The sequence below is a fragment of the Mytilus galloprovincialis genome, chromosome 9 (assembly GCF_965363235.1).
Source record: "Mytilus galloprovincialis chromosome 9, xbMytGall1.hap1.1, whole genome shotgun sequence".
Classification (NCBI taxonomy): domain Eukaryota; kingdom Metazoa; phylum Mollusca; class Bivalvia; order Mytilida; family Mytilidae; genus Mytilus; species Mytilus galloprovincialis.
The window spans coordinates 40,220,548-40,280,220 of NC_134846.1; the positions used below are offsets into that span (position 1 = coordinate 40,220,548).

Sequence of the window (59,673 nt, forward strand, 5' to 3'; positions counted from 1 at the left end):
CATCGATTTACAGAAAAACAGAGAAACAGAGAATACTCAACATTGATAAAACATGTAACAAAACAGGCAGTATGAATATCAATAAAACAAAAGAAGTACAGAGTACACCACAAAGAGATGTTTCATTGCTTGTTCATGAATATATAGACATCGATTTGAGTAAAGAAACTTTATGTTCTGATCAAACGAAACATAAGGAAAACATATTTGAATATGAACTAGCAAAGCCTCTAACGTCTGACACTGGTGGTGCCTTTCGATACGATCTGGCAAAACCACTGAGTGAAGTTGTCAAAAATGGTCGCTCTACCGACTTCTGTGAATTTAATACGCCGAAAGATTGTTCTGAGTATGATACAACTAAAATGAACGATTCCACAAAATATAACGGTTACAACGAGACAGAAAACATCGTAGTTTATAGTCGAACATTTGACGGAGTATATGATGTTACAAGCAGCGGAAAACGAAATGTAACAAGCGATAATACATATGAGCATTGCGCGCTTCAAGACAAACAATGATAAAAATAAGCAAATATATGTTATGGCATTAATACAAACAATGTGTCTAAGTGTTGTTTCTTGTCATTGAAGCTAACGTTTTATAATAACTGAGCAAAGGACAAAAAGAGACAACATTATTATTGTTATATTTTGTAGATAATTTAAACCTTTAACATGTTTAAGATGTTATACCGATTTTCTGTTTAAAGATACATTTTACCCTACACTCACAGGGAATACAGTTTACTACAGACTCACAGTAGTTAGATAAAGTAAAAATACTTTGATAATTTATACAACAAGGCAATTAGAAAAGAGAAGAGGGGGCTTATAATATTTTGTTAATAGCATTTCCTGATTCCTTTGTTATTACAGTTATTATAATTTTATATGAAAATAAGGAGATGTGATATGATTGCCAATGAGACAACTGCCCCTCACAGTTCAATTGACGTAGATATTAGGAATTAAGGATATCGTACGGCTTTCAAAAGAAAAGAAACCAACAAACTTTTAGTTGTAGTAAGCAATTAAACATATAGACATATATCTGTGTTTGTTATATATTATAGTAAAGGCCAGTGAGTCAAAAAAGGCCTCGAAACAGAAAGCAGCAAAAATAAGACAAATGCAATACAATTCAAAACTTTCAACCAAAGACGGATAGCTGAGGGAAACTTTCCTCCAACTTATTCCAGCCCTGTTTCATTTGGTATTTGCCCCCTTCCCTTGATCCGCCGCTGTATTATTTGTTATTAACTGCACATGCATCTTTGATGACAATATATTTGATCACTTTCAACTCATGGTCTCAACTCTGTAAAGCAAGGTATGCTTTAGGTTTTTTAGGTCTTTTAAATTTTGAGCATATAGCTCTTCAATTGTTTCGATTTAAGTACATTCTTGGCTTTCAAATATTTGACTTTCGACTTTTCTGATGAAATAAATCCAGAAAAGCGCTTTGGACGCATGAAAGTTAAAACATGTTGTTCTTTTTCATTTTTGTTCAAAAGATAAAAAAAACAACAAAATGTGTTTACAATATACGTTCACTTTCTGTATAGTAAGGTAAATATATACCATGGGTGTCATTCGGTATATCGAGAAAAGATATCGTGGAAGAACACATAACGGTGGCCAAGTATTGTGATTGGATCGCGAAAGATTTGATATCGGATCGTGGATGCAAATAAGTGTAATTCGACATCAAAACATGTGAAAAATGTACTGTATATTCGAAAAGTGGAACAAATCAGAAAGAAAAAATATATCTGTCAATATAATTCATCTTCCTCATGAATACTATGCGCTACTTCAATGAGAAAATACAGTAATTAGAAAAATCCATAAAGGTCGATTTACAATCCAACGAGAATCATTAAGAAAAAATACGTTTTGTAGCTATAATTTGAAACTTAGTTGTAAGTGTGTCAGATAGTCCAATAAAACAAAAGTATGTTATTACTTGGAAAAACTCATTTTATTTTTTGGAAAAAAAGTATACATTTGTTCATTTTTACACAACATTGATAGAGAAAGATCAGGCAACGCATCATTTTGATCGTGAAAGACCAGGCGTGACCGGACTAAATGATCAGAAAACAACATTCCTCTTACAAAGAGATATATTTGTAATTGGTAGAACCGTGTACTTCCTTATTACGGATATATTTAGTATAATCCGTATTCACAGACAACATATACGAGATCCATCCATAAGATGTGAGCGAACATTTTGAAACGTGCAGTAGTGAAAAATTTATTGTATTTCCGTTCTATAAAATGAACGAATCTAATCATGACAATATGAAAGAAAGAAAGCACTTTATACATGTCATTCGGGCTAAAATTGAACGGATCTACGTAAACACGTTTGATTCATCTCCCCTTACCATTATTGTAACGTAAAAAAACGTTACCAACGGTAGTATCGTCAAGGACATTGTTGAATAGTCGCCTGAAGAATACCAGAAGGCATAAAAGCGCTAGTGACAATATTTTAAATAACTGTTATAATTTGATGTGAAATGTAGTTTGCAAATTTTAAAATTTTAATATATAGTTTATATACGTGTATATAGACCAATCATATGACCAGTTTTCATTTAAGAGTCAGTGCTAACAAGTAATCCAAAGAGAGCCAATGGTTAAAAAGTAAATATCTTCGTATTTATTATGCAAAATGCACCTACGAGTAAGTGCAGCGAGAGGGATTCGGATGTCTTCCCCTGCACCAGTAACAAGATCAAGATTGTTGCTAGCGTCGATTTAAGTGGTCTAAAAATTATTGTAGTGTGTATAAATTTCAATGTCACAAAAAACACAAAACAAGACCAGAACAGACAGATTTAACATTTGTCAGCCGGTAAACATATTAAAACAGCATAGAAATGTAGCAATGAGGTCTAAGAACAGTTTTACTGAGTCTACTCTGAGAGTACCCTTCTATCACAGTTAGGAACTACATCAAGTTGTAATTGATATATGTTCTAAAAACTGAATTCACATAGTTAAATCAATGATAATTAGCCCCTTCTTAACAAGAGTAAGAAAAAAAGAGAATTGACAGGTAAAATTCGTTTTTCTGCAATCTGAAACCTTCTAAAACATCAAAAAAAAAAAAAAACAAAACAATCAAAAATAAAAAACACACACTTAAATATGTGAATTAAGATTTTTGGTTTAATGTTGTCCCTTAAAACTAAAAATGTTATACACTAAACCATAATATATATTGCTTTGAGACCACGATATTGACAAAAAATGATTAAAACAAAACTTGCGTTTCAGATTACGAAAGGGTCCATGAAACAATATGAATGTACGATTTTACTTCGAAGAGGAATATTATTCCATTTTGAAGCTGTTATTTGCTACTTATTCTTACTTAGATTTTAAACTATTTTTTTTAAGATACCAAATATGATATCTTAATTATAGAATAACATCTAAGTCATCTCTAATCGTAGGAAACTTAAGTTACCATGACGAAGAACATTGACATGTCACAGACAGCTTTTTTGACATGACCTCCTGAACCCAGATTAAAACAGGAAAACTCTGTAATTTCTTTAACACATGCCTGTACCAAATCCAAAGTAATACTTGTTCAAGTTTTAACATACTACATGATTTTCCACATAACAATTCTATTTTGAGAGGTCAAGAATAATGAACTACTTTGATGGTTACTGATTTTTTTGGTCCGAGACCATAATTGTCGTCCCTTGATTTTCGTTGTTCACGAATATAGTCCCTTGTGTTGACAGTGGGTGACTTGCCATTAATTTTTATACCCCTTCCAAATTAATTTCTCCATGTTTAATGCCTCAAATTGCAAGTAGGGGTTGAAATTACACTGTAAAAATAATTGGGTCCAGAATTTTAAAGCAAAGTAGTGAGTTGGTCCAGCTGAAAAAGGTTGAAAAATTAGCACTTCGGAAGCTGTCAAAAGATTTCAAGACGCCCTAAAATTGTCCATATTTTGAGTTAGAGCCGATGAAGTTTTCTATAATGTTGATATAATTTGTCCCAAAAGTAGTACAACACACTGTAAAAGTTTCTTTGAGAAAGCGCAGGTGGGATTTTTTTAATTTTCATTTATGTTTTAAAAGAAATACACTACGAAATAATTGTGGTCTCGGACCTTTTGTTTTCTTCCTTAACGAACGATTTTTCCTGTTTATCTATTCCTGTTCATTGTAAATTTGTGAAACCAAAATTTTTATCACAGTAAATCGTTTTTAGGGAAAAAGGTGTCATACAGGTGATTTAGTTTTCCTGGTAATTCAGTTCACTAAGTAAATACACTTTGCTAAAAAATGTGTCGGATTATCTTTTTCAGTGCAGGGATAATATATTTTATGAAAATGATTACAAAAGCAGGTAAGTCGAACATCTTCTGAATTCTACAATCATATGTTACCTCCTACGCAAAATGTTTGTTTTAGTCTTCTTCAAATTATCATGCACCTATTTTATTTGTTTCTGAAGGTAGAGAACAAGAAACAATACTACTTATCTCACGCCTTACTTTTCATTTATTCAACTCGCGCTACTACTTTTTGTTATCTACCCGTACGAAATTATAAGGCGTATTACGCCTGGAAATAAGGCGTAAACCAGGCGTAAGTGGTAGTTACGTGTCTAGATCCAGGCGTAAGGGAGCAGGAAACGTAAATTTGTAGTCCTCACGGGCGTAGAAAAAAGCAGTAAACCTGGCGTAAATTAAAATAAGCAAGGCTTAAGTTTTCTTACGGGCGTAAATTGAAATAAGCAAGGCGTAAATCTTCTTACGGGCGTAAAACTGTTGGTATGGCGTAAACAGAAATACCCATAATGCTTTGTTTAAAGGATCATGGGATTTTTTTTCAAAATTTGGCTCTTTGGTTTTAGTTTGCAAGAGTTAGATACATGGAAGCTTCATATATTCAGGGATAATTAGCCTATTTTGTGCTTTTTTGAAGAATCTAAAATTGGAAATACTGAATCAAATAAATTAATGAAAATTGTGAAATAAAAGGAAAGTAGTAATACATGGTAAATAATAATAATGTGAGTATAACTAAGTTATTAAGTATTATGTTTTATCAGAAATTTTGAAATCCCAAAACCTTTATCCTTGGATAATAACATTAAAATCTTTTACTTGAAGTTAAATTGCAGTATTATCATTTATATTTTAGTTCAAAAGACAATAATTTTCAAAAAGAACTTAGTTAAAATGCTACTTTTATTTCAAGATAAAATAATTGTCATAATTCTTATTTGAACTTAAACTTATTTGAGCCAGTGTCTGCCTCAAATGTATTTATTTCTATATTAGCTTCTTCAACGGTTTTAAAATATTTCAAGTTTTTTGTCAAACAATAAGAAATAAAAGCAACAGAACAGAAGTTTGTATCAAATACACAAAAAGTACACAGCTAGGTTAATACACTGAACTAAAATAAGTGTAGTATTATATAATATTACACCTGGTTTATCTATTGACCAGGCGTACTCATTTGCATATTACGCCTATTTTATTGTGAACCAGGCGTACTCATTTAAATATTACGCCTAATTTTACGCCTGGTTTACGCCTCAGTTACGCCTAGTTTACGCCTCAGTTACGCCTGGTTGACGCCTGGACATGCATTTTGTAAACACTGCAATGCCGCCAGGATAAAGTATGATTTTTACGCCTGATTTCCGTGTCATATACGGGTGTCACAGTTCGTACAGGAAAGAGTCTCGGGTACAGAAATTTAATGTCACACGATGCAATGATAGAACTTGTATATTTTGTGAACCATTCATTTTAGAATGATTCTCAGGTCGAGAATAACACTACACAAGCCAGACTTATAAATATACACTTATATGATGTGAATTAAAAAATCGCTATCTTTTCCATTCATTCAAGCAATACTTGACAATGACACGAACAAGGTTCATGAATCAAATAATACACACATTGTTTCGTTTAGTGTTGTGACGATAATACCGTTTTAAATTACATTTTGTTTTGTACTAGTAACTAAAACACAGGGAAGAAATACATTATTAGAGTTTAAAAGATCTATACAATTAAAATTTTACACATATTATATTTTACTTAATAAAGGCTGCTTTATGAGTTTGACTATCCCTCTGGTATCTTTCGTCCCTCATTTATATTCGTATCTTATATAAATGAACAATTTTCCATTTTGAATTGACAGTTGTTAAGGTCTCTGCATTGATGACAAGCCGTTCTTGTGTATTGATAAACTAAACAGCCACGTATTCAAATGAGCGTTAACATACGGCTAATGTTGATATACACATGTTTATAATTGCGTCATCCACTTCATCTAAACATTGATGGCTAGTTGTTCCATTGGCAATCATACCACAGTTCCTTTTTTTATATCGTCAAATAATAATAAAAAAAAAATCCAGTCCGTATCGTCTAGTTTTAAATTACGTTTCAGTTACAATAACAGTAATATGAAACGATTTTCAAGTAAAATACTACTTAGGACATTATTGGTTTAATAACTTCCTTAACTATATTTTAACATTTAAACAATAAGAAATTCGTTTTAGGATGGTAATAAATGTATAAAATTATGTCCTCTGTGCACGTTTTCTACCTTTCGTACAGATACATAACGTATTTTCGACAAACAATTATTCGTTCCAAGACAATTGATAGAAAATGTTCGGGTTTTAGTGTCGAATTTGCCGATCGTTAGCTGATAATAAAGAATCATCACCAATTAATGGAGCACATGAGAAAAAAAAAAACAACCTGCAAATACAGAGCGATATTCATTTGTTTTTTTTTATGTTTTCCATGCACTTATATGTGTTAATTAAGCTTTGTCATAACCGTTGTTAAATGATTTGGTTTTTTAGAAAAACAGTTCTGAATCGATAAATACATGTACCATCTTATTTCCCCGTTTGAATACTTTTCTATTTTATTGCGGGTTTCTCTTTTAATTTGTACAGGGCGGTTGCCGAATTTTTAACAAAAGGTTGCATGGTTAATCAAACTGCATACTGTAAAGATGTAGGCTAATTAGAGTACGCGAAGACAATGCTTCACCATTTGTACATTTCTAGGGATTGGATATAGATAAAGAATTCTCTTGTATGAGAAAGTCTATCTACCCTTTTTTTAAATTATTTAAGCGTAGCCATTTACGTTTTATATAAATCATTTGAAACTTTTTAGGATTGAATTTTAAGTATTATTGTCTTTAAGAAAGCTGTTGTTTGTAATTATTGCCTGACCTTTAGACTGGACCTATCCTATTTCATTACATTTTTAAACTTATATAGTATTGACATGTATATACCCGAATCGATGTACGGAGTGATTTTTTTCATCACCCTAACCTCAACTCTCAATATTTCCACCAAAATCATAAAAAAAGTAATGACAGTTTTCAATTCAAAATGTTATAAGTCACTCTCTTTGTAATGACTCCAGGAAGGGTCTGTGGGCGGCCTGTTTCTAAATGTCTGTCCCTATCCAATATACTCAGTGTTCTCATTGTATTCGAAAATTACACAACCTGCCCCCGGACGGCCTTTATTACAGGACCTACCTATAGTATGTATTGTTAGTTTGTTTTCGGCCTCAACATGCATGAACTATTTGTCACCTTAATGTTCATTTACCAATGTAAATGCAGAGGACGGGAATTGCAACTGTTACAGCTTTAATCGTGAGTTTTTTTTTTTAACAATAACCCTAAATTTAACAGCTGCAGATGTAATGGTTCTACATGCTGACTCTTAGATTTTAACCTGGCTACTGAATGCAAACTACATTCCATATACTTTATTATTTTTTAACAATGAAATTGACAGCAAGTTGAACTCGATTTCAGAACACTGAAAGCATTAACTTCTTACTTTGAAATAGTGTACCGCTCATATTGTTGTCAACGCGCTTCACTTCGATTAAACAAATCGGATCAGTTGTTTCATTGCATTTATTCATTAGAATATTTTTAAGTTACTCAGGGAATGTTATAAAAAAAAAATCTGAAAAAAGGAGGATTAAACATTCTTATCGCTATGAATGGAAGGTAATTTTATGTAATTTACATGTTAAAAGTTGGCGGTGACTTTATTTTCGGTATTGGTTTTAATTTCGAAAAGCAGAACCTTTCTTGACCTTGAATCTTCATTTATGGTTCAATTCAATATAGAACAAATATATATCTTTCGTACAGTGTAACGTACAAAAAGGTCGCATTAACTGTTTATGAAATAATAACTCGGAACATTCCCTGTAATCTTTTCGGAATATGCAAATTTTAACATTGTTTATGAATATATTCTTTCGTCTCGTATCTGCGATGTCAACATCACCTACCAATATAACTCAACATACAATAAGGACCCCTTGGTAATATTTGCCACAGGGCGACAAACATTTTCGATTAATACCCTTAAAAAAGATCATGTATTCGCCATCCACAATACGAAATCATTATTGTATTATGAGTTTTTGCTTTCGTCCCTGAAATAAATTATGTTAACGGTCTAAAATTGTAGATCAGCTGCTCTGTTTAGATCTTCTATATGTTATCAGTTATCTTCTTTTTCATGCTTTATAGCAAGGAAAGAATATACATCATAGTTATCATTTTTATTTATATTGTTTTGTCAAATTAAATGTTGATTATATTTTTTATCATTTTTATATACTATTAAAATTGTTTGGTTTTATTCTTTTCTTTTTCTGAAACCGAATATTTATTTAATGCACAATAATATTCTGTGTTTAAATAAGATCTTTAATGGGTAATAGTAATTTTAAAGTTATCCGTACCAACGGAAGACTATAAACAGAAAACGTATTGCAATTATAAATAATAAATGAAACAGAACGTTCACTAGCAAAATATGTCAAGTTAAATCAATCGAACATTTACGGATTTCACTGACATGTAAAACAAACATATTTCATTATTAAATATTCCACTTGCTTACTGAAATATAAGCCCAACACCAAATGGCATATTCCTTATTGGTGACATTTTGACAGTGTGGATTCACATAGTGATTACTACATGTAGAACAGGAAACGATCATTTTGGAGTTGATGCCATTATTCCGAATATTTTCATATTGTAATACCGGTATGCAACTGGTTCTTCTTATTCAAAACACATTCCATTTCAGTATGTTCCTCATGGGAACACCAGTTTATTAGATTCGATGACGATACGATCAATTGAACAGGTAACTTTACAGTAAGTTGTCTTTTGACAAACTGTTATAAATAAAGGCAACTGTAGCTGTAGTATATCGGTGTTCAATAGTCATAATTAAAAATTAAAATCAGGGCAACACACTAAAACCGAGGAAAACACATCAACCATAAGAGGAAAACAACAGAACAACAGAAACACTGAACTACAACGAAAGCAATCGCCAACATACATACAAACGGACTTTGTGATATCAACTGCAATTTACCTAAATTAGTACAGGACATTTTCAGAAAAAAAAGTTGTGTGTAGAACCTATGGCTTACCAAACCTCCCGCTTATATGGCAATATTTACAATACAGCTAAGATGACAACAACACGTAACAAATATACAATATAATCAATCACAAGAACACTCAGCACAGATAAATACATAAGTAAAGTAATTAAAAGGTTTAAAAGTCATGAGTGATCTGTAATTTGAGGGTTCGATACAATATCAATTCCCAAAAGAGGGGTTTGTTCCGTTCATTGCTTTTTGATCAGGTTAGCAGGTTAACAGAAGATAAGAGTTATATATACATAAGTGAACGACGCACTTAATAATTCGCGAATGTACGTAGCATGAGAAATATATAGTTGTTGTTTGGACACGAATTGGATATTTTTTTATACTTGAATTCTTTGATTAGTTATTTTTCAATTGTACAATAAGCTATTTAATGGAAATAAGCAGAAAATGAAAGGGACGTTATCTTTTTTCTACGCATTCACAATTTGTTCTGATGTAACGTCATCAAAAACGCCTCAACAACACAAATTATTGATTGACGTCAAAGGAATTAAATTATCGAGTTTATTTCACATGTGAAGTTATCGATTTTTTTTCACTGGGAAATCACGGTAATACATTGCACACAATGAAATAATTATTTTATAAAAAAAAGCACAATAAATTTATCCAAAATTTTCTAAATGACTTTCTGTCATTAACATACCACACAAAAACACTAACACATTACGCTAACATCACTTTAAGGATTACTATAATCTTAAAAAAGAAGCTGTATATCAAAATGGAAGTAAGAATTTATATAAGATCACGAATAATGCAATCATTTTAATAAAAACCTTCTAAATTGTAATAATTAATGTATTTTTTTTTATCGAACTGTAGAAAGTTTCAACTTGAGATTATGTGAAAATTCTCTACCAAGATTAGTTAGCTGTTCAGGAGACAAACAAATAAGATTGACAAAAATAAAGTACGGTGAATTTCCTTGTCAGGAAACCAGTAACAATAAAATATGTCACTCAAATGTCGGAACTTACTTCAATGACCATTGTGTTGGACATAATAATTGTACGCTCCCAATCGATCTATTGTCTAATAACAGTTGCCAAAGACCATCGAGACGTTTAAAATTAGGATTTGAGTGTTCTTGTAAGTATGATAAAGCTTAAACATACTTTGGCCAAATACTTAACAAAACTATATTTTGTCTTTAAAATGATGTAAATGTGTAATGCTTTTGTTATAAGGACTAGAATGCTAGAGAAGATTAACATTGATTTTAAATCAGAACTTGTATTGTAGAATGTGAAGCGGGTCATATATCAGTTAAATAAATGAAATTTGGAGATACAGTTACAGTTGCAGTTATTTGTTGATAAAAAGATCTACACATAAATTGTGTAACATAACATTTTTAAATAACAATTAATCCAACGTGTTCACGCAATCCTTTTCATTTCGGCTGAAAGACAATATATAGTGTGTACATCCTTTGCCAATTCTTTATATCTATTAAGGTCAGTCGTTTTATAAAACGGAAATTCTAAAGAATTTCCTATACTGCATGTTTCCAATTGTATGTTCACACCTTGCATTTATGTGGTCGGGTCTCTTATATGAAATGTTTAACTCTGTTTAATTAATTATGAGAAAAGGGGTCTCTATATATAACACCGACATGACTATGTTTTTAAGATTTTTGTTATCTTTTTATTTGCCTAGAGCATCAATGAAGAGACATTTAATGTCAAGTTGGTTAGCTGGTGCAGTATCATTTGTACTATTAATATTTTCACCTAAATATATAATAAAATCTACTGACAAATTAGATCAATATTTTGAAATTTATTGTGTATACAGTCATTAAAGTACATGTATGTTAGTTTTAATTGAATCGAGTTTGTTTTTTGTGTTTTTAGGGTTTTGGTGGTTTGACAAAGATTTTACTGTGAGTACATGTTCGAATTCGTTAGCAGAAGTTAAGTGTTCTCGTAGGTACCATATTCATATTAGAAATGTCAAGCCATACAATGATTATAGTGGATGTGCTAGTTTTGATGGAAGTTCTGCCAAAAAACATCTTATAAAACTATGCGATGACAAACGCCAGTGTGTGTCAGATACAACTATGGACTCGAGTCTTTTTCATGAAAGATCAGCCATTGTTTCCTATGAGTGTACAGGTAAGGATGATATAGTTTTCAACGGTTTCGGTACATGTACATCTTTAGATTTCAAATGATTGGCTTTGAGCGTTCCTGATGAAGGTTAATCCAGAAAAGCGGTTCGGACGCATAGAATCATTAAACATGTTTTTTTTAAACTATTTCACATTGAATACACATGTTTTAACGGTCAACAGAACATGCGAGTTAAGATCCCAAGACATTTATTACGTTAATCAATATCATACCTCAATGAATTTCAAAAGACAAAAACATAAAATTGAACATTTTTCCTCAAGCTAAATCGTCCAACATAATTTCATCTCAGATTCCTGGTAAACTGTAGAATTATCTATCATTAGATTTTATAATAAAGCATACGAAATAATGAAATATAGGTTGTTGGGCAGTTAACACAAAGTGTGGATGATGAAATAACCCTTTGAGAAATCTAAAAATAAAATGTATTTGCTGAAAACCTCTCCCCTGTGAAGAAAAAAAGATAGGTTTGCATAATTTCCTACTGGAAATGTATTGAAAAAACTAAAGCTGAAGTATATTCATGAACCTTTCGGCAATCAAGTTGTTCGACAGGTTTGACATATTCCCATGGGAAGCAGTAATTTCTCACCTTTAAATTTATTGACGACTTGTTTCGAAATTGTTATAAATTTCAGTTTAGGGATGGCATTGCACAATGTAGGGAATAAAATATAAAACAATTTCCTGTAATAATATATTTGATTTATATAATAAATAATTTTCTAGTTATACTACGATGATTCATCACAACGAACATATTTAAAATGAATAAATAAATCTTATAATGACTTCAATAATTTTCTAGTTTCTGGTGTTCATGTCTCTTCTGCATCTTCTAATGATTTGTATATTTTGTACATGTCTGAAGTAATGTGTTTGGTTTCAAAGTAAGTTATACCTGTAGAAATCTAACAACGAAACGGATTTCACGTTCGAATTCTTACGGTGATGTCCTTTGTTGAGATACAGTGGTGATCACTTCTAAACTCTCATCAAATCTGTAAGAATCTGTCAGGAGAACTGTTCTAGGACAATATGTAAACAACTATCATCCTGACACCGTTTAGGCAGTTCTAATCTTGAACTGATTTGGTCAGTTCTATCTAGAACTGATGTAGAAAGTTCTACCTAGTACCGATCCTGACAGTTCTATCCTTGATCGGTTTTAGAACTGATTTAGTCAGTTCTACGATTAGAACTGGTTTGGACAGTTCTACCTAAAACAGCTGTAGACAGTTCTACCCTAGAACTGATCCTGACAGTTCTACCTAGAACTGTTGGGTCAGTTCTACCTAGACATAATTCTGACTGTTCTACTTAGAACAATTCTAGGGTAGAACTGTTCCAGGTAAAACTGTTCTAGGACAGTTTAGAATAGTTCTTTAACATATTATTCTGACAGTTCTAACGAGAGGTTAGAAGTTATCTGTACTGCAGTAATTCAGATACGTTCCATATACAGTTTGCGGTTTGGGTTTTACTCATTATCAAAGGCCGTTCATATGCAAAGTCATGTAGTTGTTACATTCCTCTTCATTTGATAACAGTTGGGGTGTTCTCTTATTGGTAACATTATCACATTTTCTTAATTATATTATATCTGAAAAAATATTAGGTCAAAAGATTCGTTATCAAAAATTACTCTAAACATTTAAATGTACCATTGTCTTTCATAATTTCATATTGGATTTTGAACATGTTTATACCTGTAGTAAACTAGATACAAAACGAATATCACGCTATCTTACAGGGATGTCCTTTATTGAGATAGTAATCAGATATGATCCATGGAATAAACTATGTATAAAAGTTTATCAATTGAGTACTGAACAGTTATATCTTTGAAAATTGACAAAGAAAGGTCATCACTCCAGAAATTTTACGGTCGCCTTCATGAGCTGATTGGCCATTATGACAAAAGTGTGTCAAAAATCATATCTGATATTTTTCCTCAGTCATAATAACCTTCCATCACTACCGAATTGAACAAAGAAATAACACGACAGGTGCCGTATACGGTTCAAGATATACTTACCCTTCCGGAGCACCTGATTTCACTCCCGGTTTTTAGTGGAGTTCGTGTTGTTTCTTATTTCTTATTTATAACTGTTCATGTAAATAGTTATCAAAGGTACCAGGATTATAATTTAGTACGCCAGACGCGCGTTTCGTCTACATAAGACTCATCAGTGACGCTCATATCAAAATAGTTATAAACCAAACAAATACAAAGTTGAAGAGCATTGAGGATCCAAAATTCCAAAAAGTTGTGCCAAATACGGCTAAGGTAATCTATGCCTGGGATAAGAAAATCCTTAGTTTTTCGAAAAATTCAAAGTTTTGTAAACAGGAAATTTATAAAAATGACCACATAATTGATATTCATGTCAACACCGAAGTGCTGACTACTGGGCTGGTGATACCCTCGGGGACGAAACGTCTACCAGCAGAGGCATCGACCCAGTGGTGTAAATAGTTATCAAAGGTACCAGGATTATAATTTAGTACGCCAGACGCGCGTTTCGTCTACATAAGACTCATCAGTGACGCTCATATCAAAATAGTTATAAACCAAACAAATACAAAGTTGAAGAGCATCGAGGATCCAAAATTCCAAAAAGTTGTGCCAAATACGGCTAAGGTAATCTATGCCTGGGATAAGAAAATCCTTAGTTTTTCGAAAAATTCAAAGTTTTGTAAACAGGAAATTTATAAAAATGACCACATAATTGATATTCATGTCAACACCGAAGTGCTGACTACTGGGCTGGTGATACCCTCGGGGACGAAACGTCCACCAGCAGAGGCATCGACCCAGTGGTGTAAATAGTTATCAAAGGTACCAGGATTATAATTTAGTACGCCAGACGCGCGTTTCGTCTACATAAGACTCATCAGTGACGCTCATATCAAAATAGTTATAAACCAAACAAATACAAAGTTGAAGAGCATTGAGGATCCAAAATTCCAAAAAGTTGTGCCAAATACGGCTAAGGTAATCTATGCCTGGGATAAGAAAATCCTTAGTTTTTCGAAAAATTCAAAGTTTTGTAAACAGGAAATTTATAAACTCTCTGTAACTTGAGGGTTTTTGGGTTCTGAAAACTCACAAAACCAAAGGACATTTACATGAACATGTCCTTTGGTTTTGTGAGTTTTTACTTACTCCTTGATTTTGATTGTTATTGTCTTGTCTATATCTATACTGACAGTATAAATAAGGTCGTTGCATTCCTTTATTTATTTGTTACAGTTTTGTCACACAAGAGAAGTTTACGGTTCATCATGTTGTATAGGTTTTGCACATTACCAAAGACCGTACAATGGTTTGTGCTTTCTCAAATTATTTAAATGCAAATATATTGGTAACACGTATTGTTGTAATAAGTCAGGGGAAAATGATATTGTATAGTTTTTTTTCTTAATCAGTTTAACGGCACTTTCTTTAGTTTGGTGAATTTGTATGACATTATACATAGAAGAATCATCAGTGATAATTTGTTTTTCTTCTTTTTTTCAGAACCCAAAAACCCTCAAGTTACAGAGAGCAATCAAGACACATCGTCAGGTTAATAATTTCGTATTATAATTGAGATTTAACATGTATGTTTAGAATCAACAAATTCAAGAAAAAACAATGATCTGTTTTCTTCAGCTGAAACAATATGTACTATTTTGCCAATTTGATTTTGTATTGCATTATACAAGTAATTGAAATCATTAAAAGTGTTTCTGTCGTCTACCTTTCGTCGCAATAAACAGTCGGATGTTTATGCTCGTTTTTTCTATCTTCTAATGTTTGCCAACTTATTCACTATACACATGTTGAAATTAATGTTTTCGATTTCAATGAACGTAAAGGCCGTTAGTTTTGTCGTTTGAATTGTATTACATTTGCTATTTCGGGGACTTTTAAAACTACTAGAGGTTTCTAAACATCTTACGAACGGACAAAAATTGACTTCATTTGACGTAACTCGTCGTAACAAGAAAGGAAGGAGCATTCATTTATTCAATAATTTTAAACTATCGACTGTGATCTTCTTCCCTTTGAAATTTCTTTTACATAAAAAAAATACATACATTTTGGAATACGTAAGACCATTTTTAGTCGTAGACATGTTATGTTTACTTGATATATATAATATATGATATACAATTTACGGTTTAATCAAACTAGTTGAAATCTAATCGATCAATAAATTATGGCGAAGATATAACATATTTAGGCCAAGGACAGCAATCGTACAAAATATTTCGATAAACATGACATTTCGAAATTTTTAGTCCATATATGAAAAAGGGTAAATATAGAACTTTGGAATGGAAGAGGCTAGGCATCTTTTTGAATCTTATCAGTGATTAGATCAATGAAAGAAGGTCTTTCGCAAACATGAGGTAAAACTAATCTAGGAGTGAACACCTCTAGTTTTTAATTTGAAAAAAGGATCTTCGGATCCGAGATAACTTCGTTGCCCCATCACGAAAGTCCAAATGATCACTTCTTGACATTAGATTATTATAACTGATTTATATCCTAGCTAAACTGTTAAAGTCAAGAAGATAACGAAAGGGAAACATTGAAATAAATATTTGAAAAAGAAACTCTAAAAAAACAGTTAACACTTAAAAAAGATATTCTGTAATGTATTTAGGTTGCTTTTTTTTGTTTTGCTTTCACGGCAGTTCTTATTATTGTTGTTAGGATATATTTAATTACTATTTATTGTTTTCGTGGAGTTTCTATGTAATGCATGTATTCTTCGTTTTTTTTCTGTTTTTTTTCTTTTTACTTTGGGAAATGAATTTTAAGGAAAAACACCTTTTTAAGACTATGTAACTATCAGTTTTTTTGGTGCTGTAGCACTCATACTTTCAACGAGAATACACAAAACTCTATAACTTTACAATTGATCGTGTGCACCTTTATATTTCTGCAACGTATTCCCAAAAATAATTTAACAGCAATTCCGACCAATTGAACCTAGCGCACATTGTGACTTTCCTGTTGGGTACTTTATTCTAGGAGACAGAATTTACCCAGACCTGCTCTTCTTTTTTCGTTCAATATTTATAGTATTTTTACTTGTTTGGCATTCTAAATATTTTGATATGGGCGTCACTGAAGAGTTTTATGTAGACGAAACGCGCATCTAGCTTACTTAATCCTGGTACCTTTGATTACTATTATTAAGAATGTGTGGATAAAGTGGCGGATCAAATTTTCACAAGTAGGAGCCCGCTGGCGGACATACGAAGGGCCCCACAATGCCAAGCTTCAGTGATTCCCTAGATAATCAACATTTTTCTCACGAAAGGAGTGGAGGGAGTAGGCCCCTTCCCCTTCCCATTGTATCCGCCTATAGGAAATATTAAATGTAAAAAAGTAAACTTGTGTCATCTCAATCACTTTTCAATCCTCTTACAAACGCTAATCTCGGCGTGAAAAGCATGGAATACTTGCAACAGAACGTTAAACAATAACAATCAATCAAATTAAATGCAAATCAGACGCACCGATTTTTTTTAACTACATAAGGGAGATAAGTCGAACGCATATATTCGACATGTCAACAAACGAAACTCAACTTAAGAATACGTAACATTCAACAAAAGAAAATAAATTGGAACACCGATGTTTAACAACAAAAATAAAATACAAGGTTGCAAAAAGAACAGACAATTGTTGAACACACTCCAATATCGGAAGACATTTATCGTGGATTTTATTATAAAAAAAAATACAGCTCCTTAACGATACGTTCGTAGAGTTTCGTCCGTTGGTAAGATTTTGAGAAACCTCAACTATGCGGTATCGGTTGTACTCATTGTTGAAGGCCGTACTTTGTAGCTGTTCGCTTCTATGTCATCTGGTTGAGAATTTCATCGGCAATCATATCAGATCTTCTTAATTTAATGATAACTGAAAAATAATAAGTCAAAGGTTTCGTTATCAACGAATTACTCATGACAGCTGCATTTATAATTCTATTACATAAATACAGATTGGGTTTGAACGTAGTTGATACCTGTAAAAATCTAACAACGGAACGAATATCACGTTTGCATTCAAACGGTGGTGTCCTTTTTTGAAATAGTAATTAAGATACGATTAATATACATATTATTTACTTGAAATAAACTCTTCACTACAGTTTATTAATTGAGTACTTATCTGTGAAAATTGTCTGTATTGGTACTTACATCATGTACATTATAGATTAGGTCGTTTTTTTCATATTGAATTGTTACTATTTAGTGGTACACGGCATTTTTATGGCTTACTATGAGGTATTGGTTTTGCATATTGTCAAAGACCGTACAATGACTTATGCATTCTCAATTTGTTTTGATGCAATGTTATTGCCAACACGTTCACTGTACTGTTGTATATGTCAGGAGTGAATTAACATTGCAAAGTTTAACGACACTTTCTATACTATAGGTGTCATTTATATGATATTAATCATTGAAGATTCAACAGTAATAATGGGTTTTCGTCTTTTTTACAGGATTAAAATACCCTCTAGTTACAGAGAGCCACCAAAGCACATCGTCAGGTTACTAATTTCGTATTATACTGGAGATATTACATACATGTATTGTTAAACTAAACAAATTAAAGAAAAAACAATGATCTGTTTTTCTACAGCTCAAACCATATGTAACATTTTGCAAAAAGGGTTTTGTATTAAAGATTTAAGTAATTGTAAAGTCGTTAAACTTGTTCTGACCACCTCTTTTTGTAGCAAAATACAGTAGGTGAAACCATTTTTTTGTGTGCATTGGTATTTAAATACGTCTTAAGCAGATGGAAATAGGTAGACATTTTTATAAATATGATCTGTAATGACAGTTAAAGACAAGGATTACATACATAATGAAGTTACATTTGACCAACCAAACATTCCTGCCTATTTATAACATACGATCTATTTGTGTTCTACTGTGTAATGTAGTTGTTAAACATTTATCCGTTTTGTTAGACACACATATAGGTATGTTTCAAAGTAAACTGTTACAGTAATATTATTTAATAAAAAACAACAAATATCCTAATTAAACAAAAAGCTACACATTTTTGTAGTATTAAGATTATTTTCATTAGCTAAATATTTTAAACATAAAGATTTCTAGAGATAAAATACAAAAAAACAAAATGATTGAATTTGCTGTTCAAAATTTTCCACAAAGAGGTGTATAAAGGATTTGTTTGACGTTAGAAGAGTCCCCTTAGATAAGACACACAATTTGATATACCAATACTTTAATACTTAGATGCGTATTTATGAATAAAACACAACCTATTGGACGCTTCTCAACATGGAACTTATTATCAAAAAATATAAGTTCAACTACTGGAATTTTAGAATAAATTGGTATTCTTAACTTAGCTTTTTTGAATAACATAAATGAAAAAGTAAACACATTTAAGAAGTGTCAGTTGAATATCTCTTATTGACCTAATGAACCTGATCATTAAGATACGTACATGTACTATACTTTTTATCGTTAAGTCATTGTATATGATGTTTTGAATGTAAGTTGTCATTCCTTCTTCTATTTATTATTTGAAACACAACTACAATATAACATATAATTGTCTTCCTGTTATTTATATACAGTAACAGTTTAGAATCTGCTCCGAAATAATGCTGAATGACATTATAGATATAATCAGGCTAGGTCATTTTCTATTCATCTTTTCATTGATATATAATTTAAAATACGTAAATAAATACTCATGTCATATTTTCTTCAGATCATGAACTTGATATGACAACCATCTCCGTTACAAATGTTACTGCTGAAAGTAAGCTTATAATATTTTTATTCGAGCTATGCAAAATACATATTTACATTATTTACCATTTAAAGTGTCTTTATGTTACTATGTTTACCTTAAAGCAAAATACAAGATCTCTGGCAAAATAAACAAACAGGTCATTGTATTTTAAAATTGAAACAAGTATCAAGCAATGCAGGGATAGTACAAAATGAAACACTAGTTCTTTGGTATAAATATATATATATATATATATACCGTTGGTTGCATATTATTTCTGCTATATCGGAACACACATCGATCGTTGTATTGGTTTACACAAAAATACATTTCTTGGTGTGTAATCTTGACTCGATATTGTAAGATTATGTAAAAAAAATAGGACAAGTGGCGATAAGGGCCACTTTCGCTGTTCTAGATTAATGTCCCTTTACAAGTGAAAAAAATCAGCGATTTTGCGGTTTTCGTTCTCTTACTTTACTTTGCCTCAAACAAATGTTATGAGGCCTGCTCAATGCTTATAACCACAAAAGGCCATTGCAGTCCCTACTTCTTTGGAAGGGAACAAATTGAAATCAATACGTGCATTGTTTGAACCATTTGTTAAGTTGTAATTGAACGGAATATCAGCTTGTCTAAAGTATTACTGTTTTCATAAAAAACTAGTTTAATTTGTCATAGATGACACTCTGCCTAAACTGAGGCTTGATGATGAAAATCGAGTAAAAATCCATCGACATTCTCTCGGACATTTGTACCTTTGTAGTCTAGGATGGGATGATTTCGATGCTGAAGTGCTATGTAAATCTTTTAACATAACCTGGATTGGAAAAGCTACTTTTGTTGACAACATGCTAGATTTGCAGACTGTTCCTTATTTACTGCAATGTAGCGGACTTGAAACAAGTTTGTTCGATTGTAATTATACGACGGATGTAAAAGGTTGTAATATAAAAAAAAGTAGCTGGTGCCATATGTTGTGAAGGTACGCAAACTTCTTTGTTTTTAACATATGTTAATTATCATGAACGGTTGTATAACAATGACTGTAAGTCGAAATCCACCGTTATATGAGACAAAGGTTTACGGAGAGTATACTATCTCTGCAATAAGTTAAAATAAACTTTTCAAGTTTAACAAGTGGTATTAAAGCTTCATTTAATATATTTTAAATGAAAGTTAAATTTCTTTCTTAAACATGTTAAATTAACATGATTTAGGCGTAGGTATATTACCTAGTATATTCAAATCTGTCACTTTTAAATTTATTAAAAAGAGACAAATTTTGACAGTCAAATAATAAAATCTGAGCAAAAACGTAGAATTTATAAGCATTGCATTTCATTACTTGATGTAAACTCAATTAAGTGTGCTTTAAATTATCGATTTTTGATTGGTCTAGACAAGAGGGTAACATTTAAAAATGTCATCCTCTCAGCCATTTGATAAAGTAAATTAACACCCTCGTATTAGCCAATCAAAATATGGTATTTTATCTTTTAGTATAATAAAAAAAAATGTTCCATGTTACATCGATATGATTGTAAAGTATACAAATTGATCGTAATAAGATAGTAACATGACATAATAGTATAGTGAGGTAACAAAATGGTATAAAAGGTTGGTCAATTTTATATTGAGATGTTTTTATAGTATTAAATGTATCTTTATGATATAGCAATATCACATAATAGTAAAGTAAAATGACAAATCAGTATGAAAAAGAAGTATAGTCACTGTGTTAAAAAAAATCTTCAAAACAAAAATGACATCATAGTATGAAAAGGTAACTCCATTTTATATCAAAACATCTTTATAGTATATACATACATGTATCTTAAGGATATAGTAAATTGAAAGAGTAGTAGTGTCAAATGTCGTAATACAAAATGTAATAGTATAGACAATTTGCTTCATGTTATATCTCAACCTGTTATTGATATGATTATTGTTATCATAGGGCATCTGTGGCGTTTCATAGTTATAGGGTGACATAACATTATCGATTTATATTAGAGTGAAATAAATGGTTGGGAGGGTTCGGTATAAATTCTGCTTTATATGACATATGGGAGTACAAAAACAAGTATGAAAGAAGAACTTCTAAATTCGAACTATCGGATTATATAAAGTCTTCTGAAATATCAGTCAACCATATTCAACAAATATATTTGAGATCGAAAAATCATAAAGATAGAAGATAACCACCGGATTTCCGAAATTTGGAAAAGGTCTTTATTTTGTACCTTTTTTGTGGTACTACCACGTTTAATAACTAACTTAGCATCAATGTATGATATAAGAACGTGTTTTGCTTTAATACCTCATATTTTAATGTTATCACTCTTAACGTGCATGTTACATTTGCTGTAAGATGTGTAGCAGCCATATAATCAATCGTATTTTTATTATTCATTATTTTAGTTTCATTTCTAATGCAAGGGAAACACAGATATGTTTAGGTGTGTTTTATTTTCTTCTCTAGGTACAGCCAAACCAGAGGAATGTGTCACGAATTCCTCTTCTAATAAAGCTTCCGCCGCATCCTCAACTTTAGGTATGCAATACGTTAAATCACTTAATATTACTTACGACCGAGATTATGTCTTTGACTGAGTTCAAAATCAATTTGAGACGGTGTTTGGCCTTGGGTTTAGGTTTTAGCATATATGATCTTTGGTAGAGTTACGACTAAGATACAAGTTGTAGGTATTGTTCTGATTCATTGAATCTGTTTGAAAGTATATCTGCATAACAAGAAAATGCTAGATTTGGTATTAAGTGGTTTTGTTTCAACAAATATAAAAAAAAAAATCACAAAACAGTTGTATATGAAAGGAAAATCAACGTGCAGCGTTAGTGTCGTTAAATAAGAGAAAAACATTGTCAACACATTTCGAATTTCACTATAAAAAAATCAAGTAATTGGAGTTATTTCACAAAATATTTTCCGGAGAAAAAGTACTCCCACAGTGTGGATATGTATTGATTATCGTGTAAAAATAAATGTTTAGCTAGAGATTATCAAAGATTGACGATAATGATGCTAGGAAAAATGTTTAGATAAAGAAAATTAACTATATATTTAAACTACATGTAGATACATCATCTATTACAGTTATGTAACAAAAAACGATACATATCTTTTACATATTTGAATTACAATGTTTTACTATACCACAAGGGTATATACACTTTATTTCATCCACAACAACAGAAAAGTTCTTTAATTACAGTGTTATCTTCCAGTACTATAACTTGGTCACATGTCTTCTGTATTCCACGATCTAAAACACGACACCCTTTGTTAAAAATTTGCGCAGCGCATTGCAAAAAGAAAACAACAGGAATAAAGGAAAGAGTTAATATAAACAGGAGAAAGAAGATAACACACAATAATTCTAAAAGAAATTTGTAATATACCAAATCATTTAACAACTGCTATAACAAAATGTAATTTACAAATGGGAATGCATGGACAATTTGAAATAAACACATGAACATCGCTCTATCATCTCACTTATAAGACATTCTTAATGAGTTGGTGTTGATAATTCATCAAGATTATAATCGGTTAACCTTAGCACCAAAATCTGAAAGTTAATTCGCATCCAGAACTTTTGTTTAACAATCATAAAATGTAATATTCTTTGTCCATTATACGCTATTATCTCGCAATACATGCTAAAATCATAGAGGACGTAGTTTTTCCGTATACGGACCCATTACTCTAATAATTTCCTTAAAACAGTTTAATCACCACTAGGAATTGGGGATCGGTATGTTTATAAATACCTGTTTCATTCAACTATCTAACTTCATACTTCATACCGATCTATCGGGTTAAGCCTTTTGAGCTAAATCATTCGTAAACACAACATATATCGAAAAACTTTGTCAATAAAATAGGATTTTTTCACTTGAAATGTGGTGCCTTAATCATTACAGGTAATTTAAACTGAATCGTTAATTGATGGATTTAACACAGTCGACACCTTTTGTTATAATTCATCAGTTTTTGATTCGTTTGCCCTTACGGGTAACGACCTGTGTCTAGTACGATTCACTATTGTGTGTTCATCTTATCTGACTTTGTACATTGCTGTATCGGATGTATAATGAGTTTTTGTGATAAAATCAAATGTGTTGGTACACTTAGTATTGACGGAGTCTTATAGATTAATGTACGCTATTTACGCTCACTGGATCCGCCACTAGTTAGTGTTTAGTAATGAATCTGGAAAATCCGACATTATTTTTTACACCCGGATGACTTATTGAAATGAACTACGCATACGATCATACATTGGGGAGGGGGAGACTGACTTGCGTAAGCTTCCATCTCATTGTATAAACGGGAAGGTGGTAGATTGCTAATATTAGTTCAAGTTGTGAGTAATTGTATATACAAAAAATATATACCACGTGTCTTACTCATTAAAACATATTTAATCAAACTCATCCTTCGGTTTCGTTTGTTTAAATATATTAACTCATGCAAACCTAGGTATATACATTACTTAACCTCCGTTACATTTTAAGTGTACCTGTCCCAAGTCAGGAGCATGCTATTCAATGGTGAAGGTGATTCGTGTATATCATGTCTATCCTCACGATCATATATGTGGTTTATTTTTAATCATATCTTTAAAACTTAGGCCGTTAGGTTTTTTGTCTGAACCTTTTTACATGTTCAATGTAAACACCTTTAGTAGCTTACAAACCTTTATGATTGTTTTCTCATGTTGATAGACTATACAATGTCATATATTTGCTCATATACACGTCGTTTGAACTTTTGTGAATAGTTGTCGCATTGGCAATAATACTTCATCTCCTGTTTTGTATTGGTTTCATATAGAAGATACACAAACACGAGAGAACAATGCATGCACTTTGAAAATTTGAAACAACCGAACAGATATATCGATGAACAAAGACAATGATAACCGGAAAATACGTAAAACTGTAGCATACTTAGTAATAGAATAAACTTGCTACGATGTCAAATATGATGGTTCGTAATCATTTCCCTCCCCCCACAAACATGCAATATCTGTCGTAATGTTTGATGATCAGCACGGAAAACAGGTTAAATTCCAATGAATTAAGCATGTTAAGGTATACAAAAACTAGACAGGGATTAGGGTCGTGGGTACAAATAAACGCAGAGGTGACAAACATGAATGATATACCATTGAAATACACATTTGCTTGTATAATTAATCATTGATTTTGATTTAATATAATACTTTTTCACTTTAACTATATCAATGAACATAATATTTTACAGGAGTTGCTGTTGGAATACCTGTTGCACTATTTGTAGTCGTCGGCATCATTGCAGCCAGTGTGGTTATCCGGCGAAGGTATGAACAATACATGTCAATATTTGATCAGCAGATTTTTTATAAATCATTCCGTGTAGGATGTTTGATGTCAACTTTTAGATTAAAATGTGTTGTATTGCGTTGCATAAGCTCAGACATATTGTAGAGTGAACGTTACACGTTGACGTCTTATGATGTGTAAGTATATCATTTACCAATGTTCTGTCATGCAATAATCACCTTTGATTATATTTGACATTGGTTATTACGGCAACATTTCAACATTTTTATTTGAATAGGAAGACAAATGTTTGCTACTTTCTCAACACTAGATGTTTAGCATTTTAGGAAGAAACTAAAATAGTACTAAATTTAAAATATTTTATAGAAAAGAATAAACAATAAACTTTCTTATGGATTGTTGTGTTTTGGCAATAACATCTCATCTTCTGATTTTTATATGTATTATGTTTGAACGGAATTGTAGTTTATCGAGTGCTAATGAAGTATTAATAACAGACTAATATTCATCTTGACTTATATCGATACTATAAACATCTGGATGGGCGGTTAGATCCTAAATGTATCTTCATAAAACAACTACAGTTTTTAGAAAATGTTATTTAAAGAAAAATGATCAGTTTTTGTCTTATATACATGTATCAATCTTTGGCTATGAGCAAACATAAGTACTTCATATTCAAATAAAAAGTATTTAAATATTGCTGTACTATCCAATGTAAAGTAAACTCAAAGGTGATTTGCATCTGTTGATTTTTTCCTGTTGCATGCTTATAAAAACCTTTTCAAGTTTACTCATGACCGACTTACAATAGTTACATCCGCATTCGAACACTACACATTCAACTGGCCAATTTCAATATCATCAACATAGATTCGCTGTATTTTTTTTACTTTAATCTGTCTCCTTCGTCGATTTATAATATTATAACTTCATTACATTACTTTTGCCTATATTCATAAAATAATAATTTATAATCTAAAACATGAATAAAACAATGAGGCTAAACTGTATTGCTAAGTATTAAATTATTTCGAAATGTTACCACGTTAGTTAGAACAACGATTGTCCGCACTAATACGGAAAGACATCGTCGTATAGCAGACAATATTGATCTTAGTATAACATAAAAATATCGAAACAAATTTTACGCTAAAATATGATATAAGTAAGTAAGTAAGTAAGTAAATTTTATTTAGATTCGGCATATATATACATAATAACAAGCAAAACATATTGATATATTTTGATTAAATAATAGAAGGTGAAAGAAGCACAGACCCTAAAAGTTTTAAGAGCCGAAAAGAAAAAAATCACTAACTTCCATGACATTTGCAGAGCGAGATAGAGTTAACCTTCTAGTACTTGTGTACTTGTGTACGATAGCTAAATGTATACATCTTGATGAACAGCTATGTTTAATCTTTATGTTTTCGTTATCAGTTCTGTACACAATCCAAACATAGGCATGTATATGTTTTTGTGGAAGTATACTGTGGTCAGCTGTACCAAGCAATATTTTACGCGAGTCATGCCATGCTTATTGTATTTTTGTTTATTGTCTTAAACCATAGCAAAGTATTAGCAACATAGACCCCACCGATTCAATGTGAGTATAGGTGCTCCAGGAAGCAGTACCTGGTAAACAAGTGAAACCTTTCATTAATTTGAAGAAAAAAAATATGACGGATTTATTACCTCAAGTTAGTTACATGTATATGCATTTGACTTCGGTGTTGTTTCATCTAAAATTCGCTTATTTAAGATAAGACTGCAATCTCCATAATCTTTAAGTTTAAATGACTCACTGTTCACCTCTTCAAAAATCCTTTTCCCATTATTACTTAAAATTTGAATATGTTTTATGTATGATAACTATTTAAATGTATTGTACAATGCATCAATCCAATTGAGCAACTTACCAGCACAAATTACTGACAAATGTTCTGTTTTACAGATATATTCGCAAAAACTCTGATACAAAATTCTCAAACTTTATGAGTAAACAAACAGATGATAACTATTTTGGTCAGCAAGATATAGCACTCCCTCAGTATCCAACAAATAACAGGACATTGTCCAGCCAGGCTACGAGCAGCACAAACACACAAGGAACTGAATGCGGACAAGGTTATAGTCATCCATCTAGTGACACACATTCACCGTATGCCATGTCTAAAGAAGAGGTATACGATAAGGCTAATGAAAGGAGGGATGTTGTCAAAGACAGAGCCGTATATAGCCGTGCTATCGACACCGTGTATGATTCCCCTGAACAACACACCAGACAAGAAAGAAAAAATGGGACCTATGACCACGTTTTCGGTACAAACAACTGAAGATTATTACGACAAAACTACATATATTTAAGAAATGACTGTAATATTGTTTCTGTCTATAAAGAAATAACATAAAAAATTTGGTGCACACTGAATAACGCGCGTAGCGGGTTATTTAACAGTGTGCATCACATTTTTTAAGCTATTTCAAATAGACAGAAAAAATATTACAGTCTTCTTATAATTTAATTCTAAATTCCATTTTAAACGTAGAAAACCATGAAAAAACGTTGATGACGTCACGGTCACATGACTAAATTATGTCTATGGTCTCATAACAAAATAACGTCAGCCAATCAGAAGATGCGTTACATCCAAAATTAAATTATTTGTTACTAACTGGATCTTTCAAAGTTTGATGGATTGTAGTAACCTCTTTTCTGTGAAAAAATTAATCAGGCTAATTGGACTGTAATTATACCCACCGGTATTGATTTTAATCTTTTAAATGGACTTTTGCATATAGCATTTATATACACGCAGACGTAGAGTTGAATAAATAAAATAAACTGACAAAAAATCAAACATTTATTTTCCTTTCTTTTACTTTCATAACTTATCACAACAATCACTCTAAACAATATAAACAATTAGACAACGACAGGACACATCAAGATACATGTTAGATAACTTGGCATGAAATAACGTACGCATAGGGCAGATAATTCCTGAAAACTTTGTAGGATGTAACACCATCCTCCTTTAACATGTTGAACCGCTTAAAAAGAAAATTTCAGAAAGTATTACATATTAAAAAAAATTGATACATGCACCATTTCACCCCTAATTATTATCTATATAGTGATAAATATCATCTCTAGTTTACAGTATATCGCAAGACGCCGTACAGAAATTAAGTTGTTATTTTGCAATTCGCCGTAAAACGTCATGCGATTCGCCGTACAATGAACAAACGCTGTTTTCAACATATTCTTAAGAAAACGTCTTTTTGATAGCGAACTTCAATACATACAAAGTCATACTATCGTATTCTAAAATTTAACTGGAACAAGAATGAAAAATAGTTAGATATCAGTCCAACGGGGCGACAGAGGGCGATTGACCTTGAAATCATCTGGTACCAATTAAGTGCACAGCTTTGGAGAAAAAAAACAGAAAAATTTGTCTTTGTTTGCTACTTGTTGGCATAATAATTAAAGCTTTATATATCAGAAAATCGTTTGAAAAGCGTTAACATCATCGAAACGGTAAAAAGTCATTCAAACTCATAAGTCAGAATAAACTTACATCGAGTACTAACGATTGTACTTAAGACAGTGAACAACACACACCATACAAAAAGAAATAGACTAATAATGAAATTAAAAGCAAATGGAAGTCGATTTCAGGACACTTTGAGTTTAAAACAAAGCCAAAGCCTTATTCCTTAGTTTGTAATATTTTACCGCTGATATTGTTTCATGGACACTCAATTTGGTAAGAGCAATCGAATATGATGTCTCATTCATTCACTACAAGATACATTATGTACTAAGACATGGTAAAGGTAAAAGTAGTGAAGGGAGGATTAGAAAGTACGAACGCTATGAACATGATAAATGACTATTTTTTGTAATTCACGTGTAAAAAGCAGGCGGTAAAGTCAAATGCATGTGTGTGAAAAGCTCAAAAATAGATGAAGCAGTTGTGTGGCAAAACTGTATTTTGTATCTTAGACTAACATTTCTATTAATGCCACATTTACATCATTTTATAAAAAGAAAAATCATTTGTACCGTGTAAAATTCTAATAAGTTGCTATGTCGTTCATGATATGTTTTACTAAGGAAAATGGAAAATAACAAGCATATCGAAATACCTTCTATAAGTTTTTTTTTTTCGGAATAAGCACTTCAATCTATAACTATGTTAGTGTATATTAATTAATCGTCTCGCACCTATGATTCCGGGAACCTGCAACTCGATTTATGAAAAGTACCCTGGTCATATTTGCCACTATACGACAGACATTTTTGATTACAACTTTTTAAAAAGATCATGTAGCCGACATTCACATAATCATGAATAACAGATCATTTAATGTTGTATTTTGAGTTGATGACTTCGCACTTTCATTAATAGAACATGATGCTAGTATTTTGTGACAGCGCAATGGAAATACTATACGTTCATAAGTGTAATCAATCGAATATAGCAGGATTTCATGTACATATTGAAAATAACTTTGTCGTTATCAAAAGTAATCTCGCATACTGGAATCTAAGCAATTTATTATAAATTGCTAAAAAAATAATAATGATTAATGAAATTATATTAAACAATACTTAATTGTGAATTTAAAAAAAAGCACGTACTTCAGTTTTTGTAACTTTGAATTGTCTTTCAATATGTTTAATCACAAGGAAGCTGTTAAACCAAGAGTTCCAAATGGTGAAGTTGAAAACATCCCTTAGTAAATTTTACGGACGCCATCACGAGTTGGTTGACCGTTATGGAATAACCGTTTCACAAATGATATCGGATATGTTCCTTACGTCGTAACTACAATCCCCTTCCCGTTCATGAATGTGACCTACCGATTTAGACTATTTACCGGATTTATTATCACATAAGCAACACGACGGGTGCCACATGTGGAGCAGGATCTGCTTACTCTTCTGGAGCACCTGAGATCACCCCTAGTTTTTTGGTGGGGTTCGTGTTGTTTATTCTTTAGTTTTCTATTTTGTGTCATGTGTGCTGTTGTTTGTTTGTCTTTTTCATTTTTAGCCATGGCGTTGTCAGTTTGTTTTAGATTCATGAGTTTGACTGTCCCTTTGGTATCTTTCGTCCATCTTTTAACCAGTATATGTGATTTGAAAATTGATAAATATTGCCAAGAGTTAGTATTTCATTTATTTATAATTCTTATATGATTTGCATATCTATAAATACTTGAATTAGATTGGTCAATTAGAATTTTTCGCTAAGTTTACACTTCGATAAACCATGTTTCCGAAACTACTTTCGTAATCTATTTATGCGCGATACACAAGCTTGCAATGATCCCGGGATTTTCTGCAAAATGAGATTAAAAAACAATTGCATAACAGTTGTGACTATTCTAGTGCATATGTTACAAAAAAATAAATAAATTTAACGCACTAAAGCTTCGAAAATGTATAAAGATAAAATTTAATAAAATTCCGCGAAATTTCATGAAGGATTTGGCGAATTTACGTCATGGCAAAACACGACGTCATACGAATGGAAATTTTCAAGGGAAAGATTATTTCGTTACGTGTACGCTTCAAATTCGGATAACATTTAATAAAAATGAAGTTTTTGAGGTAGGTGCTTCTTCATTTAAGATTCCGTTGTATTTATCGGACATTTATGGTTTTTAGAAAGTCAAGATGGCGGCGTACTCTTTAGTTACGACTTCATTGTGCTTTTGATGGTAAATATATATAGTAGCCATCAACAAAAAAAAATATCTTAAATATCACAAAGGTTTGGTTGAAGAATTATAAGGATTAAACACATTTTTTCTAGAGGTTATTGATGTTTAAACCCGGGCTCTTACTCACAAACTCAACATAACAGTCCTTCGGACTTTTATTCAGTTTGTGAGTTAATCGCCTCGGTTTACACAGCAATAACCTCTAGAAAAAATGTGTTTAATCCTATAATGTGACCGGAAACTGGATACAAGTACTTTACAATTTTATGTACAATGTATTATGTTCTCAAGTGTATGTGTTTCTACTTCCTTGTTTGTAAACAAAACTTCATTCACACTCATCAGTACATTGTTTACACTTGTTTAAAAAATGGTGAATTTTAAAATGTATAATGCACTTTTGTTCGTCCTGGAATTAACTGTTTTATTTTTCTCTGGGGAAACAGGTAGGAACATAAAATTAGGAACTGACAACAACATTTACCGGTTAGAATTGAAAACTAGAATATTGTTTGTTATTCTTAACTTTAATCATTTGTATTTGTAAATAATTACATTAGATGTATGTTTCATTACAATACGTTATTCTGATTGGCTAACTGCACATCATGTGTTATTCCTTAAGCAGCTGTTATCACTCAATAAAACTTCCCATTCATGATGACACGAGGTCCCACAATAAAGTGCACAGGTAAATAAAATAAAAACTTGATAAAAGGCGTGTTTTCATGATCCTATAGGTAAAAATGTAATTATAAGTATTGAATGCTTTTTTTTTGTAACTTTATAGGGTTGTAAAAGCGTTGACCGTGCGCACATTTTAAGTATGAAGCGCGGAAACAAAATGTACTGCGGTCAACGCTTTTACACCCCAATAAATTTACAAAAAAAGAGCATTCAATTCTTAAATACAAATACAATTTACCTGGTATATCATTAAAGTACATATGTATTCAATTTGTATTATTTGACAGCCTATCATTTGTATTGACGTTATGAAAACGAAACAACCCATATAGACAAGTTCACTGGTGTAATGTTCTATGACCGTATCTGCATGCATTCCCGGTCAATAGCACATTTCTCGTAAATAATTACATATTCATTGATAACGACGTTAAAATTTTAATACAAATTGACAGCGATACGACGAAGAAAAAACCCATTTATTAAACATATGAATATCCCGTAATCAAGCCGGTGTGTATGGTTCCAGAGAAAGCAGATTAAAATCGTAACATCTGCCAGAAAACTGCATTCCCTTGACAACACCAGATCCGATTGAACTGCAAAATTTAATCTGCATTCAGTTGGTTTGACTGGTGTGTTTTAGCTGACATTCTTTGTTTTTAAAACCTCTAAAAAAGTAAACTCCTTTGAACAGTTTCTTAATAGTAATACAGAATGCCAGTGTTCCTGGAACATATTTTGTAGAGTATATTGTTAACTGGGAATAAACCCCTTTTCAACATCCAGTAACCAATTAAAAGCAATATGTTCAGTTAATTTTCCATTATGTATTGATTTCAGTACGGAAATGAATTCTTCGTATATCCCTCTCGCTTTTAGTTTTGCTTCAATATTTGGCAATAGTTCATAAATATAAAAAAGAGATGTGGTATGATTGCCAATGAGACAACTCTCTTCAAGAGTCCAAAATGACAAGCATACCAATGTATGCTTTCAAGTTTAGAAACATTTACAAAAAGAACTAATTAAATATTTCACAGTATAAGGGATCGAAGAATAAACAACCAGATAACTTATAAATTTGTATTTCATGTTTATATTGCATTTTAAAAATCTCCTTTTAAAGTCAGTCGTCCAATCTCTTGGTAAACATTTGTTATCCGAACTACTCTGTTGTTATGATTCATTAGAAAGGTACAGTAAAACCTATTTAAACCGGCCGGATACGGAACCGTAAAAAAATAACCGGTTTGGATAGTGGTCCGGTGTATTCATATTCAGCCATTCGTTTTGACCGAGAGTTATTGACTCGTGATGTCCGATATTTTGTACTGTAAAATTTCTGTCTGATTGTAATTTCAATTATAAACTAATAAATACGAAACGTAAAAAATGCTATAACTTTGCACGATCATTGTTTTGAATCTTTTAATTATATTCATTGTCTACAGAAATTTCAGCAATCGGGTTTCCTCGAATTTGAAATATCCTTTTAACCTTTTTTTATACATCTTCATTTGTCAAATACACATCGGTAGCATCAGTTTCCGACCTGTCAGTTGCACTTTCACTTTGTGTTCATTGTTTCAATTTGCATTAGAATCCTCGCGTTATTTGTATTTTGACACGAGATTTGTGTTTTACTTTATTTCCGACGTTGATAAAAGCCAGAATTTTATGAAACAAAATTTCATCGACACATTGTCGTATAGTGTACGATACACATGGGTTGTAGTCATCCGAGTGATCTTCCTTATCAGGATAAAAGATTTAAGAGTGGTTCACAACAGGGAACCCAGGATTTCGAAAATACGATTTTAATTTCTTACTCCGCGATTTAAAAAGAATTATCCAAGTTCTTCTTCTTCCTTATTCTTATTATTATGTTATTGGTTCTGCGCGAAAATTTTACGTGGTGTCGGGCAACACAGAAGTTTCTCTCTTGGCTATTTACTGATTACATTTAAAACGATCGCAATAATATACAATTAAAATTAAATGCAACTGGTTTTTCCTACTTCCTTTCAGAGCATGCCTTTATGGCAGCTCTGAATCCCTCAACGGTGTTGGCTGATGAAACTGGGCTTGGTAGGTTGTTCCGATCCCTGATGGTCCTCGGAAAGAAAGATTGGCCGTAGTCGTCTACTTGTTCTTTCGTGAAAGACGCGGTTTTTAACTCCGATCCGGTCATTATTCGGTGTTAAATATTGGTACTTGTCTATGTCTATAAGATCATACTGGATCTTGAATAGCATGCATGATCTGTTTGTTTTCCTTCGTTCTTCGACACTTTCCCAATTTAGATTGTTTACCATAATTGTGAAACAGTCAGGTGTCCGGTCTGTGCAACTCTTTTCTGTACCCGTTTAATTGCCTTAATTTTATTTTTGGGTTGTTGGGTCCAATACTGTGCTTGCATATTCCACTGCAGGTCTTGCCATGGATACATATGTAGCTGACTTTACAGGTTTTGTACAGCCTTTGAGATTTCTACGTATAAATCCTAACGTTCTATTTCCTTTGTCTATTGTATCTATGTGTTTATCCCATGTTTGGTTGTTGCTGATGGTTACGCCAAGATATTTGCTCGCTTCCACTGCGTCTAGAGTATGACCGTGTATAGTCGGTACGATGTTTGTGTTCGATTTTTTGGTGATATTCTAATGATAAGGCATTTTTTGGCTTTAAAACTCATCTGCCATTTGTTTTCCCAGTCTTTCAATGCTTATAAGTCCTTTTGAAGAAGTTCACTGTCTGCTTGGTTGGTGATGGTATGATATAGAAGCCTGTCATCCGCGAATAATTTGGTCTCCACTGTAGAAAAAAGAGGGACGAAAGATACCAGACATGCCAGAGGGACAGTCAAACTCAGAAATCGAAAATAAACAGACAACGCCATGGCTAAAAATGAAGAAAACACACAGACAAACAACAGCACACATGACAAAACATAGAAAACTAAAGAATAAGCAACACGAACCCCACTAAAAACTAGGGTGATATCAGGTGCTCCGGAATGATAAGCTGATCCTGCTCCACATGTGACACCCGTCGTGCTGCTTGTGTAATAACAAATCCGGTTACTGGTGTAATTCGATCGGTAGGTCACATTCATGAAAGGGATGGAGATTGTTGTTACGACGTAAGGAACATATCCGATATCATTTGTGAAACCGTTATTCCATAACAGTCAACCAACTCGTGATGGCGTCCATATATAATGTTTCTGAAATTTCTTTAATATAGGCCAGGAACAGTAATGGACCACGGACTGTGCCTTGGGGTACACCGGAGCGTACTGGTACTTGTGTGGAGACAGCACCCTCTAATATCACGCTCTGCTTTCTGTTATGTATAAAGGTGCGAATCCATTTGATGGTTTTGAGTTGACGTCATAGTATTCCTGCTTGTGCCAAAGGCGGTGATGTGGTACCGTGTAAAATGCTTTTGCAAAGTCTGGCAGGATGATTTCTACTTGACTGCTGCTTTTTAATTTTGATGCAATGTCATTGATGGTTATGATGAGTTAGGTTCACCTGATCGTCTTTTGCGGAATCCGGGTTGTGCAGCAGTTAGTATTTTATTTTTTGTCAAAGTGGTCCATAATGTTACTATGTACGATATATTCTAAGACCTTACATGTGATGGGAGTTAGAGAAACTGCTAAGTGCCTTTAGTCTTTTTTAAAAAGTGAAACTACATGGACATACGATGTATCTCCACTTTTGCAGGACTTGTGTTCAATGATGCTTGATATAGGTCTGTGAATATAGGAGTAAGTTATCCAGCTTCCGCTTTAAGTATAAAGGATGATATTGAGTCAGGACCAGTAGCTTTAGAAGGTTTCAGGTTTTTTAACAATTTGTGGACTTCGTTGGTACTAATTTTTATGTCCTTCGTGGTGGAGTATGTACTTGTTCCTTTATCTGGGAAGCTATCTAGGTTTTCCTTGGTGAATACTGACAGGAATTGGTCGTTTAAAATATCAGCTATGCTCTTGTTGTCACGTGACACTCCTTTCCATTCTTGACCTTTGCTCTTGATATGAGACCAGTATTTCTTTGAGTTTTTTTTATAGTTGGAGCTGATTTTTTCCATGTATTTCTTGTTGGCTTCTGGGACTTCCCGGTGTTCTTCTTGTTGTAGTCTTTTATACCTATCCTTGTCTCTTTTCTTTTTAGTTTTTCTAGCTTTCTTGTATGTTTTTTTTGCTTTTCGTTAATATTGCGTCTAATGGTTGTATTAATCCATGGATGAGTTTTTCTTCCTTGTGTCATTTTTGATGGTACTCTTTTCTCTATTGTGGTTTGTACAGCTGTTTTGGATGCCTGCCATAAAGACTCAACGCTTCTATCTTTGATGTTTTTGAAAGTAGCTATGAAGTTTTGTAGGTCTCCCTTTATATTATGTATTTCAGTTTTTTTCCATAGGAATATTTTTCTTCTGACTGTTTATGGTTTAAGTGGTTAACAAGCCCCATCTAAGAGGACGATGTCATGGTCACTGTTTCCTATTGATAGTAAAGGTTTGCATCTTAACTTAAATGAAGGATGAGAGGTAAGTAATAAATCTAAGGTGTTCTCTATACGTATTGGAAAGTCCACAATTTGTACTACCCCGTTGTCAGCTACGAGTTCTAAGAATGCATGATGGGTTTTTGTAGGATACTGACGATGGTCTATAGTTTGTTCTGTCCAGTTAATATCTGGTAAAAAAAATTTAAAACAACATGTTTAATAATGTCATGCATCCGAGGCGCTTTTATGGATCTACCTTCTTCAGGAACGCTCAAAGCCGAATATTTGAAATCCGCGGATGTATAAGTACCGAAACCGTTGAAGAGCTCTATGTCAAAAACATCCAAAAGAAATAGCCAAATTCATCTTAGTGATTAATAAGTGGAAATTTGACAATGATAGTCAGTAGTTCTATGTCTGTGCTTTTTATGATGTTAACCAGCTGTAATGTTTGTTTAGCTGCTATTATTATCCCTCCGTGGGGCTCTTTGTGGCTATCTCGGCGTTCCATGGCATAGTGGAAGTAGACTTGTATTATCGCACTTGATTTAATGTTTGGATCAAACCATGTTTCAGTGTCTATTATTACGTCTGGCTCAGTTGACTCGACGATTGCTTCACGAAGTTTACCCTTTTTTCGGAGACTGAAAATTGATGTTTAACAGTTTAATAACTATTGTTTAGTGGCTGGCTTGGTTTTAGTTGGTTTTGGTGAAGATGTCATATATAAGTGTTGAAATATGTTGTGTTGAATAATGGTGAGTTAATGCTTGATCCTGATGTTGATGGTATTGATGCTTCTGTTAAACTGTCTGCCATTAATGGATTGGTGGATATATTTTGTGTTGAGTGCTTGCTGTCATCACCATTTGGTATAAAATATATTTTAATTGTTTGGTTTGAAGCAAGATGGGAAAGTTCATGTGTCTAGGTTGCTGTATTATGATGTTGACATGCCAATTCAGTGTTTATGTGTCCACTTGTAGCAGTCGTCACAAGCTATGTATTCTATTTTACATGCTTTTTGGCATATCGTGCATGGAAATCTTGGTCGTCTTGGTCCGGGGATTGTTTCAATGCCACTCAGTAAGAGTAAGATGAGTCTTTGCTTACTCCTCTCTCTGATAGTTTTAACTTTTTGTAGAGTCAGCTGCATATGTGTTTTACAGCTTTTTATCCAGTAGTAAGTTTGTACAGATGATGTTACTGAGTTAAGATGGTGTTCAGATAAGTATATATTTACACCTTCTAGAGCATTGTTTTTGTAAATGCAGTCCTGATATGTTGGTTTATATTGGGGTTGTTGGGTAAGTATTACTTGATATACAGTAAAAGCTTGTCTTGTACATAGAGTAAGTAACAACGTTAGTTTTTTTCCAGAGTTTCTCTCCGTGATATATCATGGGTGTCTTTTTATCTTTTTTTTCCCACTTTTATAGTTTTTCAATAATACAGTTCACTATATATTGTACCACTTGTAACAGTAAGTTCATGTTCTAACACCTGCATGGCTCATTGCTTATCACGTAAAACCATGTGTATAAACAAATAACTTTTGATTGCATATCTCATTTCAAAGTAATTAGAAAAACCGGTTTTGACAAATAATAATTGATGTAAATAAGAATATTGGGACTGAATCATTAGACCGGAATTCGGAATACACAGGGTCCGGTTTGCAAAGGGTATTTTAACAAGACTTTAAAGTGGAAAAAATTGGACTTAGGTTATCGGCCGGAATGAACAGGAAACCGGTTTATTCAGAGTCTGGTGTACTCAAGTTTGACTGTATATCATTTGACCTATATATTCAATATTTTAGCCCTGTGAATTTTTTATGTAATGAAAACAATTTGTAGGCTTTATACATGTATATACAATTTATAGAATCTTAAGCGCAATGATGTATCAAATGTGTTTGTTATATACGAGACAGAATAGTAAACTCAAACACACATCAACATAAAAAGGGTCGCTCTTCTTTTTCTTTTCATGAATCTTGTTGCCCTTTCTATGATTTCGTTAGAAAAACGTCGCCATGGGAAGAAATAAAAAGTTATGATTTTCAAAGTCAAATCTATTATCTTTCTTTAGAATTTTCATGGACTAAATTAATGCTAATGCAAAAACAAGATCCACTTGTATGGTACCTACCAAACTCAACTGTGTTATGACAATTGTACTATGTCTTAAAAGTTTATAAATATCTCGAATCTCAAAACTATGATTTATTTTAAAACACACATATTCAATTTAAACTGAGTCTGCTTGTTGATGGCAGAAAACAGTTGCTTCGTGATGTACCATTCTACGCTCCGTTTAGAGTCAATGTCATTACTGCAGGTATATTTTACGTATTGTATCTCAGTTAAAACACATTCCATTTTGGCACAATTTTTTTGATCTTTTGGTCCTCGATGCTGTTCGACTTTGTGCTTGTTTCGGCTTTCAAACGTTTGTATCTGGACGTCACTAGTAGATCTTGTGTGGACAAAATGCACTTCTGGCGTATTAAAATTTGAATTTGTTGGCTGTTGTTCGTGTGTTTCCTTGTCAATTGTGTTCTCCAATTTATTTATATTGTAGTCCTGTGGTGTTGAGTTGTCATTTTAATGTTATATTTCACATGGCTATAAAAGAGAGAGGTTTAGCATGCCACAAAACCAGGTTTAACCCACCATTTTGTCCTTTAAAAATGTCCTGTACCAAGTCAGGAATATGGCCATTGTTATATTATAGTTCGTTTCTGTGTATGTTACATTTTAACGTTGCGTCGTTTGTTTTCTCTTATTTTTGAGTGTAAATTCACATTGCGATAAGACGTGTCACGGTACTTGTCTATCCCAAATTCATGATTTGGTTTTGATGTTATATTTGTTGTTCTCGTGGGATTTTGTCTGATGCTTGGTCCGTTTATGTGTGTGTTACATTGTAGTGTTGTGTCGTTGTTCTCCTCTTATATTAAATGCGTGTCCCTCAGTTTTAGTTTGTTTTCCCGATTTTGTTTTTTGTCCATGGATTTATGAGTTTGAACAGCGGTTTACTACTGTTGCCTTTATTGGGAACGTCATTTTACATGTATCAGATTCAATAGTCATACGACACATTAACAGGTAACTTTACAGTAATTTGTCTTATTCCAAAATTTGTTTTTTCTCGACTTTTGAACACCGGTACACTACTGTTGTCTTTATTTTATACAGACACCAAGTAGTTACTCTATGTTTATATTTATACTAATTGTGTTGTATTGTATTTTATTTTAGAGAGTGTCAAACTCACTCTATCTGAAAATTCCAAACCAGGATATAAAAATCTTACATGTCAAGACGACGAAGTTATACATTTGAGAGAGATAACATATGGGAATTTTCCGTGTCAGGATGCAAGTAACAGTGGTATATGTCAATCGAATGTGAAAGATTACTTCGAAGAACATTGTGTTGATCATAAAGATTGTACTCTTCCGATTAGCATTCTGTACAATAATACTTGCAAAAGACCACCACGACGTTTAAAAGTAGACTTTGAGTGTGTCAGTAAGTATTTTAAAGCACAATGTGAACGCAAATTTCCCGCATATTCCAAACCATTACACGACACATATATTATTCAAAATATAAAATAAGTTTATGACACTGAATACAACTGTTTATTTTACTTTGTATTATAATTAGTAAGAGGGAATGCAAAAAGGGTCGAGAGCGCTCAATACTCTCCTTAACATGTGACAGTGGTGAAACATGACATAATAAGATCAAACGATACAATTTGAAGAAAAAGGTGGACACAAAACACAATAACATTTCTGTAAGTACACTTCATACTATGGTGTTTTTTTTTTTAAATGTTTTGAAATTATAGTTTATACTTTTTAGTCCTGTTACATCGCTATCTTTATTTAGGGCCAGTTTGGGTGCCCCAAACATGTCTTACATTTACTCAATATAAAAATGTCTGTTTCAAGTCAGGAGAATCGAGGTCAGTGGTTGTCGTTTCTAACTTTATAACATTGATAAAAAGATGTGGTATGAATGCAAATGAGACAACTCTTTATTTTGATCATAATTTGTAAAAGTATACCATTATCGGTCAAAGTGTGGTCTTCCAGTACGAACCATTGGCTCACACCGTATAGCAAACTATGAAGGGCCTTAAAATGACTATATTAAAGTTGTTCATTGCAAACATTATTTAAGAAAATAGTTTTTGTCAAAAAGCTTTGTAAACATACAATCATGCGCTTATCATTCAATAAGAACATTTACACGTTGCGTTTAAAATTGAAGTTGTTTCATTAGTAGCGTTGGCATATCATGCAAACAAAAACGACAAGTGTAAAACCATCCCACCAGGAAAATTAACGGTCTTATCTGTATACGAGAAAGATCTAGAGAAACCAGAGACACTTATGAACCAAATCAACAAACGACAACTACTGCACATCATATTTGTTTTTCGTTTAATGATTGGATCAGTCTGTTACCTTTACCTTTTAAGTTTGAATTGGTTAACACATATAATGAGGGCTTTTATATAGCTTAGTACATGGAATGTATTAAACATAATAAATTAATTATAGTTTACTTCTACGTTATTTTGTCTATGGTGGAAAATTATCTCAATTGCAATAATACTAAATTTTCTTATTTTATAAGTTTTGTAATATTTTTGATTTATGAATATTAATTCTTCTGCATCACTAAAGAGACGCAACACATTGGCTAGGTTATCTGATGCAGTAACATTGGTACCGTCAATACTTTAATATAAGCATGATTTAAATTCTAGTGAAAAGATAGATCAATATTTTGTGTTTATAATATCAACAAATGTATGTTTTCATGTGTTCATTAATTGTATTTTCTTTTCTGTATTTTTAGTTCCTATTTGGTTTGACAAGTCGAGAACTAGGTATACATGTGCGGACTCGTTGGAAGAAATTAATTGCCCCCTTTGGTACCATATTCATATTGATGAGGTCAATTCATACAGTGATAACAAAGAGTGTGATAAATTCGACACTACTACTTCCAAAGCACATCTAAGAAGATTATGCGATGACAAACGCAGGTGTTCATCTGATACAAATAGCTATTCGAGTCTGTTTCATGAGAGAGTTGTCACTTTTTCCTATGTGTGTAAAGGTAAGGATTATACAGTATGTATATTGCAACATTCAATGGTGAATATTTCACATGAGTTAGGATCTGCAAACATTGATGTTTAATTGCACAAAATAAGACATACATGTAAATGAATATTTAATAACAAATAAACATGGTTAGCTTAAACCAACATATACCGTTTAACATCGTTCAATATCGGATTCAATTAAGTTATCGACTATTTATCTTTCTTTCCTTTCAACACGTTGTGGCCCTCTCTAAAATAACTTGATACTGGGAGTTTATTTCTTTCTAACACAAACAATGCAAACAACTAGGTGCGTACGTTTTGATCATTTGTTTCTAATTTACGTTTGCAAAGTTGCATAAACTTTTTTGAATTTTGGATCATTAATGCTTTTTAACTTTGTACTTTGGTTTTATAAATATTTTGATATGAGCGTCACTGATGAGTCTTGTGTAGACGAAACGCGCGACTGGCGTACTAAATTATAATCCTGGTACCTTTGATTACTACCTAGACAAACTATGCACTCGCTAAAAATGCGTCTACAGTTTGTCGTCCATCGTTTGTTAGTATAAACGCTATATTTGTTTCTAACATCAACCTTAAATTTTAGTGAAAATTATAAGAAAACATTGGAACAATCTAATAAAAAAAATCAAGCAATGCACTGATATATTCGTCGTAGTCCCCGTCCATATCGTACGAACGTTTAAAAAATATAAAACCATAACTTGCGAAATAAGGGCAATAGTTGGGAGACTTTTGAAAAGGGCCCCGTGCTTTAACAGTATAAACCCGAAATCCCGAAACACTATTAGTAATAATCTTAATTATAGGCAACCAGATTTTATACATATGAACTAAAAACAATGGTTTAAAGTCTTGATATGTATTACTATGATGGTTGACGTAACTGCATTTAATTGTAATCGGGTAACAAGTCTGCTAACAAACAACATGTGCAAGCATAACTGAAAGTTTAAACAGGGTCATTAAAAACTGATAAACCGATGTATTTGTATCTACTTTTGTAGCGTTTAACAAACGCCATACAACGTTTACAAAATTGAGGTTAGAAAGAAATGCACTCTTTATTTGTAATACAGTTTATTTTTGAAATAATTGAATAGAAGTTGTTAGCAGTCAAGATAATGGTATATGTGTTTGCTGATCAAAGTTCCTCTCACTATCTAATTTAACAGTTATATTTAATCACCTCACTTAAATACATTATAATTATCCGTAGACAAATCTTTATGAAAATAGTTTTTGGTTAAGACATCTATCAGTGATTAAAAGCATGCATTTGTTAGGTAACTTATCGGGACTTGATTGGGATAACAAATTAAGATTTAATTTAATGATCGTCGACATTTTGAAAACAATGTATTGTGAAATGTTGGAGACCCTTTGGTCAATATCTATACAGATGTTCATGATATCAGACTTGTTTTAAATTTATTATGTATCAAATTAATATGCAAACATATGATCAATAATTTTTTTAGTTATAATACGAAGATTCATCCGAAGGTGTTTACTTAAAACGCCATGGCTAAAATAAAAAGACAAACAGACAAATATTGTATACAAGAACCAACATAGTACGGTGACCTATAGTTGTTAATGTTTGTGTCATTTTGGTCTTTTGTGGATAGTTGTCTCATTGGCAATCATACCACATCTTCTTTTTTATATAGAAAACTAAAGACTGCGCAAGAAGAACCCTACTAAAAACTGGGATTGATCTCAGGTGCTCAAGAAGGGTACGCAGATACTGCTTCCACATATGGTACCCGTCGTGTTGCTCATGTTATTACAAACCCAATAAATAGTCTAATTCGGTAAATCACTGACATGAAAAGGAAATTGACAAGGTTACATACATTAACAAAGGATAACGAGCAGTTACTGAAATGCCAGCTCCAGACCAAAATTAAACTGATTGAAAGATAACGACTGGTTTGGAAGTTTGTTATATCTTTAGAAATCTGACAACAACACAGATGTCTCTTTCGCATTTGTAGCGACTTTCATTTTAGCAATCGTTATTCAGATGCGATCCATAGACATTTACATATCTTTAAATTTCATTAGAACAATCTAATTCCTAATTCCTAATAATCTTTGAAAAATGTCTTTATCGGTACTTACTGTAAAAATCAGGTCTTTGTGGTTCCTCTTTTATATGTTACAATTTTGTCAGTCCCTAATAAAATGGCAAAATCAAATGATTAAACACATCAAACGAACGGACAACAACTGTCATATTCCTGACTTTTTCAAATGTAGAAAATGGTAAATTGAACCTGGTTACATAGCGCTTAACCTCTAATATGTATGACAGTCGCATCACATTCCATTAGATACAACAAGGCTTGCATTGAACAAAACAAACATAATAGGTAAGATAGTCAAAATATGGGTACATGCAAAGTTATTGATATCACATATTTTATTAAACAAGTAAAATATTTTCTTCGTATGTGAGGTAAACGAAACTTTTTTGATTCTTCTCATTTGCATGATTTTGTTCATCGAAGAGTCATCACTGATACTGTTTTCTTCCTTTTCAGGACAAAACGACTCACCAGTTACAGAGACAATACATCAAAGCACATCATCAGGTTAATAGTTCTGTATTTTATAGTGTTTTTCATGACTGTTTTCAATCTTGTTTGCACTTCAGATATATTGCAATATTATGTTTTTTTCTGCTTATACCATAAGCATAATATTTGACAAACAAGAGGCGCACGATAGCCTGATACCTTAATTTCAGTTTCAGACAATTTGTTTATTTATATATCTGACTCTGTTGAACCATTTTGCCATTTTAATTTCTCTCTTACTTTTATAATATTAAAGATGAAACAGAATCCAAAAACTGTAAATTCCTCCAAATACAATATAACTTTTTTTCTGGACGGTAACCATAATATATATGTTGTTTTATAGGTCTGACGATTATTTGACAGGTAGATTTAAACATTAACACTTTCAACTATGTCTGTTATCCTCCTACTGCTCTAGTTTTTGTAACCATTTGAAATTTAATGTTGTACATTTTTCATTTGTCGGACGCACATATAGTAATATGTTTAAAGAAAACTGTTACAGTCATATTATAAATATTTTTGAACAATTGTGCAAAAAAATTAACATTTCATTTTAATGTAGTTCAGTTTGTTTGAGGTAATGTTGTTTGAAACGACACTATATATATACGTTTTTCTGTATCTAAATTCTATACAAAATTACTTTTATTGATCGAAGAGATATTTTCTTCATGTCATGTTTATAAAGTTTGTGTTTAGAATAGTACAGGGTGGAATGGCACCGTGCTTTTGACAAGCTCCGATTATGTTGTTTTATCTTTTATCTTATTTATAGACAATACAACTTAAATTTATATTCCGGATCCATTGTGTCATTTTGTTGCAGATCATGAATTAGATGTTACAACAATCCCCGCTGTAAATGCTACTACTGAAAGTAAGTTAACTGTAATTCTTATCTCAACTATGAGATTGTTAATAACAGGCCTATGATATAAATGTAAGTTAATATAACTATCTTACAACCAAATACTACAGTTCTGGGAAATTAACGTAAATGCTTAGCTATTTCAGAGCTGATAAATACCTTTATCGCTATGTTGTGAATTTTTCCCTTAATCTCTGACAACGTCGTCATAGGTAAAATAGCGACTAAAAGGCTCATGCGAGAAAAATCGATCTCGTTGAGATGATCAACGATAATCTAAAAGTATTCATCGATGTACAGAAAGTTATATATTCGGTAATATAATGGTTGTGTTGTTATTTTTTACACGGCAGAATTATATACTGAATGTTTTATTGGTATAAACAAAAAAATAAGATTTCTTAGTTTGCACTCCGGGCTCATTGTTGGTCGTGTTGATATGATTGTTTAGAATATGGTACACACAATTTGTAAGGATACAAATGTACTTAAATGCTTATTTTAATGAACTATTTGCAGTATTTGTTAAGATTTATTATTTAAAAGGAAATGATATTTTTAACTGATATATCATGTTAAGGAGTGGTATTTGCGAGAAAAAAAAAGTCGAGAGAATGTTAAATTTCGCGAGCCGTAAGGCGATTGAAATTCATTCTCAAGACTGGTTACACCGAATGTTAACGTTCAAAAAACGCATTGATGATCGTCACGTTACAAGCAACCAGTCAGATAGAGTATTTTTTTGCAAATACCACCGCAGAGAGGGTAAAAAAGGCATATCCTTTTTGCATATACCCCGGCGGCGTTAAAAATCAACGATATTAATTTGATAACAGTAAATTGGTGAAAAATACACTGGCTATCAACCAATCAAAACCAAGGATTCTTACATTAGGTGTAAGTATGTCTGAGATATCACAGTTTTCCCCAAGCTTGTTTTTCTACTTATAGACGACACCCTGCCTGTATTTAGTTTTGATCAAGATCACCGTATAGAAATCAATCACCAATCACTCAATGAAACGCTGTACATGTGTAGTCTAGGTTGGGATAGTTTCGATGCAGGAGTGCTCTGTAAATCTTTAAACAGAAACTGGACAGGAAAAGCTACAGTTGTTAACAACATACAAGAATCGAACATTGCTCCTTATTCCTTGCAATGTGGCGGACTTGAAACAAGCTTGTTTGAGTGTAATTATACGAAGGATGCACATGGTTGTAATATCAGACAAGTAGCTGGGGCCATATGTTGTGAAGGTACGTAAACGTTGCCAATTTTATTATTTTAAAATTTGTTAACTATCATTAAGGAACCGACAGCATAGTATCACTAAGAAAAATAAAAGTTAAATATACTTTTGTCGAGTGGTTTCAAAGTTCTTTTAGTACTTGTTCAACCGGAACTCACCCAAGACAATTTTATATAAGACCATTGAAAAATTGTCAAAACTTTAAATGGCAACAATGAATAAAACTTACTAAATATAACCGGTTTATTCATAAGCAAATCAAAATAAACAATAGTTATGGAGCAACATATTAATAATGCAATGTTTATGATGTCAATGTGACTTTGAGATGAATAACAGCAATGAAAGCGGTGTTACTATGCTTTTTGTTTGGTGTTTTATTTTGCTGTGCATGAACTGATATTGTGATTTTGTGTCTTCCATGGATACTCCATAACCTTTGGTTTTCTATTATACTAGAATATATTTAAATCTTTCTGCAAGAAAAGTGCTACATTTTGTATCTCCTGTTCAGAAGAGATTTTGTATTATTTAGGTTGCATAGAAAATTAATTTTGTTAACATACTGGTTCCCAGTTATGCTCCCTGTGTTCAATCTCACAGAGACATAACTTGGGAATGTTAACAGTAAATATACATGTGCATAGTGTTTATATTGAAATCTCTGGTAACCCTTTATTCGAGATAGGGGTAGTTAAGAAAATTAGTGTTAGTTTAAACTCTGACAAGTTCAGTGCATATAAACGTTGAAAATATGACGCACAGCCCTATATTTTGACCTTTGTAAAAATTGTAGTTCATATGAACTTTCAATTCTAGGATAAAATTTTTTTTCAACACTTCATAGTAAAAGTGGTACAGTTTTAGTCGTAAAAGGAGTTCCTAAGGGAAATTGCATTGTAAATATTTACAGAAATGCAACCTTTAGACATGTTAGAAAATGTTTCGAGTTAATTTCAATTATAAAAAAGAGGATGTGGTATGGTTGCCAATGAGACAACTCTTCATAAGATAACAAATGCCACAGAAATTAACAACTAAAGGTCACTGTACGGCCTTCAACAATAAGCAAAGCCTATACTGCATATTCAGCTATACAAGGCCCCGAAATGACAAGTGAACTAAAAGGCAATTGTGTTTCGTTTTTTATCGAGACATATATAGTTTTCAAAATTAGATGATCTGTAACAAATGAAACTATAATACTCACGAAATAACAGTTAATCGATCATATGTTATATTACTGGAAAAAATCGGATTGATTCACTAAAAAAAGATCTCTGCAAGACAATATTCCAACAATCAAAACTTGAAACAATTCAATCTTATCTAGAACACAAAACATTAACGAGTCTAAGAAAGTGTAAAAAAAGACGGTCGATTAGTGTGTCCAAACTTAAAGAAAGTTACTGTCGGATTTCCGAAATTTATTGAAGCTTTATTTTGTATGATACTACAACGGTCTTATGTATAACATACCACAGTACTGTTCATTTGTTTTCTCCTTAAACAGTTGATTTGTTCCATCGGTTTTGTTTTGTGACTTTGATTTGTTTTCGCTTAATTGATTGATGGCTATTAAATAGCGGTATACTACTGTTAACTAGTTAATTAATATCATATTTAATGTTTTCGTCTGTTATATGCATGTAAATACGGTTGTAAGATTTGTAAGATGTAAAAAGCCACAACCTAACTATTAATTTTTTTATATTATTAGTTTCGAATCTCAAATGTATATACGGAAAACATTTGCCTGCAGAATTTATTTGGTATATTTCTTTTCTTCTCTAGATACAGAAAAACTAGGGGAATGTGTAGTGAATCCCTCTTCTAATAAAGTTTCCTCCGAATCTTCAACCATAGGTTTGTAATACGTACAAACACATAGTCTTGTCTACGATCGAGATCATGTTTAAGGTTTTAAGGATATTTTTAAGAGTTATGATTCGGATTATAGTCCAAAGTATAATTCGGTTTGGACGAATCACTTTGTAAATATACTTTCACGAAAAAACAATGCATTATTTTGTGACAGGTGGTTTACATCACACACAAAAAAAACCAACATATTACGATTTGTCAGTTCAAAATATCTTATGTTGATACACTCAAAATCAAAACCATATACAATCTAGATAAACAAATTAATTTCTAATATACCTAACTATTACACAATTTACCAGTTTTTCTTTTTCATATATTATTGCTATTATTATTTGTATCACTGTTTGATTCGCTTTTTTGTAAAAATAAATAAAAATGGTCGACGAACTAGTACGTACGATGTGTGAACTATTGTCTGAATAGAAAGCTTGTTCTGTGAAATGTTAAATTTATGATTGTACATGTGTAAATTGAAATGCATTGTCAAAATCGGCATCATCAGAAATATGTATTTGTTATCACATAGGTATCTTCAACTACTAAGATTCGACGACAGCTTATTCAATATCCTAATCACGACGTCTATCGTCTATGTATTTGGTTTTGATGTTATATATATATATGTTATATTTGTTATTCTCGTGGGATTTTGTCTATGTGTGTTACATTTTAGTGTTATGTCGTTGTTCTCCTCTTATATTTAATGCGTGTCCCTCGGTTTTAGTTTGTTACCCCGATTTTGTTTTTTGTCTATGGATTTATGAGTTTTGAACAGCGGTTTACTACTGTTGCCTTTATGTAAGGCTTTTAGCAATCGCCCATCGAAACGCTCAAATTAATTCAGAATTGCACATCATGCTGTTTAACAAGATCACACGTAACGTAAGACATCCAATGAAATATTCATGTTAAAAATACTATTGAATATCCAGGTAGAATGTTCAGCAAAATTAATATGAATATCTGAATAACTAGATTACTAGTAAAACAGTCTCTAACACTACAAAATCAGTAAATAATTTATATTTATAAATATATCTTTATCTAGACAGGGTTTTTAGTATTTGTACAGCCTGTTCTAATATCATGCTGTAACAACACTGTCCCATTTTAGCGAGTATGAACTTTCCCAAATATGATCAACCTCGCTCGTTCGTTATGAACTGTCAAACATCAGGAACTTGTTATTTAGTGGTAGCAGTCGTTAATTCATATTTAGTTCGTTTCTGTGAATTGTACTGTTATGAAAATTTCAGTTGGTTGTCTTGCTTCAAGAGTTTTATAGATTTCATATCATAGCCCTTTATAGTTTATAAGTACGGAACATATAATAGAACAGATACACCTCATGTAAACTCTAGAGGATACTTGTATATTGCAACAGTACCCTATTATTTTTTTTTTGTAATTAGGAAACCAAACACAATAAGACGATGCACGCAAATACCAAATTTTAACAATCAAACATATACATACACACCGATATACAAAGAACGATGCAAACTATGTTAACGAGAAATATGTTAAACTGTAGCAAAGGACGTAATAAAATTAGTGCGATGTGACATAGGAAGGTGTGTGATGGTTTTCAAGAAAAAAAAAATACCGCGATATATGTTGTAATGGTCAGGTGGATAAGAAGAACCGATAAGAGGTCAATTGTGATGGTCTTAGATTTAGAAGGGGGAAAAAAAAGATGATATACAGTAATTTGGCAATCTTTGATTGTAATATCAACATCAATGCTTTAAATTAAATATCACAGTGTTAACCAGACGAATAAATTCACAACTATGTCAATATATACTTTGTATTTACAGGAGTTGCTGTAGGAATATCTATAGCTGTTATTGCAGTAGTCTGCATCATCGTATTTGTTTTCTTCACCCGGCGGCGAAGGTATGAATTAACCATGCTAGAATTTGATATATTCTTATAAAAAAGGAGTAAAAGATACCAGATGGACATTTAAACTCATAGGTCGAAAATAACTGACAATGCAATGGCTTAAAAAGACAGAAAGAAGCAGACAAACAGACAGACAAACAATAGTACACAAAACTCAACATAAAAAAACTAAAGACTAAGCAACACTTACCCCACCAAAATCATTCTGCATAGCATGTTTGATGGCAGTCATAGTATTTAGATAAAATGTATTTTTTCAATATCGTGATTTTTTATGATGTGTTATTATAATACTGCGACTAGAGTTCTATTTTTTTTACAATTTAATGCTCCAAAAGAACACACATCCAAATTTGATATCGATGGAAAAAGGAAATGTGTAAAATAAGAAACGTTTGGTCGTAAAACCGCAGAGTGGTCACACAGTGTCTGAAATTAGGGTCAAAGAACAAGCCCGAAAATATCATTAATAATGAAGAATAGATGGTTAATTACTTTTGATTATACTTGACATTGGTTAGTACGGCAAAACAAATTAATATAAATGACGGTTTTTTTTTTGCTTCTTTTTCAACATAAAATATCTATTAAACATAATATTTGAATTAAATAACATTTGTTTTCCAAGAGCTTTCTAAGTTTATATGATAACTCACTTATTAATCTCTTGACACTACATCCGGATGGGCTGTTTGATTATTAATGACTTTCATTAAACAACAAAATTTTTAGAAAATGTTTTTTTTAAAGAAACATGTGAGTTTTATATATCTAGTGTCGACAATTGAGAAACCATCTGAATTTCATAATAAAAAAAATAAAAATAGTAAGATGTTGCCGTACTAACCAATGTCAAATAAAATCAAGGGAGATGTGTATCTCTTGAACTTAACTGCAGCATGAATTTACAAATAATTTTAATTTAAGTTCGTTTATGACCACCTTACAATATTTACTATTCATTCAAAACAGCAAGTATTCCGTGGGCCAATTTCATTATTATAAAATCATATCAGAATAATTCTGTTTCAATCTTGAAATTGATTTGATTTTTTTAATTTTTGTTTGTTGTGTTTCCCTATTTATAATGTATATCCTTGATAAACTACTATTATCTATATCTATCAACTAATTACAATATACAATATAAAAACAGGAATAAAACACTCTGAACTGTATTGCTAAACATTGTATTATATCAAATATTAATGTTACCATGTTAGTTAGAACAAGGACTGTACTAATTAATATGAAAATACATCGCACTTTAGCAGACAATATCACAGATAGAAAACAATAACTAATAATGACATTTTTGGACGTTACTATCTGATCTAATTCCTAAATGTCACTGATGGCAATGAGATTTGCAGTCGTACAACACATGAAAGCAATTTAGGGCAACACAGTTTTGGTTTTCAATGAGATTGCCAGTGGAAAAAAAAACACGATGACAAAGAAATGAGTCAACACAACAGTGTGTACAAGGGCTACATGTATACTTCTTGATGAAAAAAGTATCTTGGTATACAGTTATGTGCACAATTTGAACGTAGGCACGTATATTTTTGGGTAAAAGTATGGTGTAGTTGTTGATATATTATGAGTGATGTCTTGCCGTTTGTGTTCTTTTTATAAAGATTAAGCAATATATACTTTGTATCTTACCAGTTCAACGTAAGAATATTTGCTCCAGAAAACAGGTTCTGTTTAATTAGTCCAATCTGTCATCCATCTAAAATATATATATATATACTGACGAGGAAAGGTAGCATACGGCCAGCGAAAGCTCTTTTTTGAGAGCCCAGGTGGTTGTGTGGTCTAGCGGGACGGCTGCAGTGCAGGCGATTTGGTGTCACGATATCACAGTAGCATGGGTTCGAATCCCGGCGAGGGAAGAACCAAAAATTTGAGAAAGCAAATTTACAGATCTAACATTGTTGGGTTGATGTTGAGACGAGTTATATATATATGGTGCATTTATTACATCACTTTAGTTTTATAACATTATAGGTTAGCATTAGGTGTTGTCTTTTATCAATCATCTTATATTTACACTGGACTACAACATATAGATCCTTGATGTAATTTGAATACTCTTTAAATAATTCAACCCTTACAAATGCGCTTTACCACTTACTTACTTAAATCATGAATGCTACTGAATGTTTATGTATGGCAACAATTTAACTTCATAGTACACTGTACCAAACTAACGATAAATCTTATTGGTAGTATCAAGCGTGTTTGCTAAGTCATATTTTATATTTCATTCACGATAAACGAACAATTGATAAGCGGGGATACATAATCAACAATCACTTCAATAAATAATGATTTTGATATTTGTTTATGTATAAAAAAAACAATTTGACTTAAGTATATAATGTTTCAAACTAATAGGACTTCTTTACAAAATATAGAACTAACATAATTATGATCTGTTCTTACAGATATATGCGCAAAATTCCGGATAATAAAACAGATGATAACTATTTTGGTCACCAAAATATCGCACTCCCTCAACATACAACAAGTGACGGGATAATGTATACCCAGGCAAAAAACACAAACACACAAGAAATTGAAGGTGGACACGGCTATAGTCATCCATCTGAGGACAAACAATCACCGTATGCCTTGTCCGAGGATGGAGTATATGATAAGGCAAATGAAAATAGACATGTTGTAAATGACACAGCCGTATACAGCCGTGCAGTCGATACCATGTATGATTCCACTGATCAACATAACAGACAAGAAAGGAAAGAGGGGACCTATGACCACGTTTTCGGTCAGAAAACTGAAGATCATTACGATATAACTACAAGACCATAACTGGATAAATTGAAGTTTCAGGGAAATTCGAATCTCCTTTACGAACTGAGGACATTTTTATTATACACAAAATTTGTCATGTGAATTGAAATGGATTGATACCCACCGAACACTGTTTTCTTTTTCATATTTCATGTATTTTACGATGGACATTCGCAACTAACATCAATAGATATTTTTGCTGAATATTTCTTTTTTTTTGTAACAATAAATAATTTTATATTAGTTATCGTATATTGAACATGTATGTTATTTCTGCACTTATAATGACCAAAGTATGAAGTGTAAACAAAATCATCCTATCAACTGTATTTCTTGTACATAAAAAGCATTATTTAAAAACAAATTATGTTAGATTTTTAAGCTCGCGACAGATATTGTGAACTCTTTTACAACGTATTTCATTTCAATTACTATGCTAAATGTTGTATACAACTTAAAAGTTCATAGCTTGTTGCATTTGTTTGTATTCTAAATTAATGTAATTATGTATTAGTGTAAATGTTCTCTTAATTTAAGAATTGCTGTTGGCTGGTTAAATCCTTTTGAATAAAATATAAGTATGTGGTTTTACAAAACAATAAACAGTAGAATAAAAAAAAAAGCAGTTTGTATTTAAAGTTGTATTAAGAGTTTGATGTTAAAAATGAAAGGTCTACGATTACACGAATGCCTTAACTAGTTCTTCAGATACATATGACTTTGAGTGATTTACACACACTCAAGAACGGTGAATTTCGTTTATTGTAACGAGCTTTATCTTTTAGCTTTCAAAGATATAATTTATATACACAATCCTTTTGGTATAATTTATCACAGAACATCAGACTGTTTACCAAAAGGAAACCCTCAAAACAAATAGTATTCAACAAAGCATACTTTTTTTTTACTTTTACCAGCGTTCATCTACATGCATAATGATGTCAACCAATTTTTGTTGGGGGTGTACGTTTCGTTTCGTTTATAAATTTGCCAAGAATTAATTTTTCGTAAACCTTATTCTTAGGCAGACAGCTTTAAAATAGTTGATGCAATCTAATCGTTTATGTTTTCTGTTACTTTTTAGCTGAGAAATTGATAATGCATAGTTTAAAGGTTCAACAAAAGAAACAAAATAAAATAGGTACAAAATATATCAAAGGAAGAGTCAAACTCATAAATCGAAAATAAACTGACATCGCCATGGCTAAAAATGAAAACGACAAGTAGACAAATAATCGTACACCAGAAACAACATAGAAAACTAAATACTGAGCAACAAAAATCCCATCGAAAACTGGGGGTTATTTCAGGTGCTCAGGAAGGGTAAGCAGATCTTGGTCCACATGTAGCACCCGTCGTGTTGCTCATGTTATTACACACCGGTAAATAGTCTAATTCGGTAGGTCACATTGATGAAAAGAGAAACATATCAGATATAATCTGTGAAAAGGTTTTTAACAAAACGGTTAACCAACTCGTTTTTGCGTCCGTAAAACTTACGAAGGGATGATTTCAACTTCACAATTTGGGACTCTTGGTTTAAAAGATACCCTTTATCAAGGAAATCATAATTAGAAATACAAGCACGGGAATATCGTTTCAATTATGAGATACATACTCCGTATGCAGGCGCTGCTGGAACGTTGTTAATTAGAGATAGAAAGTTCACAATTGGGAAGTTGAAATCATCTCGTTTGTCGTAAAGTTTTGTTTTTTAAGTCTATCCTTAAAATTTGAGGCAGACTTACCTGTATCTGTTGTATCCTTTATCTCTTGTTTGATGGAATTGATGCGTTCAACATAGTCACCAAATTGTTTAGTGAGAGAACATCATCAATGTGGTGGAAAGTAAAGTTAAAGGATATTGCTAACTTCCTATTTTTCATCCTAAGAAGTTATTGTATAAAGTCAGTATATTAATAAAGAAACCAATAGGCAAAAAGAAGGGCACAATCGGTTCTCGTTGGAATGCTGACAGTCTGTTGAAAAGGACATCCAAACGTAACAAATATGTTTCAATCAAGAAATGAAGCAAATCCATATTTTATATTCTATTGTTAGAAATTTACGTCGCCTTTTGTGCGGTTGATACATTCGTTTGACGCATAGTTCATTATCATTTTGGGCTGTATATGTGTACTGTCGTAAATAAGCTTTAGGTGTTCAATGGTATTCTGTGGTTTATATGTTGAAATTTACTACTATATATCAATAATTTCTGTATTTCTCTTTCCTAAATGTTTTCTTCATTAACTTTGTAGCAAGTGTACAAGTAGGCAAATATACAGTTAAGAGTGAAATAATGGCTTGAAGACGAAATAATCAATATTTGTGAAGTGTTTTGCAGCGTGTATGATTTCAAAGAAGTTTGTTGGCAAACGAATGCTTACATGTGCAAGACGCTTTTCTCCAATGATTTTCAATATCATGAAATTCTACTCCAGAACTACTGTCAGTTTGCAGCGAATAGCCATTTTACAAGTGTTAGTCTTAAAATCATAATAAATCGTGTTCATGTAACAAATCACACATGCAGTCTTCTAAATTTTTTTTTAATCATTTTACTCAACCTATATATAATTTTTATTCATGTATTTGCTTGGCAAAAATCGAAGCTTTATTCCAGTCAACGCACACCTTTCAGCGACAATTTTAATTTTGAACAAGGGTTGCGTATTATGCATTAATTGTCATGATAGTACTTGCATTTATTATATCATATTTATGCACACAAATTGACATACGCTGCGTTTGGATACATTACATATGTTATATTGATTTATGTATCACAGTTCGTTAATGCATGCAGGTCACCGTGACAATATGTATACATTGACTCTCACAGTTAGAATGCACCAACATAAATAACGCAGTCTCGTTACACTTATTGTAGAATGCAAAGACCAAAAAATGGAGAAGTAATTTGATATTGTAGGGAAAAATTGTATACCCATTGTTATTAATAATCACCAATTTGCAAAAAAAGGGCACATATGGTAATGTTACCTTAAACAGACACACATATGTCAGATGAATAAAAATAAGAAGATGGGGCAAAGAGACAATGTATTAGCATAGACCCAATGACATAGACGGTAACAACATGTAGTCACTGTACAAAATAATAGTGGAGTGACAAATCCAAAAAAAAAAAATCAATTTTAATGGACCTCCCTACCTGCAGGCTAAATTATGACTTTTAAAAAAGAGAAATGTTCATTCTTTAATTTTTGCCTGGTCGTAGAATTGAAATATGGTGTATTTTTTTTTAAATAAGGTCAAAGGTTAGTTATTGAGTTTTTCACTTTTGTCAATTTATTTCACAAGAGGTTATAAAAAGTGTCTGAATATCTGATTTGTTACTAGATAAGAAATTCATAATGAAATAAACTGTAATACTTCATTTTCAACTTAATTTGAAAATTATGAAATCCCCAAATGCACATTTTGAAGGGAATTCAGACTAGCAACAAAATAGAAGATGGAATAACCAATCTCAATTCATTTATTGTTACATTGCATGTACTTCTAAAGATATATTTCTGAATTTTACGGCATTTATTAAAAAAATCGAAATCAATTTGATTTTTGCATGATGTATATTTATTGCTAGTCAAAAACATTTCACAAGGTAATTAAATCAAATGAGTTTAATGATGGACTAAAGTTTTAGCGTATATTCTAGCTCTATGAACATTTTAGGTTTTATGTGCCTTTGCCTTACAAAAGCATAAATGAACCCCTTAGAAAGAGTGGTTGTATTGGGTATTATAACAAACAAAGGGCATGATAATTTTTGAAAACCTGACATCAGTCATCGTGTTCATCGTCGTCTTCTTCCAATATCATAAATATTGCTCGGTGAGTTAAATAATTTCTACAACCATCAGACCTTTTAAATGAACAAATATTGGTATACGCAGATTTCCGTTGGTTGCACACACAGTTGTTATTGCAAGTTGCTTTCTCTTGTCGGTATACGTACAAACAAGGTCTTGAAGAAAATCTACTGTCATAGGTCCCTCAAAGAAAACCGAGAGCAAACCGTGTTTACCCTCTTACCATCCAGATCACTGGTTTAGCAATATGAGAGTTTATCCAAACTTGCATTTAAAGCATTGCACGTGGGATGTGCTGTAAAAACGTTTTCACATGGGGAAATTTTCACAAGACTGGCATTCTTCGTGGCGGCAAACTCCACCAATAGCTTGTTTAGATCATCATGAAGATACATGAACTTTCCCTTCGGATCATACAATGAGGCTATAAATGCACTTCAAATGTTAACAGCGATTCCTAATCTCCCGTTCAAAACATTTTTTTGAAATATTTGTCCTCAATGCCATTCAACTTTACACTTGTTTGGTTTTCTAACTATTTTGATCTGTGCGTCACTGATGAATCTTATGTAGACAAAACGCGCGTCTGGTGTATCAATTTATAAGCCCAGTACCTTTGATAAATAGTATAATTTGGGAGTTTGAAAGAAGAGCAAATTTCCTCTTCAAGAAGATGAATTATATCACATTTACAACATTTCCACATGGAACTATCATCCTGGAACAGAGCTGAAGGTTTGGGACCAATAGGATAATATCCTGACTACAGAATCATTCTCGCGAACATTAGCAAGAACTAAAGAACGACGAACTATTTTTGTTGGGTTTATATGTGCGTTAACAAAATCATCTGATTTACACTTGAGTTTTGCGTTCTCTCATCTAAAGTACTGAGAGGAGACCTCGATATAGGACTGTAGAAGACATGGATTTCAGACTCATTAGAGCAGCCTTCGACAAAAGATTTAACCATCTAGTTGCCACGTTCAATAGATTTAAGAAGAGAATCATGAACATTCATTGTGGCTTTCATTTCTGTAGAATTACTAGTATTTATGAATGGCTAAGGATGATCGGCAACGTTAAATGGATCATTATTTGAATGCATATAGTATACCCTATTAAATCAGAGACATTCTTCTTGACTCGTGTCATTGTCGTAGGCATCTGTGGCTAATCCCGATCTTGATATCATTTTAGAACTAAAATGCGCAAGAATGTGTCTTGTAAGCATCCATCGAAGTACAGTGGTTTTTTCCTTGTCAGTCCTATATATGATGCCTCTACAACATTTAACATCTTTAATATTAGTTTTCTCTGTAGCCATATCACTCCAGATACTATTTAAGGCTCCATGTTTATGTCTGATTGAAAACTCACTTGACATAAAAACAGATTTTACCGTTTCAGACAGATTCAGCATATCCAATATGTAGGCTGGTGTCCTATTGGTAATGAAAAAGTAGTGCACAATTGCAGCTACCATTTTCAAAATGTATAAGCCACTATTCATTCCGTTCAACCCTAATGTTCTGTAACAATATCTCAACTGCAGGAAAAACATGTCCCAAAATGCGAAGATTGATGCTGGTTTACAAAAGTGTATTCTGAATTCTTCAAACAATGGCAACATAAATGACATATGTTCTTTAAATTTGGGAAAAAAACTGTGCAACACCTTCAGCGCTTTTGGGTGTTTCAGAAAATGAACTGTGACATACATTTGGTTCAATATTAATTGACTATTTTCGTCTTAACACCAATTGAAGAAAGCTAATTAAACAAAAGAGCCAAGAGAGCTAGCCTCATATACCAAAGTTCATCCCCGAACACGTCTGTATTTTACGCTCACATTTAAGTCGGACAAAAAAATATACGCGTTCAGGTAAAACAACACCATACGGCTCATTTATATTATGAACTCATTAATCAAAATGCATGTTTATACGTTAGCAATAACTATCCAGTTACAATATAAATGGTTAATAAGTAATTCCATGAAGCAAGAAGCAAGAAGCAACCAAATTGTTGAGATGTGCAGAAATTAAAAGTCATTTTTAAGTAATTTATCAGCCAATTTGTTTCACAGGGTTGCTGTGATTTTTCTCCTAATTCGTTGCAAATCAGAATATTTCTCATCAATATTTACTAGCTTTTTAACATAATTGTGTTTTTCTTTTGCCAAGTAATGTATTTTGTACTTTTTGTAATCAGTTCATTGTAGTCTTGTTAATACCGTTCAGCAGACTATTTCCATAATCAAGTCTGGATGTTAGTATGCTGTTAACTAGTATCCTGCATGCGGATGTTGTTACAAAGCTGCGGATGCTTCCAATGTTACTACTGTGAAAATTACAAGATTTTACTATGACAGGGTCGCAGTTGTTCAGATTTACCATGTTATTAAAGTTGATGCCTCTTTGACTATATTATTTACCTTGGGATATCTATTACCTCTCATAGCTGGAATTTGTCGTATCACATGCGTTCCTTCTTCGTCTGGTCCGACGTGATGATGTGACGAGTTACGATCGTCCTATACAGCTTAATGGCTGAGTGATCACTGATGTTATGGTTTTCAACAGTGTCATGATTAATTATCAAGCGGATGCATAAAAAATGTTTATCAAAATCCACAATTTAGATTTATTAGGTAGTAATAGATTGTAAATCAGAAAAAAAATTTCATTGGTTTGCATTACTAATTCACACAAATTGCAATAATAAATTTACTGTTATAGGGAACAGCCACTAGCGATAACCACTACTCACGTATTTATAGAGTAAAGGGTAATTGTATCAGGATAATACACGCAGGACAGAATAATTTAGGACAAAAGGTTTTGAAATGTTTGATAGGGGCAGGACATTATCTTATGCCATGAATATCTTCAGATCTGACACGACTATTCGTCGCACATACAATTTCAAAAACCTGACATATTGACAGACATACTGTAAACTAACTAATTGTCCTGCGCGATCTATCTTTTGAACTTTCGTAAGTGAAACATTACGCGAATTTAAATAGTCGCTAAATTTGTTTTATAGTGCCTAACAAGATTTTGTGAGGTAGACGAAATTGACTTTAAAACGATCGTATTGACTTTTGATGTCCAGAAATAGGCAGATCGAACATATTTTGACTTTATTTACTGACTTCTTAAGTTTGAGATTAATTGTAATTAACACTTTCCAATGAGACTGAAAAATGCTTTTTTTTGTTATGATAAATAATTATTTTACCTGCCGTAGTCGTGCGTAAAATATATTTCGGCATTTCTCTTAAGAAATGACTTGTTTAATGGAACAAAACGTCTTATTTGTAAACTTTCTCTTTTATCTCCACAATAGGCTTTTAAAAAATAATCTTTCAACTGTGTATTCAGAAAATTTTGTGAAAATAGAATAAGTGGCAATTCTTACCTTTCATACCTTAACTTTCATTGATAAAACATAATATTGACTCGTCCAGTGTCCAGTTTGAAGGTTATTTTAGTTACCGTACACATTCATACACGTTCTAATTAATCAATAGTCATGTATGAAAGG

General features: G+C 32.2%; 3 protein-coding genes across 3 annotated transcripts in view; all 3 read left to right on the plus strand.

Annotated features, from left to right (window-relative positions):
- Nucleotides 1-998, plus strand: part of LOC143046802 (uncharacterized) — a 17,019-nt gene extending 16,021 nt beyond the window's left edge. Inside the window, exon 7 of the mRNA XM_076219868.1 lies at nt 14-998. Within this exon, the coding sequence (XP_076075983.1) occupies nt 14-524 (511 nt within the window). The 3' untranslated portion in view covers nt 525-998. The remainder of the gene's footprint in view (nt 1-13) is intronic.
- Nucleotides 999-4,253: 3,255 nt separating this feature from the next.
- On the plus strand, nt 4,254-27,675 carry LOC143044998 (uncharacterized). The gene is made up of 10 exons (XM_076217277.1): nt 4,254-4,391; nt 10,384-10,650; nt 11,421-11,684; nt 15,229-15,276; nt 18,221-18,268; nt 19,471-19,521; nt 20,176-20,479; nt 21,980-22,051; nt 24,788-24,863; nt 26,804-27,675. The coding sequence occupies exons 1-7, from the start codon at nt 4,328-4,330 to the stop codon at nt 20,475-20,477; spliced, it is 1,044 nt and encodes a 347-aa protein (XP_076073392.1). The 5' UTR covers nt 4,254-4,327; the 3' UTR covers nt 20,478-20,479; nt 21,980-22,051; nt 24,788-24,863; nt 26,804-27,675.
- Nucleotides 27,676-30,883: 3,208 nt separating this feature from the next.
- Nucleotides 30,884-52,955, plus strand: LOC143044993 (uncharacterized). Its single transcript, XM_076217273.1, has 9 exons — nt 30,884-31,034; nt 39,062-39,334; nt 40,679-40,942; nt 43,508-43,558; nt 44,376-44,426; nt 45,369-45,674; nt 47,462-47,533; nt 49,375-49,453; nt 51,916-52,955. Exons 1-9 carry the CDS (start codon nt 30,959-30,961, stop codon nt 52,298-52,300), a joined length of 1,557 nt encoding a protein of 518 aa, XP_076073388.1. The 5' UTR covers nt 30,884-30,958; the 3' UTR covers nt 52,301-52,955.
- The last annotated feature ends 6,718 nt before the right edge of the window (nt 52,956-59,673 follow it).

Coding starts and splice junctions, on each gene's coding strand:
- LOC143044993 (XM_076217273.1), top strand. CDS start 30,959: ATGGTGAATTTTAAAATGTATAATGCACTTTTGTTCGTCCTGGAATTA. Junction 45,675..47,461: donor TGGGGCCATATGTTGTGAAG/GTACGTAAACGT, acceptor TTTCTTCTCTAG/ATACAGAAAAACTAGGGGAA. Junction 47,534..49,374: donor CTCCGAATCTTCAACCATAG/GTTTGTAATACG, acceptor TTGTATTTACAG/GAGTTGCTGTAGGAATATCT.
- LOC143044998 (XM_076217277.1), top strand. CDS start 4,328: ATGTGTCGGATTATCTTTTTCAGTGCAGGGATAATATATTTTATGAAA. Junction 10,651..11,420: donor ATTAGGATTTGAGTGTTCTT/GTAAGTATGATA, acceptor TTGTGTTTTTAG/GGTTTTGGTGGTTTGACAAA. Junction 15,277..18,220: donor CAATCAAGACACATCGTCAG/GTTAATAATTTC, acceptor TCTTTTTTACAG/GATTAAAATACCCTCTAGTT.